General features: G+C 34.6%; 6 protein-coding genes across 8 annotated transcripts in view; 3 read left to right on the forward strand and 3 right to left on the reverse strand.

The window, feature by feature from the left end:
- LOC129874502 (NEP1-interacting protein-like 1) overlaps nt 1–1,808 on the forward strand; it is a 2,907-nt gene extending 1,099 nt beyond the window's left edge. The window contains exons 2-5 of the mRNA XM_055949794.1: nt 1–125; nt 1,011–1,094; nt 1,187–1,354; nt 1,446–1,808. The exon at nt 1–125 is cut by the window's left edge and continues 54 nt beyond it. Coding sequence (XP_055805769.1) covers nt 1–125; nt 1,011–1,094; nt 1,187–1,354; nt 1,446–1,568 — 500 coding nt within the window. The 3' untranslated portion in view covers nt 1,569–1,808. The remainder of the gene's footprint in view (nt 126–1,010; nt 1,095–1,186; nt 1,355–1,445) is intronic.
- Nucleotides 1,809–2,868: 1,060 nt separating this feature from the next.
- LOC129874500 (premnaspirodiene oxygenase-like) lies at nt 2,869–4,603 on the reverse strand. The gene is made up of 2 exons (XM_055949793.1): nt 3,690–4,603; nt 2,869–3,573 (listed from the first exon to the last, which is right to left on the reverse strand). Exons 1-2 carry the CDS (start codon nt 4,584–4,586, stop codon nt 2,962–2,964), a joined length of 1,509 nt encoding a protein of 502 aa, XP_055805768.1. The 5' UTR covers nt 4,587–4,603; the 3' UTR covers nt 2,869–2,961.
- Nucleotides 4,604–21,482: 16,879 nt separating this feature from the next.
- On the forward strand, nt 21,483–27,365 carry LOC129873592 (rac-like GTP-binding protein ARAC1). Of its 2 annotated transcripts, XM_055948717.1 has the most exons (8): nt 21,485–21,591; nt 21,901–22,040; nt 22,572–22,659; nt 25,439–25,548; nt 25,642–25,705; nt 26,520–26,584; nt 26,691–26,756; nt 26,850–27,365. In XM_055948717.1, the coding sequence occupies exons 2-8, from the start codon at nt 21,942–21,944 to the stop codon at nt 26,949–26,951; spliced, it is 594 nt and encodes a 197-aa protein (XP_055804692.1). In that variant the 5' UTR covers nt 21,485–21,591; nt 21,901–21,941; the 3' UTR covers nt 26,952–27,365. The 2 variants fall into 2 exon arrangements, with proteins under 2 accessions (XP_055804691.1, XP_055804692.1); XM_055948716.1 differs by having other exon boundaries at nt 21,483–22,040.
- A 10,046-nt stretch (nt 27,366–37,411) lies between these two features.
- On the forward strand, nt 37,412–46,209 carry LOC129873701 (protein FREE1-like). The gene is made up of 10 exons (XM_055948837.1): nt 37,412–38,182; nt 38,491–38,577; nt 38,679–38,810; nt 42,983–43,114; nt 43,243–43,308; nt 43,401–43,511; nt 44,870–44,962; nt 45,398–45,431; nt 45,589–45,656; nt 45,793–46,209. Exons 1-10 carry the CDS (start codon nt 37,559–37,561, stop codon nt 45,868–45,870), a joined length of 1,425 nt encoding a protein of 474 aa, XP_055804812.1. The 5' UTR covers nt 37,412–37,558; the 3' UTR covers nt 45,871–46,209.
- Nucleotides 46,210–53,830: 7,621 nt separating this feature from the next.
- On the reverse strand, nt 53,831–55,264 carry LOC129873122 (protein FD-like). Its single transcript, XM_055948144.1, has 4 exons — nt 55,067–55,264; nt 54,415–54,545; nt 54,255–54,331; nt 53,831–54,170 (listed from the first exon to the last, which is right to left on the reverse strand). The coding sequence occupies exons 1-4, from the start codon at nt 55,129–55,131 to the stop codon at nt 54,096–54,098; spliced, it is 348 nt and encodes a 115-aa protein (XP_055804119.1). The 5' UTR covers nt 55,132–55,264; the 3' UTR covers nt 53,831–54,095.
- A 9,020-nt stretch (nt 55,265–64,284) lies between these two features.
- LOC129872282 (la-related protein 1C-like) lies at nt 64,285–70,401 on the reverse strand. 2 transcript variants are annotated; one of them, XR_008762546.1, is made up of 7 exons: nt 69,509–70,401; nt 68,715–69,297; nt 68,495–68,633; nt 68,301–68,391; nt 67,383–67,479; nt 65,849–65,920; nt 65,188–65,249 (listed from the first exon to the last, which is right to left on the reverse strand). XR_008762546.1 is itself a non-coding variant. In XM_055947211.1 (6 exons), the coding sequence occupies exons 1-6, from the start codon at nt 70,037–70,039 to the stop codon at nt 65,004–65,006; spliced, it is 1,662 nt and encodes a 553-aa protein (XP_055803186.1). In that variant the 5' UTR covers nt 70,040–70,400; the 3' UTR covers nt 64,285–65,003. The 2 variants fall into 2 exon arrangements, 1 of the variants encoding a protein (XP_055803186.1); XM_055947211.1 differs by lacking the exon at nt 67,383–67,479 and having other exon boundaries at nt 64,285–65,249; nt 69,509–70,400.
- Between the last annotated feature and the right edge of the window lie 1,333 nt (nt 70,402–71,734).

Raw genomic sequence — 71,734 nt, forward strand, 5'->3', positions numbered from 1 at the left:
GTGGATTTGTCAGAGGTGCTGCAGTTGGTGCCATCTCTGGCGCTGTTTTCTCTCTTGAAGTCTTTGAGTCATCTCTGTTACTATGGCAGACGGATGAATCTGGAATAACATGCCTTGTTTACTTGGTAAGTAATATAGATTCTTTCTCACTGATAACGCTGAGCTAGTTGGTTCTGTAATATTGTAACTTCAGTATATGGGAATAATAGATGGGCAAATCATGTCCTGATCCGATATTGGCTTCAATCTACGTCCCAATAACATGCCTTGTTTACTATAGTCCCAATAACATGCCTTGTTTACTTGGTAAGTAATATAGATTCTTTCTCACTGATAACGCTGAGCTAGTTGGTTCTGTAATATTGTAACTTCAGTATATGGGAATAATAGATGGGCAAATCATGTCCTGATCCGATATTGGCTTCAATCTACGTCCCACTCCCACAGACCAACAACTTATGGCACTATAGTCCCAAATTAGTTGAGGTCAGCCATATGAATCATTTATATCTGTTCAGCTTCAATTGGACCGCTTTCATTCCTATTCAATAATTTGTCTTATAAGACAACTTAGGCGTTTGCTGACACCAAAAGTTCTCTATATCTCACATCTATCCATTTACTGACATTCAAATCTCTAGATAATGTAGAGGATTCTTCGCAAATATGGATGTAATACAAGTGTACCAACCTGACTAAAAGTTAAATCCCAATTCCATTCTTTTATGTTCTTCCCTTAGTCTATATGGATTCAGAGATTATAGATCTCTAGAGACAGCTCCCCTTTATGTGGTTTTAGGTCCCAAAATATTTCAAGTGACCTTTCATCTACACCTCTATGTGTGCTATTTTAACATCCTCATTTATATGACACTCGTCTTGTAGAATTTCCCCCACTCCAACTGAGGAAGCGGGAGAGAGAGAGAGAGAGAGAGCGTTATTACAATATTAAGATCTCTTTTGTGGCTCTAAGGTGTATCCTTGATTGATGATACTTTTAAACTAAACAGATTGATGTACTCACAAGCCTGTTAAGTGGGCGATTGGTTCGTGAGCGGATTGGTCCAGCAATGCTAAGTGCAGTCCAGAGTCAGGTATGTCATATATGCTACATGACTGTTGGCCATGTAAAATATTGCCAGCAACTTACTTTCCCTATATTGTCTGACTCTTTCTTGTTGATCAGATGGGAGCTGTTGAACTTGCATATGATGAGGTCCCTAACATTTTTGATACGGGTGCGGCTAAAGGCTTGCATGGAGATTCTGTTGAAAAGATCCCCAAGATTGTAATTAAAAATGGTAACAACTTGGATGATTCTGGAGAGAGAGTTTCTTGTTCCGTCTGCCTTCAGGTGAATTACATTTACACCTTTTGTTTGCTATTCCCCCTGATATTGCATTGCTTGTTGATCCTAAATCCTTTTCACTATTGAATGCACACAGGACTTTCAACTGGGAGAAACTGTTAGATGTTTGCCACAATGTCATCACATGTTTCACTTACCATGCATCGACACATGGCTGTTAAGACATGGCTCTTGTCCAATGTGCAGAAGGGATCTGTAGTTGCTCCATAAAATTGTGACAAGGTTATATAATTTCTTCATACTTGCTTGTATGGTTTCCTTAGTTGTCTTTCTTCACTTGTCCCAATTTTCAAGGAAACCTGTGTATTTAGTGTCGAGTATGTGCTTTTTCGAGTTCAGTTGTTGTAGACTACTAGTTACCTGTAAATTGAGCTATTATAGTGTTCACTACTTCCACTTAGTGGTACTCTGTATCAATGTGTCCCATGTTTGCATGCATCTTGTGCAAGAAATGTTTGTCCTGAACCTGATAGCTTAGAAACACACATTTCTTTCTAGATTAACCTACAAATGGATTTGTCCTACGAGACGCTGCTTTCTACTGAAGTTGTTTGGATGACCATAATTGAGAATTTTGCCTGTGTACAGAATTCTATTCCCTTTGAATGCTCTGTCTGGCCAAAGTTTTTTGGTTGATATCTAAATGGAATGGGATTAGTTAATGATGGTTTTAATCAAGGTGGCCACGAGAATTGGGCAGTATGCCAACCTTCATTCTTCTTATCACGTGTTCGAGCCATTAGGCTGATGATATTGAATCTCTGCATAGAAGTTTTACTTTTACCTTTGTATCTACTTGCCAGAAACTCTTGGTAGGTTGCCTCATTACTTAGTGAGTGGACTAAGGCCTCCGAATCATTCTGACTTCTTATTATCTGCTTATCCCCTTTGACACTATTTTTTCCTGTTAAAGATGATGTTTGAGCTAGCTTGCATGCATCTCGACTATTCCATCAGGTACCTGTTACCTCCCACAGACAGAGGTACCAAATAACTCTGGTCTGTCCACGGCTTAGATACATCGGAAGAAATCCCTTCTGGTACTCATTTTAATTGCAACATTTACAGCCTAAATTTGAAATGCAACTCAGCTCCCTAAGAAGCGTGATTTCTGTTGAACATTTTGATAGAGAATTTAGATGGAGAGGAACATTTGATTGCAAGTATTCTTGTGTTGGTTGAAATCCAAGTAACAATGGTTGTTCATGGGACTCATATCGTTGCAGAAGAAATTCAATAAGCTCAGGAGTACCGATTCTTCTTAACCATTTAGGGAGGGACATTTTTTAGAAAGTGATAGATTCATTAGACCACGAACAGAATAGCTGAAGGAACAACTACCTAAGGCTTAAAACGTATATAGAATAGTTTAGTGGAATCGCAAGAAGAAATCTCAATTTCAATTGAAAGAAGTTGTATGAGAAGCATCAATAACAAAATTGAGAAGAAAATTCACCTCAAACATTAAGAGGGTAAGGTAAATTGTCTTTTTATTTTCATTGAGAAGTTTATTTTATGCAAATATTTTAATACATCAATAAAAAAGTTTTCCAAAGCAGACAAACTCTAGCCATTTCTGTTTTTTTCCAAACTCAAGAATCATAAGGAGTGGCAATCAAAACAAGATCATCCTTTCTTGTTGCAGAAATTCCAGGTGACTCTGTCATGTCCAAATTTTCGTGCCTTTGTCCGTTAGGAAGTTTCCAATTGAAGTGATAAAGCAATTGAGCTAAAGGTTGTCCAACATTGGCTAAACCAAATAGCATTCCCGGACAAATCCTTCTTCCTGCACCAAACGGAATAAATTGATGATGACTTCCAAGAAAGTCAACAGAACTATTCTCGAATCTCTCTGGTGAAAAGCTTTCAGGGTCATCCCAACTTTTAGGATCTCGTCCAATTGCCCATGCATTAACTATGACTCGAGTTTTGAAAGGTATATTGTACCCGTCAATCTTTGTATCCTCCATACATTCTCTAGGGACTAACAAAGGAATTGGAGGGTGCATCCTTAAAGTTTCTTTGATTACTAACTTCAAGTATTTTAACTCATCAAGATCAATTTGTTGAAAACCTTTCTTCTCCTTCAAGACTTGTCTAACTTCAGCTTGCGCCTTTGCTAAAACAGTGGGTTTCTTCATCATTTCAGCCAATGCCCAAATTATAGTTGTCGATGATGTTTCAGATCCTGCGGAGAACATGTCCTACAGGATGAAGAAAATTGAATTAAATCACTACGAGTTTCATGTTATAAATCATTTATCGCAAATTGTTATCTTATCTTTCAGGTTATATATCAAGCTTGATATAGAAAACTTACGACTAATATTGATTTGATATTGTCATCCGTGATTTGAATTTGAACTTCTCCGCTCTCTCTAACTCTTAGCAAAACATCGATCAAATCTTCACCGCCAAATTCACCATTACCCTTTTGACCATCTGCTCGATTCTGTTTGTGCTCATTCACTACATTTTCCAAAATTTCATCGATTTTACGATGTGCCTTCACCAGTTTAGTTTTCGAACCACCAACGTCATGAAGCATTTTCCATGTAGGGAAAAAATCAGCAACACTAAATCCACCTGCCAATGATATTATTTCCCTCATGAAAATTATCAATTTGTCTTGGTCACCACATATTTTTCCTAAAGCTGATCTACAAGTTACAGAACTTGTAAACCAAAATATTTTATCTGTAAGATTGACCGGAAGATTAGGCATCGTCCGTATAGACGAGACCATCTTCGATAGCTCGTCTTGACGAATCGAGCTAAAGAATTTGACCATCTTGGCACTCAGGAGTTCGAGTATGCAAATTTTACGAATTTGTCTCCAATATTCTCCGTACGGAGAAAATGCTATGTCCGTACTATCGTAGTGGACGATATCGGCCACAACAAGTTTCGGCCTCGTTGCAAAAGCGAGGTCATGAGTTTTTAGTACTTCCTTAGCCATTTGTGGCGAAGAAATGACGACGGTAGGAATTTGCCCGAGTTGTAAGTGCATGAGCGGCCCATAGCGTTTTGCTAGATTTTTTAGGCCATGATGAGGAAGTGGACCTGCCACTGCCAAGTGATGTAGGCTTCCGATAAAAGGTAATTTCCATGGACCAGGAGGCAAATTTAGCTTTTGGGTTTTCCATTTCTTGAATAGAAGAAGGATGGTTGAGAGAAAGAGCAAAAATGCAACCAAGTTAGTGAATTGAATCTCCATTTCAGTTGGAAGGAAATAATATTTGATGGATGCACTATATTAGTTGATCAAGTTAAATATATATATAGAGAGTGTTTTGTCTCATTAAATTCTAAATTGTTGGCTTAACTATTACATACAAAAGTCTAAATCGGCGCTCTCTGGATCAAGTTATAAATAGAGAGATGACATGTGGCTTGCCACTTTATTTAAAGCCTAAATTGTTGTTCTCTTGAATGCATATGGATTTTTACTTTGTATGACCGCCTGCCGTTGATGGAATGATTGGTTACGAGCGTGCTTTTTCCATAAAATGTTACTATGGTTTTTAAAAAAAATTACACTTATCCCATCTAACCGTACGTTTTTCATCCCTGAGACGAGTAATTTTCCTGCCCAAAATTTGCTTGGCATGACCCAAGTCTTTAATAGTAAAAGACTTACGCAACTCTTTCTTCAACTCGTCTATCTTGAAAGTAATCCTGCCTACAATCAATATATCATCCACATATAGCAAGAGGATGATAAAATCATTGTCAGAAAATTTTTGTACAAATACACAATGATCTGAAGAAGTCTTCTTGTAGCCTTGCTCCCCCACAACAGATTCAAACTTTTTGTACCACCGTCTAGGAGCTTGATTTAGCCTATAAAGACTCTTTTTGAGTTTGCACACAAATTTTCTCTACCATTTACTTTGAAGTCATTAGGTTGTTCCATATAAATTGTAGAAATAAAATGAGAAATAATGACACCAAGAATTTTATGTGAAAATTTTTTAAATAAGAAAAAAATCACGGGCCAAATGGAATAACTGATATTATTATAGTAAGGAATTTTACAACGTATAGTCACAAGTACAAAACTCAAAATGACTATCATGCACTCAAAATGAATAACACTCTTTGATCTCCCACCTTACTAAAAATATCGCTTACAATCTATTTTTCTTTATAAACTATTTTCTTATAATCTATAAAATACACCACTAACACAAATATTTTTTTCTCTGTGTTGCCACCTACCATCCCCCACTTTGTTGAGAAAGAAAAATGAGCAACTGCACTTGAAAGAAAGAAAAATGAGCAGCAGCACAGGGTTGAAATAAATATGGCCTGCTGCACTATGTCAATTTGTTGCCACATAATTGATTAAGAAAAAGGAGGGGTTGGACCCCACACTACGAAGGAGGGTGAAAAACCTGGGATGGGAGACTAAGTGCAACAGCTGGTCAAATATTTTCCCCAAGGAAAGTTGTTCATCAAGTATCTGAGCACGAAGACGCTCATTTTCAGTTTGTAGTACATAAACCTGACCTTTCAAATTGACAATGAGAGCTTGGGTATTAATTCTGTAGTTCCCCAAAACCACGTTGTTAGTGTGATCATTTTAATATTTTATTAAATTGCAATTTTAGCAATTGTCCATTGATGACATTTAAAGTCATCTTTATTATTATTCTTTCTATAGTGTATAAAAATGTTTTTCAGTATCATCTTTTTTTAGTGCAAGACTAAATCATTTCATTATGTATTTTTAATCTAATTATCACTAATAAGTGGTGCACAAAATAATATTATTATGTATTTTTAATCTAATTATCACTAATAAATGGTGCACTAAATCATAATGGTGCACTAAATCATAATGGTACACTAAATGATGATAATGATGACATTTTATTATTTTTTCATCTTTGTATGATTTTCTCTCCTATAAATAGAGAGGTCTTCTTTGTTTTGAAAGTAAGATAAGAGAAGAAAAAATTGAGAGAGTTAAGTTTATATAAAAAAAAGAGTTCTTATTAGTTGAAGGGAGGTGTTCTTTGTGTGGAGCTTTAAACTCAACTCTTGTCCAGAGTTTGTTGAGTTACATTTTTGTGATAAGGTTGTTGTATCCTGGAGGGGACAAGTCAAGAGGACTACTGCTGGACCAGTGAAACGATTTACTGCAGTGGGCTTGAATCTCCTTAAAGAGAGCGAGATATCCGCGCCTCAACCAAGAAGTGAAGTTAATTTCTTCATTTTATTTTTCAATTGTAATTTGTAATCTTATAATTTCACCAACAATTTTAAGGAGAATTCAATATGACTATAATTGAAAAATCCACGGATATCAAGATGGGAGATCTAAACAAGCCATTTCGGTTCAATGGTAATCATTTCAAGAGATGGAAGGGTAAAGTACTTTTCTACTTAAGTCTTCTCAATGTTTCATATGTGTTAACTCAAAAAAATCCTAATAAAGTTGACATCCTCTCCATGGATAATGATGAACTTATTTCTCATCAAGAGAAAGCGGAAAAGTACAATAATGATTCCTACAAGTGTCGGTATTATATTCTTAATTGTCTATCTGATAATTTTTATGATTATTATGATAGAACTTACTCTAGTGCAAAGAAAATATGGAAAGCATTGCAGAGTAAATATGATACCGAAGAAACTGGAGCGAAAAAATATGCTGCTAGTCGATTTTTTCGTTTCCAAATGGTGAATGACAAATCAGTGATAGACCAAACTCAAGATTTTATAATGATCGTTGGAGAGCTCAGGTCCGAGGAAGTCAAAATTGGAGACAACTTTATTGTTTGTGGCATAATAGACAAACTTCCACCTTCATGGAAGGAGTTTCAAAAAACTATGCGCCACAAACAAAAGAAAACCTCTCTTGAAACTTTGATCATGAAAATACGCATGGAAGAGGAGGCAAGGAGCCAAGATGTACTTTTACAAAATGAAGAGAGCAACATCACAACGAAGGTAAATTTAGTTACTTCAAAATATGTTACTCCAGAATCTAACAAAAATACCTCTTTGAAGCCTAAGAAGAAAAAGTTCAAGAAAAATAATGGTAGACTTCCCAAGAAAAATAATGGTGAAAATAGCCAAGCACAAAATCAACAAGTTTATGATAAAGGACCGTGCTTTGTCTGTGGCAAGAGTGGGCATATTGCTCGATTTTGTAGATACCGGAAATGTGGTCTTATACCTCAGGCAAACGTTACCGAAGAACCTTTTGTGGCAATGATTACAGACATAAACATGGTTGAGAATGTTGATGGATGGTGGGCTGATTCTGGTGCAAACCGTCATGTTTGTTATGACAAAGATTGGTTTAAAAAATATACTCCTTTTGGAGAGCCCAAAACCATCATGCTCGGTGATTCTCATACTACTCAAGTGCTTGGAACGGGAGATGTCGAATTGTGTTTTACCTCTAGAAGGATATTAACTTTGAAAGATGTACTTTATACTCCTTCCATGAGAAAAAACTTGATGTCTAGTTTTCTTCTTAATAAAGCAGGCTTTAAACAAATTATTGAATCTGATCAATCTGTAATTGTGAAAAAGGTATTTTTATGGAAAAGGAGTATGCTTGTGATTGGATGTTTAAACTGAATGTTGAAATTAATAAAATTTCTACTTCTGTTTACATGCTTTCTTCTACTAATTTTTGGCATGCTCGTTTGTGTCATATTAATGATCGTTATGTTGGAATCATGAGTAATTTAGGATTAATCCCAGTGATTAAAAAGAATTTTGAAAAGTGTGAAGCTTGTAGTAAAGCAAAAATTACTAAAAGGCCTTATTTTAAAATTGAAAGAAAAACTGATTTATTAGAATTAGTTCACACTGATATTTGTGAACTTGGAGGAATTTTAACTCGTGGAGAAAATAGACATTTTATCACTTTCATTGATGATTTTTCTAAGTTTACATATGTTTACTTAATGAAAAATAAAAGTGATGCTTTTGAAAATTTTAATTGTTTTCTCCATGAGGTTGAAAATCAGTTTGGAAAGAAAATAAAAAGAATTAGAAGTGATAGAGGCCGTGAATATGACTCAAATGAGTTTAATTCTTTTGTTAGATCATTGGGAATAATACATGAAACTCCTCCTTCTTATTCTCCTTCATCTAATGGTGTAGCGGAAAGGAAAAATAAAACTTTGGTTGAATTGACTAATGTCATGCTTATTGAGTCAAATGCACCTTTGAATTTTTGGGGTGAAGCAATTTTGACTGCGTGTTATGTGTTAAATCGAGTGCCTCATAAAAATACTAAACTAACACCTTTTGAGTTGTGGAAAGGTCACAAGCCAAATTTGGAATATCTAAGAGTTTGAGGTTGTCTAGCCTTTGTGAGGCTAGTGGATCCCAAAATTACAAAATTGGGTAAGAAAGTTACTACTTGTGCTTTTCTTGGTTATTCTTCAAATAGTACAGCTAATAGATTTTTTAATCTTGAAGATAATATTGTAATAGAATAAGGTGATGCTATTTTTCATTAAAATAAATTTCCTTTTGATTCTAAAAATAGTAGGGGTCAAAGAATTGAACAAAATATTTTATCACTACCTAGTTCTTCTTCTTCCATTTTAAAAAATAAAAAAATTGATGATTTTGAGTTAAGAAGAAGTAAAAGAGCTAGAGTAGAAAAAGATTTTGGGTCTGATTTTTATGTTTTTAATGTTGGAGATGACCCTTTCACTTTACAAGAAGCTTTATCTTCACATAATTCTATTTTTTGGAAAGAGGCTATAAATGATGAAATGGAATCACTAATTTCTAATAAAACTTGGAAGTTAGTTGATTTACCACCAGGTTGTAAAACAATTGGTTGCAAATGGGTCTTACGAAAAAAGTTAAAGCCAGATGGATCAATCGATAAATATAAGGCTAGACTAGTTGCTAAAGGATTTAAGCAACTAGAAGGCCTAGAGTTTTTTGATACTTTTTCTCCGGTTACAAGAATTACATCCATTAGACTTTTAATTGCTATGACTGCAATTTTTGATTTGCATATTCATCAAATGGATGTAAAAACTGTTTTTTTAAATGGAGAACTTAATGAAGAAATTTATATGGAACAACCTGAAGGTTTTGTTGAATCAGGCCAAGAAAGCAAAGTATGTAAACTTACTAAATCCCTATATGGCTTGAAATAGGCACCAAAGCAATGGCATAAAAAGTTTGATTCTTGCATGATTGAAAATGATTTTAAAACAAATGAGTGTGATAAGTGTATATATCATAAGTCTTGGAATAATACACATGTTATTATTTGTCTATATGTTGATGATTTATTGATCTTTGGCTCGAATATGAATGTTATTGATGATACTAAGAACATTCTTAGAAGCCATTTTGATATGAAAGATCTTGGTGAGGCAAATTTTATTTTGGGAATAAAAATTACTAGAATATGTGATGGAATTTTCCTTGACCAGTCACATTATGTTGAGAAAAATTTTAAAAAATATAACTTTCTTGATTGCAAGCATGTTTTAACTCCTTTTGATTTAAGTGTACACTTGTTTCCTGTTCAAAGTGAAAATGATGTGATAAATCAAAAGAAATATGCTAGCGTAATTGGAAGTTTGAGATATGTGACTGATTGCACTAGGCCTGATATTGCATATGCAGTAGGAGTACTTAGCAGGTTTACTAGCAAGCCAGGTAATGAACATTGGCATGCTATAACAAGAGTTATGAGATATTTAATTGGAACAAAAACTTGTGGTTTGTTCTATAAAAAAATATCCTGCTGTACTTGAAGGTTTTTCTGATGCAGATTGGAACACTCTAGCAGGTGATTCCTGTTCTACCACTGGTTACATTTTTACATTGGGTGGTGGTGCTGTTTGTTGGAAATTAAAAAAACAAACTATAATTGCTAACTCTACCATGGAGGCTGAACTAATTGCTTTAGCTTCAGCTAGTGAGGAAGCGAATTGGTTAAGAGATTTATTATTTCAAATACCTTATTTTGAAAAACCAATTTCTCCAATTTTAATTCATTATGATAGCACTGCAGCAATTGGTAGAGTTCAAAATCGTTATTACAATGGTAAATCCAGACCTATAAGGAGGAAACACAGTAATGTAAGATCGTATTTGACAAGTGGTACCATTAATGTTGATTATGTCAAATCTTGTGAAAATCTTGCAGATCCTCTTACTAAGGCCTTAACAAGAGAAAAGGTCTGGAGTACATCGAGGGGGATGGGATTGAAGCCTATAAATCCATGAGTCATATATGAGGAAACCCAACCTGGAGACTAGAGATCCTATAATCAGGTTCAATGGGAAAAACGAATCATATGATGACTTGTTGTGAAAAAAAATGCACTATTTTTTATTCCCTCCCTATGATGTAAGTGCATTATTTCCTGTAGTGAATTGTGGAGGTTGAGTTTAAAAAACTCTTAATGAAAATCTGTAGCCCGTATGGGTGGAGTGTTAAATTTACAGGAGCACTCTCGACAGATTTCACCTATGTGAGTATGGAAGTAGGCCACTTCCTATGAGAATTAGGCTTATTCTCAAAAGCACTCATAAAACCGGGATAGCACAAGGCCGTAATGTGCTGGCTTATAAAGCTCGTGACAATACCTTAATTACTATGTGTGAGCAGAAATATTTTATGTCCCTTAAGCAGTCATAGTTCAAGTCTGAGACCACTACGACTCTGGAGTAAAAGTTATTGTTTCACTAAGTGGAGGTTCAATGCAGAGCACACCTTCATTATGTATAGTAATCTTCCTTCAGCTGATAAACTCTCTTATACAATATTAAAATGAGTGGGGGATTGTTAGTGTGATCATTTTAACATTTTATTAAATTGCAATTTTATCAATTGTCCATTGATGACATTTAATGTCATCTTTATTATTCTTTCTTTAGTGTATAAAAATGTCTTTCATTATCATCTTTATTTAGTGCAAGACTAAATCATTCCATTATGTATTTTTAATCTAATTATCACTAATAAGTGGTGCAGTAAATCATATTATTATGTATTTTTAATCTAATTATCACTAACAAGTGGTGCATTAAATCATAATGGTGCACTAAATCATAATGGTACACTAAATGATGATAATGATGACATTTTATTATTTTTTCATCTTTGTATGATTTTCTCTCCTATAAATAGAGAGGTCTTCTTTGTTTTGAAAGTAAGATAAGAGAAGAAAAAATTGAGAGAGTTAAGTTTATATAAAAAAAAAGAGTTCTTATTAGTTGAAGGGAGGTGTTCTTTGTGTAGAGCTTTAAACTCAACTCTTGTCCAGAGTTTGTTGAGTTACATTTTTGTGATAAGGCTGTTGTATCCTGGAGGGGACAAGTCAAGAGGACTACTGCTGGACCAGTGAAACGATTTACTGCAGTGGGCTTGAATCTCCTTAAAGAGAGCGAGATATCCGCGCCTCAGCCAAGAAATGAAGTTAATTTCTTCATTTTATTTTTCAATTGTAATTTATAATCTTATAATTTCACCAACACAGATTCTATCAACGTATGCTCTCGAAACATTTGTTTCCTGCCGAGTACACACCTGCCCTTGAATGCGGCAAACACCTTGGACAAGAAATAACCATACCCGTGCGTGACATGTGATGAATCGAGATTCACAGGCTGATGAGAATCCAAGGCCTCCATTAAGCATAAATCACGACGCACAGCCTCATGCCTCCGAGCTAATCGGGACAAGAAAACCTTGTTGACTAGCTCAAAAAGGATCCTGTGACGCGGTAATAGTGAACCTTTTAATTAAAGTACAGCTAGCGGAGGATGCATTAGGATCAGTACCTTGGGAAAACTTAGCAAGAAGATGTGGAGCTAACTGTAAGATTATGGAAAAATGTCTTTCTCGTCTCTTCACCAAAGGGAAGAATATTATATATACAATGTACAAATTTCTAGGACAATCTGCTAATAATCAGGAAAGCTAAATATCACCTTTGACTATACAATAATTATTAGGCAATATTCTAGGAAGATAACGGTAGATAATTAGGAAGGCTAATTATCTCCTTCCATACAAAAATATACACACTATAATTAACAAAGATAATTGCAGATAATTAGGAAGGCTAATTATCTCCTTCCATACAAAAATATATACACTATATTTAACACACTCCCACAGTCAAAGCAAGAGGATTATGAATGTTAAGACTGTCCTGAAACTCTTCAAATAAAACCCTCGGGAGACTTTTAGTAAAGATATCCGCAATATGATAATGAGAAGGTACATGAAGAACACGGACCTGCCCATGGGCAACCTTCTCTCTGACAAAATGAATATCCATTTCAATATGTTTTGTACGTTGATGTTGAACTGGATTTTCGGATAAATAAATAGCACTTACATTGTCATAATAAACAAGAGTAGCCTTTTTAATCGGACAACGCAACTCTAAGAGAAGGTTTCGAATCCAACATGATTTGGAGACAACATTCTCCACCCCACGATACTCGGCTTCGGCACTCGATCGAGACAAAGTGGGTTGTCGTTTAGATGACCAAGAAATCAGATTGTCACCCAAAAATACAAAATAACCAGATGTAGACCGTCTAGTGTGAGGGCACCCACCCCAATCTGCATTAGTATACGAGACAAGAGTAAAAAAAGAAGACGGGTATAAATTAAGCCCGTGATCCAAAGTACCCTTAACATACCGAATAACACGTTTAAGAGCAGACATATGATCAACTCTCGGATCATGCATATGTAGACAAACCTGTTGTACGACACAAGAGATATCCAATCGTGTAAAAGTGAGATATTGTAGGGCCCCTACAAGACTCCGATAAAGAGAAGGATCATCAAAAGTAGTACTAGAAGTAGCACTGACCTTTGATTTAATGTCAACCGGAGTGAGGGATGGTTTACAAGAAGACATCCCTGCACGCTCCATTATTTCTTCGGCATACTGGCGCTGTGAGAGAAACATACCACCCTTATGTCGAGTCACAGCAACACCCAAAAAATAATTTAGAGGACCAAGATCCTTCATAGCAAACTTAGCACTAAGAAGATCCATGATAGAACATCGGAGAGCATCAGAAGAAGCAGTGAGGATAATATCATCAACATATAATAATATATAAGCCATATAAGACCATTTTCTGAAAATGAACAAAGAGTTGTCACACCTGCTATTTGTGAACCCAATAGCTAGGACAAAATCAGCAAACCGCTTATACCAAGCTCGGGGCGCCTTCTTAAGCCTATACAATGACTTACGCAGGAGACATACACAATCAGGATAAACACGATCCCTGTAACCTAGAGGTTGGTGCATGTAAACTGTTTCTTGAAGCTCACCATGCAGGAAGGCATTTTTAACATCCAGCTGATGGATTGACCATGCCTTCGAAAGAGAAAGACTAAGAACAGTGCGGATTGTAGCAAGCTTTACTACCGGACTAAAAGTCTCGCCACAATCAATGCCAACTTGCTGGGTTTTACCATCACCTATAAGACGGGCTTTATGCCTCTCAAAAACACCATTGATTTGACTTTATGAGTAAAAATCCACATAGACCGAATCACATTAACATCCGAAGGACGGGGCACCAACTCCCATGTCTTATTTTTAATAAGAGCATTATATTCATCATCCATGGCCATTTTCTAATTCGGGTCACGAAGAGCTGCTATCGGATTTCGAGGCAAAGGTGACCTCTCAACCGTAGTGTGCATGGAATATCTTGTGTTAGGTTTGAAAATTCCATTTTGGCTATGAGTCACTACTTTTGGCTGATGGAGTTAAGCATTTTGTGGAGTTAGAGTGGAGATATCGATTTGTGTTTGGGCTGAAAAATTTTGAGAGCAAGAAGGAGGACGTGGGTCCAAAGGAGCAGACGGCCCAGCAGAAGAGGTAGGAGGTGAAATGGGCTCAGGAGAGGGAATGGGCCTTGCTTACGAGTTGGGTGGAAAAGGAGACAAGGATTGGGCCAGCTGTGAGGGAGAAGAAATTGGGTCAGTTTGTTTCATATGATGAATCACGTAAGGTGATAAATCATTATCAAGAAAGTCATAAGTGTGGGATGGTGAGGAATGCAAATTTGCAAAAGGGAAATTGTTTTCATCAAAAATGACATGGCGATAAATAATAATTTTATGTAAGGACATATCATAACACTTGTAGCCACGATGGTTGGTGGGATATCCGAAAAAAACACAAGGAGTAGTTGTTGATGGAAATAAAGGATAACACAAACAACCAAAAACCCGAAGATGAGAATAAGACGGAATCCTTTTGTAAAGAATTTCAAGAGGAGACTTGTTTCCCAATAGTTTACTTGGAAGGACATTAAGAAGATAAGTTGTCATTTGGAGAGAATGATGCCAAAAAGAGGGTGGAAGAGAGGCATGAGCGAGAAGAGTACGAGAGATATTATTGATAGTCCGAATTTTACATTCAGCTTTCCCATTTTGAGATGAAGTATGTGGACAAGAAAGGCGCAAAACGACATGCCATGAGTCTTACAAAAATCCCAAAAAGGACTATTATCAAACTCCCGACCATTATCACATTGTACATTTTGATATGACGTTCAAATTGAGTGGAAATATGGACTTTAAAGGTTAAGAAAATATCATAAACATCAGATTTTCGTGCCAAAGGAAAAGTCCATAAATACTTAGAATAATCATCCAAAAATAAAATGTAATATTTATGTTCGGAAGAACTCAAAACAGGGGAGGATCAAAGATCACTATGTAAAATATCAAATGGCATAGTCGTACTCGAAGAAGAAGAAACAAATGGTAACTTAATATCTTTTCTGCACTTCTTAAAAACTCGTGTGATATACTGCCTTCGAGTGGTTCGCAGACACCAGAATTTGCAGTACCTCTATTTTGGTGAGTAAATCGTTCTATCCTGGGAGAAAATATTCCAAAACCTCGGGTACGTTGAGGGAAATAATTTCCTTAAGGACACACTGTGTATTCAGTGGGCTCGATTTTTGGTCTGACATTAATTTTTCCAGGTACTGTTATTATTTTCAGTTTCAGTCTAAATTTTGTCTTTTATTACTTTCAGTAGTTTTTGTTACTGTTTTAATATTTACAATACAGTTTACTAACAAAAGGTTGTGCTTCTATCAAAGGTTGAAGACCTATGATTTACATTCTCATCCATAGAGAAATTATAGCTATTTTTCTACGTCGAAAATCAGTACAACTCTATTTGCTGGAGAAGCGGTTATTTTCTCTTTTGTTATTTTGGAGTTGGTGGGGATTTCTATTTTAGTATAGTTATTTTAACAACCATATTCATACCTGATGAATATTTGAATATATGAAGTTCCGAAGATATGAGTTTGACTATATGAGATGTGAAGTTATGAAGGTTTGAAGATATGATGATTTGAATATTTTTTGCCGTGTGATCACAAATATATTTGGTAAAAATTTAAAAATTAGTGTTTGTCCATATAACTTGCCATTACTTGGCAAATATATTTTGATAAACATCCAAAGTTTCCAAGTTCTAGAAAAAAAGGGTCAAATTCTAGTATTTGGGAATTTATAAAAAAATAAAAATTACCCCAAACTTTTATATTTATTAAAACACTCATCATCTTAATCTCAATTAATGTATATCTACAATTAACTCTTTTAAAGAGATAACTTATTTTTAATGGGTTATAATTTATCTTGAATCAGTAACAAGTTTGAGTATGCGATTATTATACTGTTCTTGTCATATTGTTGTTTTGTGTTGTTGATTATCATCGATTATGTTATAAGGTTATTTTTTAATGGAACAAGTTTGTTATAAAATGATAATATGAACTTGTGGGTAATTTTAATAAATTTTAGAACTTATGAGTATAAATTATTTTTTTTGAAAAAGTCAAATATTTCTACCAAAACACATGTAGAAACTTCACCCAAAACTTCTTCTAAAAATGACGTTTCAAAAATACTTGGGAATTTGTGGCCAAACGCTATCGAAGATTTGAATATATGAAGATTTAAATGTATAAAGATTTGAAAATATGAGGATTTGAAGATATGAAGATTTGAATATATGAAGATTTGAAGATATGAAGGTTTGAAGATATGAAGATTTGAAGAAATAATTTTTTTGAAAATTGCATTAAAATTGGAATGTTGTCTGCAATATGTATTAAAAATATATTATGATTGTATTATTGGTGTGTTATAAATTAATCTAGTTGGTATCACTAAAAAAGGGGGTGTTGTCTGCAATGTGTATTATAAATGCATTGTTAATGAATAATAACTCATCGGTGGCCCCTTAAAATTGGCACCAACTTTCAGTTAGACACCTCAACTAGGCTTTGTTCATTTTAGACATCTCAAATAAAGCTTCGATGTGTCATTTTGACACTTTTTTGATAATCATCAAAATATATTAAGTGTGTGTAATGCACTCGCCTGACGTGTCAAAAACAGTGAATTAAATAAAGACACGTGGCATTTTTTTTATCCAAATAATATTTTTTTAAAAAAATAAAAATTAATTAAAAAGTTTTGTCTATGTGTCTACTTATTATTGGATTTACAGTATTATTAAAAAGACATGTGGTATTTTTTCTGTAAATCTATTTTTTTTCATCCGAATATCTAGGAAAGAAATATCCTTCTTCGTATTGTGGATTAATTCCTTCTGATCCGATTCAATCTTCGCAAAGTTTGTTAAATTCTAATTTTTACAGGTAGCATTCCGTTAATTTTCTCTGATTAGGGTTTAATTTACTTGTATTTACTGTAAAAAAAAGAGAAATTTTTGGTTTAATTTGAGGATCGATGATAGTTTTTATCGTTAGAACCCTAATTTATGGTTAGTATTGTTGGAAATTTTCTGTATATGATCTGTTCTTCAAATTTTGAGTTGATCGTGGCGATTAAATGAATCGGTTTATGCTCGTAAATGATAAATGAACTACCTTTCGGTTTTGTTGGTAATAGAATTGCAGGAATTTTGTTGATTTACTCAAACAACTAGCTCCATAACTTTCTGTATGGTTTCTCTTATATTCCAAGATCTCTTGTTATTCTTATTGTTGTTGTTTTCTTATTGTTTTTTTTTGTCGGGTTCATTGTTTTCTTATTCTTGAAAAAGTTGGTAAAATTTGCAGAGAGAAAGGCAAAATGAAGAAGAAGAACAAAAAAAAATTAAGAAAAAACGCTCTTCACACGCTTAAAATGGGTGCAGCACATGCAACGTGCCAAGTCAGCATAAAGTGTCAAAATGACACATCAGAGCCTTACTTGAGGTGTCTAAAATGAACAAAGCCTAGTTGAGGTGTTTAAGTGAAAGTTGGTGCCAACTTTAGGGGTCCACCGATGGGTTTCACCCTTATAAATTGTTTGGTTTGTATTAATAAGAAAAGGAGTGATGTTTGTGATATGTATTAAAAATGTATTGTTCCTGTATAATAAATATATTATAAGCGTGTTATCTAAATTATTTTGGTTGATATTACTAATAAAACATGTATTATGTGTGTCTTACAAGCTATTTGGATTTATATCACCAAGAAATAAGTGATTTTGATCGTGCTTGTATTATAAATGTATTATAAGTGTATTACCTAAATTATTCCGGTTGTTATCACTAAAGGGATATGTTTGTAATATATATTATAAATGTATTGTTCATGATTTTAATACAATTATGAAATAAATCTAATACAATTTTAATACAATTCTGAAAACTTCATTTTTTCGAATGTTAATCTAAACTTTACTCCTAAAATCAATTCTAAACTTAACCAATCCCCCTTAAGATTGAGATATAAACTCCAAATAATATTTTCAATTATTTGCATGAACAACCAATCCAAATTAATCACAAATTCAATAAATTCAAAGAATGAATTCAAGGCTTTGAAATATTATAATGACCATCAATAGTGAATCCTTACTAGATATATGAAATTTCTGCTTGCGCACATGATTTTGTACAATTTTTTGGTCTTTATATTCTTCTCTTTGTTGTATTTTGGGTGAAAATTATGAAACATAGCCGGCAATAGATTTGAAAGTATGATATTTAAAAATAGTTATTTGGATGAAAATTGTAAAGACGAAGAAGAGGAGGAAAAAATGGTAGGGAAAGAGAGAAAGACGGATAGATAGAGACTAAGATGGATTCTTTGGAGTGTTGTATAGTTTTTAATTTCAAAAAAAATGTTATATTTAGTTTAAAAAAACATTCTATCGACATAGATGATAAATATTTTTTTAAATATAGCATAGCTAATTGATTTACCATTTATCTTTCTACTTGACATGTATATATTGAATAGTAATAACAACAATAACATACTAGTGTAAGCATACAATTAAGTGGGGCATAACAATTTTCAATTAAAAAATATTATAAAAAGTTAGAACAATAAACTTGGCTCAAGAATTTGAGAAGTTGATATAATAACATTGAAATAGTGTTGTGCTTGTGTTGAATTTGTTAAATTGATATAATGATATTGAAATAGTGTTGCACTGCTTCAATATGATGATAACTTGTTGCAATAATTGAAATTTTGAAGAAGACATCAAAAAGCAAATTTTGATCTTTTTGTAAACAAGCAACAATAGATTTTGAAAAATACAAAAGATTTGACTCTTTGAAAGACTTCAAAATATCTGTTAGTGAAAACATGAAAATATAAAGAATAAGAAGGAATAACAATATGTAATGTGGCTCAGATCGAAATGATCTTACGTCCACCAGAGAACAACTGTCTTTATATTAACAAGAAAAGGGGAGAGATCTCAAATACACCTAAGATAATTGTTCTCTCAACTCTCTACTCTTTTGATGTATTTTACAAATGTCTTAGAATATGAGAAGACGAATGAGAGGTATATTTTTCAAATAATCAAGAGCTACCTATTTATAGGAATGAACTCTTGTTCTTGATATCATTCATGACATCACTATGTGTCAAAATGTTTAACTTGTGAAACCATTTTATAGTTTACCAAACTTTCACCTACAAAGATACTATCTTAACTTTTTATACCAAAAAATCATCTTTCTACCAAATCTTTACATTAAATTTATCTAGAATCTCATCAATTTTAATAATATTTAATAATAAAATAATAAAAGTAGTGAAAAGGAAAATAAAAAAGGTAAAGATAGAAATAATAATATGAGTTCATGTTAGTTATCAGGATATAAATCAAACAACAAAATAAATAGTTACGTAAGACTACAACCTCCACACATTAAAAAGGTAAATAATTATTATATTTTTCTCCTAATCTTTTTTTAAAATTGAACAGTACATGATATATATATATATATATATATATATATATATATATATATATATATATATATATATATATATATACATGCACACCTTATTAGACATACATTCATACTATATATACTAATTTTATCTATATTTTCAAATAATTACGTATCTTACCATTAATTAAAAATTTTCTATCATATATTGAGAAATATACACCTAGTTACATCTATTTTTGCTACCAAATACACTAACAATAGGGAGAGAGGCGAGTGAGAAGAAGAGAGAGGCGAGTGATATAGTCATGTATCATAGATATATGTGAATCACACTAAATACATGTATTTGTATGTATCCGATATGATTCACAGATATTTGGGATACCAGATACATAAGATGAGTGAAATGGGAGAGACACAATCGATATTTGTCTATGTATCCCAGATTCATATGAATTCGCTTGAATACAGTGTACCTAGAATAAATTACACCTAATTTTGATCCTATGTATCACGAGATACATGTATCTGGATGTATCAAAATCTAATAAGATTTATAATATTGCAATGGTCACTGAACTCAACTCTATCGTACACTTTTGTTGCTTTATAAAAATAGGATACCACCTTTGAATTGTGAAAGTTATTTTGAGTATTTTCCCCAAGATTCCTCATGCAAGAACCATACTGAGTTGTAGGGAAGATAACTAAAACCAACTTCCGAATACTTGGATGTCTGTCAGGAATTATGCACAACTCATTGATACCGTCTACATAACTTCTCATTTGTTCAAAAAATATTGATATAAGGTTACTTGATTGTGCAAGTATGTGAACTATTCGTTGTGTTTGTGATTGTGATATTGGATCGGGTATCACGTTTTGACATATATATTGGATCGAATGTCACTTTCTGACACATATATAGGATCGGATGTCATGTTACGACACAAATATAGCTTGGTATGTGTTTCATAAGAGAATCATTGTGTGGCTATCATGTGTGAATTGATCTTGACTATATGAGTGATGATAGAGAAACTAACCCGATTATAATTGAGCATGCTCATCCTGTGTAATAATTGATGCGAAAGGACCAAAGGTCCAAGTGTTACCATGTTGACTGTTGTATTTGAAATTTACATTGTGAATTGTATATTGCTCTTGAAATAGTAAATTGATAATGTGCTTCTGCATATGCCTGTTTGAATTATGTTATAGTGGCTAGATGCGTCCGTATCGTAGGTATGGGGCCGTGAGTAAGCAAGTAGAGAGCATTGTGGTTTAGTAAGATCAGTGACTTAGAGTCAGATATTAATGGTGTCCGGTTGGAACATGTGAAAAAAGAAGGATTGAGAGAGAATTTGGACATTCTGTCTCCGGATAGGCTGCCCTGGCGGGAAGAATCCCGCTGTGGTGAGGCCTCTAGAGTGGGTTAGATCCCGCCACAGCGGACCAGTATATTTAGAAGAAGAGCCTTAGTCCACCTTAATGTTGTCTTCCTGCAAGTGAAATGCTAATTATTCTTGGGACAGGTGTTGGTGTGAATGCTTGAAGAAGTTAACAAAAATAGAACCTAATTGTTTTTTTTTTTGGGGGGGGGGGTGTGAGGGGGTTAATGAGTTAGATGAGTCAGGTATAATATTGAGTGGGTAAAATAATTAAATTGAAAACAATTTTTCATTGGGATAATATATACATATACGCCATATTAAGATGATAAGAATGATGACATTGGACTTAGGAAAAATATGTGTCTAAAGTTGAATAGTAAAAATAAATATATCAAAAAAAAAGAAAGAGTAAATTAAATAAACGTAAAAGGAGGAATATGATCATTTTCTTTGGAATAATACATAAGTTGCTCAATGAAGTAAAAAATGATGGTGGGGGAGATTGTGGGATTCCAATAAAGAAGGATTCTGGTGGTTGTGTGAGGTGGAGACAGATGTGTTGCGAGAAAAGCGTTGAAGAATAGGAAAAATGGTAACTGAGGAACGCTTCCACGGCATAATTTCTCGGCTAAAAAATGACACCCACAATATAATTACAAACACTAGTCTTCTATATACCATTCAATTCATTTCTCTCTCTTGAATCCCTTAATTTCTCCCCTTTTCTCCTTCCCCCAACCCATTTTCAATCAATCCCTTAATTTCTTGGAATTTTAGGGTTAGGGTTCCTCCTTGTTTGTTTGTTTGTCTGTCATGTGTGTGTCTGATTCTTGATTTTTATATAACAAATGTGTGACTGGAGAGGAAGCCCATAAAATTCCATTTTTTTCTTTGTTTATAGAATCAGGTCTTCTGGAGAAGATCTGAGAGAGGGATAACAAAATGAGCGCCTCCAGGTTCATCAAATGTGTCACCGTCGGTGATGGTGCCGTTGGCAAGACTTGTCTCTTGATTTCCTACACCAGCAATACCTTCCCCACGGTTTGTTTTTATTCTTTCTTTTCGTTTTTTTTTTTACTATTATTACAAATGTGCTGAAGTTGGATTTTGGGGGATAGTTTTATTATGAGAATTCCTTTGGGTTCTATTCAATATGATACTTTGTCATGCCTGAATTCATGAATGTATTGGTAAAATCATGTCTGAAGTAGCTACCTTTTAAACACCGTTAGGCATGTGAATCGGTTTCCAATTATTTATATATGGCTAGTATCTTGTCATGCAGATACCAATTTTGTGCGTACCCTGTGTGTGTTTGTGTGTTCTATTTCCCATCCAGTTATGATAATTCAAGGTGAAGATGAATATTATGGCTTTTGCTCGTTGCTACTTTATATTATTGCAGCTTAATTGCGGTGTTTTCACATAAGACATCACATGCAGTGTATCTTTGTTCTCTGGGATTCGGTTCACATGATCAAAGCTTTTCTTTGTTCTGTATATCCTAAGAAGTTTTGTCTTCCTAATTTTGACATCAATATATTTTGTCTCATCTATTACAATGTTTGACAGGATTATGTGCCAACTGTGTTTGACAATTTCAGTGCAAATGTGGTTGTCAATGGGGCTACTGTCAACCTAGGGTTGTGGGATACTGCTGGTAACTACATTAAACACCATTTAGTACTCCTATTTTTCTTTGGCAGGAAGCTTCTAATTTCTATTTAGGCCAAATACATAGATAGCCCCTCAAACTTGCATGAGATGTCACTGACACTTCAACTTTAGCTATGACCACTTGAACACGTTTACTTGTCCAATTGTGTCTCTTGGACACTTCAGTCATCAAGACCTAACAAAATCAAAACGTGTAACTTTTACGCACTAATAGTATGATAAGTGACCATTCAAATAAGGACACGTCTCTTTTTGAAAAACATACATGTCAAACAACAACAACAACAACAACAACATACCCAGTGAAATCGCACAAGTGGGGTCTGGGGAGGGTAAAATGTACGCAAACCTTACCACTACCTCATGGAGTTAGAGAGACTGTTTTTGAAAGACCCTTGGCTCAAAAGTCACAGTCCCAAGTAAGAGAAAAAAAATATAGCATAATGGCAAAAAAAACACGAAATGCGATGCAAATTTTACAAGACAAGAACAATAACGATAGTAGAGTAATGTGATAATCAAAGGCAATAACAACACAACTATAAAGGCACATCTATGACCACCCTAAACCGACACACGACAATACACCATTCTATCCTTACTAGCCTTCTACCCTAATCCGTGACCTCAACTCATTTCTATCTAAGGTCATGTCCTCGGTGATATGGAGTAGCTCCATATCTTGTCTAATCACCTCTTTTCAATACTTTTTCGGTCTATCCCTACCCCTCCGCATAACCCCCAACTCCAACCGCTTGCACCTCCTAACTGGGGCTTTGACACCCCTCTTTTGCGCATGCCCAAACCATCTTTGTCTCGCTTCTCTCATCTTGTCTGCCTTAGATGCCACTTTCACCTTCTCCCGAATAACGTCATTCCTAATCTTATCACTCCTAGTGTGTCCACACTTCCATCTCAGCATCCTCATCTTCGGAACATGCATCTTTTAAACATGAGAGTTCTTTATTGGCCAGCACTCCACTCCATTCCATATAAAAACATTGGTCTAACTACCATTCTGTAAAACTTACCTTTAAGTTTAAGTGGTACTTTCTTATTACACGGGACTCCAGAGGCAAGCCTTCATTTCATCCATGCTGCCCCAATGCGGTGCGTGACATCATCATCGATGTCCTCACTACTCTGGATGATGGATCCAAGATATTTAAAGCTTTTTGTCTTGGGGATAGGTTGAGTGGCAAGCCTCACTTCCATGCCCTCTTCATCCATCGCAACACTAAATTTGCACGCCAAATGCTTAATTTAGAGCTTTCTACTGATTAAGTTGTTTGTTGAACTCGGTTTTATGACTTCATATTAAAGTCACCATTTTCATCCAGCATAATACATAGATAGACACTTTAACTTGACCTTCACTAACAGTTGAACACCCCAACTTTCGTTGTGACCATCTAGACACTTCAACTCGACCCAACCTAAACTTTGAATATGCACATCTAGACATCTTTAAGAGGGTGAATTCTAAATGTGCATTCTCAAAGTTGGGGTGTTTACGAGGCCAACTTAAACCAAGTTAAGGTGTCTAGATGTGGATTTTCTAAGTTAGGTGGTTAGTTGTCAGTTGAGGCCAAGTTAAGCTTCTTGTTAACTGAAAGTCGAGGGCAACAAAAATGCCAACATCTTTTCTTCTGATTTCAATCGTAGTAATCTATTTTCATAGCTAACATACAAAATCTAATTTATTGGGAAAAATTTACAGCATTTTTCCATCTAAAGTCATCTATAGCACAAGAAATCACCATATTTAACTAATCTAGAAAATTCTTGCTGGAAGATGAAGGCTTCCTTACAAGTTCTCTTGTATCCTTTGTTGCCTCAATCTTTTCCTTTTCTTACACTTAACTCTTCAACTTCTCTGCTATTTTGTCTATTATATTCATGCTTTTTCTGTGCTTCTTGCTACTGTTCTTCATCTTCAAGATTGAATTTTTTTCTTCTTCTTCTTCTTCCATCAATTATCCTCTCTTACCATTTTCTGGGACACCCTTTTGATTACTTATACAGGGGTGTATTCAGAAATTTACAAACAGAAAAAAATTGAAGAGAAATAAGACGAGTTAGATCAGGGTGGTGGCTATGGTGATCTCCAACAAATGGGGTTGGACTTTAAGCATCCACCAGTCGGAGAGAGAGAGAGAGAGAGAGAGAGACTATTCTTGCCAGAGCAGGAATTAGAAATTTATCTGATGGAACACAAAAGAAATTTGATATAAAAAGAAAAGCCATGATGTGGCACATCATGTATTCAGAAATTTACAAACAGAAAAAAATTGAAGAGAAATAAGACAAGAGTTAGATCAGGGTGGTGGCTATGGTGATCTCCAACAAATGGGGTTGGACTTTAAGCATCCACCAGTCGGGGAGAGAGAGAGAGAGAGAGAGAGAGAGAGAGACTATTCTTGCCAGAGCAGGAATTAGAAATTTATCTGATGGAACACAAAAGAAATTTGATATAAAAAGAAAAGCCATACAGTTTACGCCGTCAAGGCTGAGGGCTGTAGACATGATGTGCCACATCAGCATCTTATATCCACAAGATACATTTCTGTCAACTAAAAGTGTTCAATTGGTTATGGCTAAAGATGAGGTGTCTAAATGACATTTCGTGCCAAATTTGAGTGGCTATTTGTGTATTTGGCCTTCTATTTATTTGCAGATGTATTCTTATGCATATATTTGCTACTACCATTATGTATGTATTCGTATTTATATAACGTCATTATAAATTATACATATTACAGGACAGGAGGATTACAATAGGTTAAGACCTCTGAGTTATCGTGGAGCTGATGTTTTCATTTTGGCATTCTCTCTCATCAGTAAAGCCAGTTATGAAAATGTTTCCAAGAAGGTAGTGTGACATTTCCTTTTTCTCTTTGTTTTATTTTTCCTCTTTGTTGTTGGTTCATGGAAATTTAATTTTGCTTTATTGATTATTTTCCAGTGGATTCCTGAGTTGAAGCATTACGCCCCTGGTGTCCCTATAGTGCTCGTTGGAACAAAACTTGGTAAAGTTCTATTTCTACAATATGATCTTGGGTTTGCTTGTATATCTTCATGAGGTGATGATCAATTGGGCTCTGTGATTTTTCCATTTTGCCTCTATATTCTCAGCGATTAAAAAAAATCTTTCAGAAGGAGCTGATCATCTCAGTATAATAGTGGAGCAATCTTGATCTTATGTTATAGTGCTGCTTATATGACCTAATTGGCTCTGGCTCTGATAATCATGTATACTCAAAATCCATGATGGTAAAAGAAGTCTTTGTTGCTCTCTTAGTAGAAGGTACTTTGTTCCCTGTCACAAATACAAGATTTTTAAGAAACTGCTGAAGAGCAAACAGAAGGAATAGTGTAGACCTTTTGGGCCATGGAAGTAGGAAAAATAATTGGTGGTGTGGGGTGTGTGCACATGTTCGTTTTCCATTTCTCGTTGATAAAGTTAAAAGAATGAACTTTTCATCTATACAAGGACACATTAATATAGTTGAAATTAAGTTCTTTGCCAAAGAAAAAATAGAAAACGAAATACAAAGGGTTTTCCTTGAAGTGTACATCTCTTATCTTTTACTTTGAGTTTCTATGCCTATTCAGTCTGAAGGTTTTAATCCAACTGTTTGTTTTATTTATGCTTCAAATTGCGATTTTCCTCTTTTAAGAATTATATATTTTTTATGTACTGTGTGTACTCATGTTCTAATGTTTTGTCTTCGAACTTTTATGTCTTATCTTTGTCCAGTTCTAATTTGCCCTTTCTTTTTTCATTCTGAGTGGATTACTCATATATATAATTGTCCTACTTTCCACCTGCATTGAACTTAGATCTTCGAGATGATAAGCAATTCTTCATAGACCATCCAGGTGCCGTGCCAATTACTACTGCTCAGGTAAGTGTCACTGTGGCTATCCTCCCTTTGAGTTGCCTTGGTGGAGTACTCTGCATACCTTGCTTCTCATTTTAGTATTTAATTTACTTCTTATCCTAACATTAAGGGTGAGGAGCTGAGGAAAACAATTGGTGCACCTTCCTACATTGAATGTAGTTCAAAAACACAGGAGGTATGTTTTGTCTAGAGCTTCTTGTTTCTTGTGTTCAACATCTTTTTTGATGTGTTTAATTGAAGTATATGATTTGAAATGTTGTTGCTGCAGAATGTAAAAGGGGTCTTTGATGCTGCCATTAAAGTTGTGCTCCAGCCACCCAAGGCGAAGAAAAAGAAAGGGAAGTCTCAAAGGGCCTGCTCAATTTTGTGATCAACAGTAGGTCCAGGGTTATTCCTGGTCACAGTTTTCACGTTGTAATCTGTTTCCCCACATCTGTTTCTGTTTTCCTTTTCTCAGAGGAAGTAGGAGGTCCTTGTATGTCTCACTTGAAGCTACTAGTGATCTCTTGAAGTGTCAGGTGGCTCGATTTATTGTATTGCTGTGGTCTCTGATTACTACTGAGTTTCACAACACGCTCTAGGCCACTCTATTTTGTCCTCGCTGTTTTGATATGTTTTATGTATTACCGACTGAAAGATCAATTTAGGAAAACAAATTTTCTCAGCAATGTTGTTTAGTATTTCTTTTTTGATTTTATAACTTTGGAATGTTTAACACACTTCATAGTTGTAGCTGTTCAATCTTTTTCCCAAAGATCAATCAAGAATCTGCTTTGCATTTTCATTTTCTGCTGATTGTAAATTCTTCTTTTAAAAGTATTTTGTATTCAGGAAAGCTGAAAATTTACTTGAATATTCATATTTACAATTTACAATATCTGCTCTTCTGGGGTACAACTGATGAAACAACAATTCTTAACTACTCTTCTACTTTTTCTTGGAACATTTCTCCTTTTTTATTATTTACTTTTTTGACGGGGAAATGAATGAAGTTTTAAAAGCTAAAAAGATAGTTATTAATAAGAGTTAATCCACTCCAAAGTTCTTTATATTTTTCTATGGTAGTTGTGGGCAATAATGGAGTGCTGAAATAGATGTCATTCATCCTTAGCCTTGTTGATTTAAATTAAATGGGAATGTCAGCTCTATGATGTTGTTGATTAGATTCTCTCTGTAATAACTCAGCTGGATAAGATACACTTAATGTTTTTAATAGAGTTCAAGGTGTGGCACTACTCTATCTTTTCAAATAACATGCTTTCTCCACGTCTAGTAGACTGAGTCATGTTTCATGATTTAAAAAAAGAAAAGAAGAAGTGGTGCTTATGTAATTGTTGTCTATGTCAGGCCTCAATGTAGAATCAGTCAGGACCTCAGAGACGGTGGATATCAGCAATTTAAGTTCTTTTACATTTAACTCATGAATTTAGACGATACAAAGTTTTATATTAGCAGAAGTTAAATTTGATTACTAAGACGATGGGGTAAGTTTCATTGTTGAGAGGAAACCAATAGTTCATCAGTTAAAGCCCCTAAATGACCACTCAATAAAAAATGAAGTAGAGGTACAGATACCCCCATAATCCCAATCGTAAACGATATATGCTAGGCATTGCACATATTAAACCAGGAAGTGATGCAGCTAGCGTGTTAGTATCCCGCTTTGGGCATACGTTTGCAAGAATGAAATTCAAAGGTGGTGAGCCTTACAAATGGTGGAGCATGTGGTTTAATTTGATACAAAACGAAGAATCTTATCAAGACTTGACATGTCGCCAATCCTCTCGAAAGAGAGGGGTGCCTTCGAGAATGCGAACACAAGTGGTGCATGGTTGTCATCAATTCGTGTCACAAGACGTTGGGTTAAGTGGAGAAACTCTCATGTTTAATTTTCATCGTTAAGTTTGAAATCCTGAACAAACTATCGGTGATAAGATGGAGGAAGGTGAGGATGACCTTAAGTCATTATGTATCACGACTCGAGACTACCTCATAGTCGTAATATGGTGCTTAGATTCACAAGTGACCCCAAGCTTACCCGTGGTCTAGCATGACACTAAGGGGTTATTTGGTAGAGTGTATTAGCAAAAATAATGCATGCATTAGCTTTATGTATTAGTAATACCTTGTTAAGTAAAATTTTTATACTATGTACAACTAATGTAATGCTTGCATTAGTTATACATTCTATTGTATATTAAGGTGTGTATTACTAATACCATGAATTTCTAGGTATTAGTAATGCAAGGGGATTGAATGCATGCATTAGCATGGTTAAAGACCCAATTACCCCTCAAAATAGTTTTTACATCTTTTCCACCATAATTGTTGAGGATATCTTTGTAAATAAATATTTTTATGCAATGTATGCTAATTTTAATATACCAAACCAAACAATGCATAAGAAATAATCTATGTATAATTAATGAAAGCATACCTAATACAAGTATTACTAATACACTCTATTTAGTATTATTATTATCATACACCATACCAAACGACCCCTAAGATTCTTGTATAAAACTGAAAATGTTTGAGTGGAAGCTGAATCTGAATGATATAAGTTAATCCAAAACAAAACTTTATAGTCAAAACGGAAATCATTTGAACAAAACCACAGAGCTGAAAACAACTGTATCTCTGTCCGAAATCCTCTACTAAGATGAGTTGTTGGGACAAAGCCCCAACTAAATCTTAGTGGGTGTTTGAATTGACTTATTTTTAATGGATTTTTGGATTTCAAGCTTTTTTTAAGTTGTGAAAGTATTTGGGCAACTCAAAAAGTTCTTTTAAGCACTTTTTAGGCTGAAAAAGTATTAAAAAGAAGTCAAAAGCCAAAAGTTGGGTGTTCCCAACTTATAATTTTTAGCTTTTAACTTATAAGTCACTTGAAAAAATTCAAACACCCCATTACTATCTGAAAACTGAATGACTGAAATAAAGAAAGTAAACATAGATCTTGTCCTCCAAAGATGAGGATTCACCAAACTCTTCTGCTGAGACGATATGAAATCATACTAACCACGAGCTGGATGCTGAGCGTCTGAATCAATATTATAAACATATAGCACAAAAGAAAGTATGTGGTCAATATTTTGAATGTACTGAGCATGTGAGATATGCACTATAATCTATAAAGCTGAACATGATGAACCTGCAATGCTAAACTGAATATGGAACTGACACATATAGGCTGATGCAATAACCAAGTAATAAACATGTAATTGATCATTATTGTACTAAATAAACTGAATATGAGGTCATGCAATATCTGAGTCTGAATTGTGGGAGATACTAATAGCTGACGTACTCTGTCTGAGCTAGACAGAGTCTAACCTGTACCCCAGCTAGGAGGGTTCTCTGTACCCGAACACTGACTGACGTGGATCCACTAAACTGATGTCCAAAAGGACTAAGGTGTCAAGTCTGATCTGACGGGTGACCCTTTAGAACCTACGGTGACACATAGTTTTGGAACTTAGGAATTGCTACTAAAGGTTTCAACCTAATTGAGGGGTGAGCCTTCATCCCTGTGTCTCCTCGGTACTAAGTGATACTCCCAACTGGATTATATTGATAAACAGAGTATAACTCAATAATACTGAAATCTGAGACTGAATGATTGACACTTTATCTGAAAGCATTTTTAAGCATGTGAAACATATGAAATTTGTTCGAACCGATTTGATTTTGAAAATCAAAATGCTTGTTATAGTTATAACATTTCATTTTTATTGAATAGCTAATATTCAAGCAATAAGAAAGAAAAACACATTTTTTATAAAAGTAAAAATAAAATATAAGAAATAATTTTTTTTATCAAAATAAAAGTTTTATTTATCCTTCTGCTTTTTTTATATTTTATGTTTACTACCTTGTTGGACTAAAAAAAAACTTTTTATTTATATCATGATTTTAGAGAGGCATATATTTTTCAAAACTTCTCTGGCAGAAGAAATATAAATTTTAATTGTCCCTCGTTTCTGAATTTCATAAAGATGGAATCCTCCCAAGAAAAAGATTTAACACTCTGATTTGGATGATTCTATGATGATCCTATCTTGATTACTATAGTTTTCCTGTTAAACAAATTTTATTGTGTGTACAATAATCGAATGGTACGTAACAGATGTTCCTTATATGGCAGGAGTGTGGTTCATTGTATTATCCCTTACACAATTAAACGTCCTTCGATTTTGATGTCTTAACTGCAAAAGGAATGTTGTAGCTCCTGGTAAGGTAAATTAGAATGACATTATGTTTGATTATTTGAAAAATGGACTTACATGTACGATTTTGGGATTGCTGACCAATAAAAGTTTTCCAGCATGACCATGTGTATGGACGTGCAAATGTTTCTCAATTGGTGTTGGATCTCGACCCCTTTCAACGGCCTATACAAACCACCTTTTCAAACTGAGGATAAATTGCAAAGAAGTTAAATTGTGAGTAAGCCTAGATCCAGTCAGGAGAAAACAGAAGGCATGTCACAGAAATAATAGAAAATTTTCAGCTAAATGAATTATCAGAAGCCATTGCTCATCAGAACAAACTTATAAAAGGCTAAAGAACTTTCTGTTGATGTGCTTCCAGTTTCTTAAAAGTGTATGCATAATTCTAAAAGGAGCATTCATGCTAACCTTATTAAAATTATTAAAGGCTCATGTAACTCCCAGGAACACTTCAAGATACTGGAATTCTTTCTTCATGTGACCTGTGCAAGGGAACTAAAGTGAGTATTTAGTTTTTTCTATTTCTCTTGCTTCCCTTTTTGCAAACTCTACTACTTTAGTCGTCTTAATAAACAACTGAGTGTACTATCACATTCTTACCACTTTTATAATCTTTCCACTAAAATAGTAGCACTGATATAGTTGTGTTGGAAAAGAAGAATACTGCATCAAAGCCAAAGTAGAAAAAGAGAAGAAGAAGGAAGAAGGCAGAAGGAGATGGAAGTTGAAAAACAAAGCAAAAGAAGAAGAAGAAAAAGAAATAAGAATAAGCAGAAGAAGCTGAAGAGTTTTAACTCTTCAGCACAAATTCCCTGGGCACATACACGTGGAGAAATCTTCTCCACATACAATTATATATATATATAATACACCACAAACAAAATTAACATGGTACATTTAATATATTTATGCCCATACAGTTATGGGGCAAGTAGAGTATATTTTTTGTACAAATTTGTAACCCATGCCTTCTTGTCTCTATTGTATAACTCTATATAAATTAATGTACATAGTATCAATAAAAACACACAGAAAATTTATCTTAGCTTCTTTCTCTCTTTAAATTCTAACATGGTATCAGAGCATTTCTAAGCTCAATTCAATTCTGTGTTTGTATCATCACCATCACCATCACTGATCTGTATTTGCATCATCATCATCAGCTTCAAAATCTGTGTTTGTATCATCATCATCAGCTTCAAAATCTGTGTTTGTATCATCATCTTTAAATCCCTATTGAAACAAAATGCCTGAAGCAACTCAAGTTAAGTCAGGAAGTGGAGAGAAAGGAACCACGTATGAAAACACCCATCCTTACCACTTAAACAATTTAGACTCACTTGGTATGACTCTGGTCAACAATGTTTTCGACGGAAGAGGATATCCAGGTTGGAGGAGATCCATCCTCTTATCCTTATCAGCTAAGAAGAAGCTTGGCTTCATCAATGGGACCTGCAGGGCTCCAGAACTGAAATCTGCAGATTTTGAACAATGGAGTTGTGTTAACAACATGATCATATGTTGGATATCAAATGCACTCTCTAAGGATATTGCAGATAGTGTGATGAGTTCCAAAACTGCTAAGGAACTTTGGGACAGTCTGGAGCAGAGGTTTGGCAAGTCAAGTGGTGCCAAAATCTACCACCTACAAAAAGAATTAACAAGCCTAATACAAGGGAATAGTGACATTGCAGGTTATTTCACCAAACTTAAGAGACTATGGGATGAATTGGATGGGATAAATGTAATTGTTTGTTGCTCATGTAAATGCACTTGTGATGGGAAAGCAAAATTAACAAAATCACTAGAAGATCAAAGGTTAATTCAATTCCTAATGGGACTAAATGATGTATATGCCCAGGCAAGAGGAAATATACTCATGATGAATCCCTTACCTGGAATGGATATTGCATATTCATTGCTTTTGCAGGATGAGAATCAAAGGGAAGTATATGCAAACACAAACTACATCTCTGATTCTGGATCATTCCTGGCAGCAAGTCAAGCAAAGCAACATGACAACAAACTAATTGCTGAGTTTGCAGCATTCATGGCCAGTGGACAAGGAAGAAGTACACAGAGATTCAAACACCAAGCAATGAGAGGAACAAACACATACCAGAGGTACACCAATCCAGGTCAGAACCAGAGACATGATAAGTCACAGAACAGGTTTAAGGGGAAGAAGAAATATGATCCAAACCTGTCATGTACTTATTGTGGAAAAACAGGGCATGTACATGAAAATTGCTACAGACTGCATGGGTTTCCTGCAGATTTTGAGTTCACCAACTCAAGAAACTATCAGCCTCAGATCAAAGCAAATGCAACCTTGACTCAGCAAGCAGATGAAGACTTTAGGAGGACAGATCCTGAAATAACTGATAGAAATTTTGAGGAACAGTTCAACAAGCAGCAGATTGCAGAGATGATGCAAATGTATAAACAAAGCAAGTTGACACAAACAGGAATCAATGCAAATGCAGTAGCTGGTACCATTTTTAAATACTCAAATTCTGTGCCCACTAATCTTAAGCAAAACACTTGGATAATTGATTCAGGAGCCTCAGAACATATGTGTTTTGATCCCAATTCCTTCTTATTTCTAAAACCCCTACCTATGCCTTTGAATATTAATTTACCTAACTCTTTCAAGGTAAGTGTGACCCATATAGGTAGCATCTCTATTTTGCCAGGACAGGTCATAACTGATGTGCTGCTTGTGCCAGACTTTAAGTATAATCTACTTTCAATTCATAAGTTCTGTGTTCAGTTTCAGTGTGATGTCCTATTCACTGCTACTGGATGTTTCTTGCAGGGCCTTTCAGTGAGGAGTCCTCAAGTTTTTGGTGAAGTTAGAGAAGGACTCTATTTATTGGATTCCAACACTGACAACTCTAAAAATAGTTTCAATGATGTATCTCCAGATCCCATCCCACAATCATTTTCAGTTTTTAATTCAGTACATGTTAATGCTACCCCTAGTGTGAAACTTTGGCATGTAAGGTTGGGACATCTTCCATTTTCAGCAATGAAGCATTTAAGTTTTCTTCCATGTGAATCCACTTCTGATTTTGTTTGTGACATATGTCCTAGAGCTAGGCAAACTAGACAACCCTTTCCTACTAGCAACATAAAATCCACACATATTTTTGATCTCATTCATATAGACATTTGGGGACCCTACAAGTGTAGTACTTACAATGGTTTCAGATTTTTTCTCACCATAGTAGATGACTACAGTAGAGGGACATGGACATTCTTACTAAGCACTAAAAGTAATGCCTTTCCTGTACTAAAAAGCTTCCTCTCCATGGTAGAGAGACAATTCAATGTCAGGGTTAAAATGATCAGATCTGACAATGCTTTAGAATTGGGGAAAGGAACACAGGAATCAGCATTTCTTGCTTCTCAAGGGATCTTACATCAGTTGTCCTGTGTTACTACACCTCAACAAAATGGAACTGTTGAGAGAAAACATAGACACCTCTTAGAAATTGCAAGAGGGTTGATGTTTCAGTCAAAATTGCCAATGATTTACTGGGGAGAATCTATTCTAACTGCTACTCATATCATTAATAGACTACCATCTAGTGTTCTAAAGGGAGAAACACCTTATGCAGTACTACTTAGACAGGAACCTACCTATGCCCATTTGAGAAACTTTGGCTGTTTGTGTTATGCCTCTACCCTGGGACAAGGGAGAAACAAGTTTGATGAAAGGGCTACTGCTTGTGTTCTACTAGGATACCCTTTACAGCAGAAGGGGTATAAACTCTTATCTCTAGATACAAGGAAAGTGTTTGTATCCAGAGATGTCAGATTTCATGAATCACAGTTTCCTTTCAACTCACCCAATAGCCCCCACACACCTACCTTTTTGAACTACCCTTCTTCCTCAGATCATGCTCCTAATTTCCACAATCCATCAGCCCCACCTGTTCATGATCCTCTATACCCATCTACACTATCAGTACCTCCACCTAATACTTCTACCTACAGCCCCCAATCCGAATCCACACTTCCTCACCAAACATCTCCACATATCCCAGATGCTCCTACCCCTGCTCCTATCACAGATCTACCAAGAAGATCTAGCAGGATGTCTCATGAACCTGGCTACCTAAAAGATTACATTTGCAATAGTGTAATATTCACTGATCCATGGACAACTTGTCTTGCTCACCCTCACAAGCCAAAAGGATATGCTTTCTCCTCTCTATCCCTCCACAATCAGAAACTAATCCACTCCCTCTCTACTATCACTGAGCCTAGCTGCTATAACCAGGCTTCCCAACATTCAGCATGGAGAGAGGCCATGAACTCCGAACTTCAGGCCTTGGCAACCAATCACACCTGGGATGTTGTCTTGCTGCCTAAAGGAAAGAGAGCTTTACCTTGCAAATGGCTATACAAGATAAAACATCTCTCAAATGGAAGGATTGAACGACTAAAGGCCAGACTAGTAGTAAGGGGGGATATACAAAGAGAAGGTATAGATTATGGAGAAACCTTTTCACCTGTTGTGAAGATGACCACTATCCGGTGCCTACTTACCATTGCAGCTAAAAAGAAGTGGTCTGTTTCACAATTGGACGTCAACAATGCATTTTTGCATGGCGACCTCCAAGAAGAGGTTTTTATGAAGTTTCCAGCAGGACTCACACCTCCTTCTCCTAACCATGTCTGTCTTCTGAAGAAATCCCTATATGGTTTAAAGCAAGCTTCTCGGCAGTGGTATGCTCGCCTTGCAGGAGCCTTAGCTTTCAAAGGCTATTCCTCCTCTTTAAACGATTACTCCCTCTTTTTCAAACACAATGGGAAACTTACTTCTATCTTAGCAGTATATGTCGACGATATTCTCCTCACTGGAAATGATTTGTATGAACTCGACAATATCAAATGCTTTCTCAACACAGAATTCAGAGTCAAAAACCTAGGACAAATTCATCATTTTCTTGGCATGGAAATTTTGCGAGAAGATCAAGGTTTCATTGTAAATCAACGGCAGTTTACCATGGACCTTCTTCAGGAATTCGATGTCTCTCATTTGCCTTCAGTCAATTCTCCGCTGGATCCCTCCTTCAAACTTCGAGCAGACGACAGTCCTCGCTTGGATAATCCCACTCTTTACCGTCACTTGGTTGGCAAGCTGAATTATTTGACCAACACTCGCCCAGATCTATGCTTTGCTGTTCTTGTTCTGAGTCAATACATGCAGCGACCCTGTTTGTCTCATTTCTCGGCTGCCTTACGCGTTTTGCGCTACCTGAGCACAGATCCAGCTCAAGGCATCCTACTTTCCTCCGATCCATCCTTTTCCTTGCTGGCTTTTTGCGATGCGGACTGGGCATCCTGCAAAGATTCACGCAAATCGGTCAGTGGTTTTTTTATTACCCTCGGAGGGGCTCCAATCTCTTGGAAATCGAAGAAACAAATCTCGATCTCCTTGTCCTCTGCAGAAGCAGAATACAGGTCCATGCGTCGTGTTACTGCTGAACTTACTTGGTTAGTTCGCCTTCTTGAAGATCTTTCTGCTCCGATTTCCCTTCCGATTCCGCTACGCTCAGACAGTCAAGCAGCCATCCACATAGCTCGAAATCCGGTCTTCCATGAGCGCACCAAACATGTTGAGCTAGATTGTCACTTTGTGCGCCAACAGTTTCAATCTGGTCTGATTTCACTCTCTTTTGTTCCTTCCAAAGACCAACTTGCCGATCTCTTCACTAAACCCCTTTCTGGGGTTTCTCATCAGGCGTCCCTGCGCAAGTTGCAGGTGCTCACACTCCCCTCCAACTTGAGGGGGGATGTTGGAAAAGAGGAATACTGCATCAAAGCCAAAGTAGAAGAAGAGAAGAAGAAGGAAGAAGGCAGAAGGAGATGGAAGTTGAAAAACAAAGCAAAAGAAGAAGAAGAAAAAGAAATAAGAATAAGCAGAAGAAGCTGAAGAGTTTTAACTCTTCAGCACAAATTCCCTGGGCACATACACGTGGAGAAATCTTCTCCACATACAATTATATATATATAATACACCACAAACAAAATTAACATGGTGCATTTAATATATTTATGCCCATACAGTTATGGGCAAGTAGAGTATAATTTTTGTACAAATTTGTAACCCATGCCTTCTTGTCTCTATTGTATAACTCTATATAAATTAATGTACATAGTATCAATAAAAACACACAGAAAATTTATCTTAGCTTCTTTCTCTCTTTAAATTCTAACAAGTTGTAAAGTGATATACTTACAAGTCTTTTGCGTTGCCTGACTGAGGATTTGCCTGCATGCCCTGCACTAGCTCGACCTCTACCTCGAGTCATATCTACACACAAAAAAAATACAGGAAGATATGAAACAATGCATATGAAGAAAACATTCAACAGATAAAAAGAACCGTAAATATCTCAAATTGGATTAATAATTTCATGCTCCTACAAGAATTATATAATGTGTCATATCTAAAATGTATGTAAGTTTAGTTAGTCAAGTAAAATTAAATAATTCAAAAATAAAATTAATAATTTAGGGTTCAATTATGTAGTAAGGATTGTAATTATCGTAGAAGTAGGACAAGTCATGCTATTTGGCGAAAGTTCCTGATAAAACTGACCCGGTCCAAGTTTCTGTGTCGTCATCTCAACAAACTTAACTTCACCATTTGTTCTTCTTCCTCTGTTTTCACCATTTGATTAATATCCGTCTAAATCCTCTTCTTCTCCGATCCGTACATTCTCCAGACATGCATAACGGCGACGTTGGCTCTTCCTATTACAAACCTCACTTGCAGAACCCAAACCCTAGCTCTACTCCCCCCGATCATCCCACCGCCTTTCCCCTCCACTACGCCTCCGCTCCTCCTGAACCGTCCGGTTACTCTTCCTCCGACTACTCCACCACGTTCCCACCTTATTCTCACAACTCCGCTGATCATTACCCAAATCAACAACAACCTTACACTGACCCGAATTATTATTATTCCACGTATGATCAAAATCAAACCACTCTGAGTTACGATTATAGGATGCAGAATCCTTCTAATTATCCTTCGTCTCCTCATCATACAATCGAGAATAATGGATCATATGGTGACCAAGCTTCTTATGATTCGGGTATTTATAAATATAATGGTAGGAAAGAGGACTTGTATAAAGACAGTCGATCCGAGTCGAATATGGGGGTGATGTTTGATGATTATGGTAGGCCTATCAATATTCAAAATCAAGGATATGAGAGTAATCGTAAAATTGTGAAAGCAACCCCAAAGATGGAGGAACAACAGGATGTTACAGCTGGTGTGTTGAAGTTCCGCGTCAAACTTTTATCAGAAGGGATTGGTCAGAGCGACATGGATGTGCTTTGTCAGGTTAGAAAGTAGCATTATTGGTGTTTGCACAACTTTCATATCCTTGAAAGGGATAACTAATTGCAGTTTGAAGTTATAATTTGGCTCACGATTACAAACTAGTTTGAGTCGGCTATATGAATCCTCTGTATCTACTTAGTATATAGGAACTCATTATATGTTAACTACTTTTATGTTGACTATCAACTTATTACTGCTCCACTATTTTTGGGGACTGGCTATGCTTTGGTCTGCTTATCACTGTTAATCATTTACCTATCGGTTCACCAATTATAAATTCTAAGTTTTGCATTGAAATTCAAATTCAGATTGGTCTAGATGGGATCCGCTTACTTGATCCTGCTACGAGCCGAATTCTGAGAATATATTTGCTGGAGAATGTGACAAGATGTGAGGTAAGTTAGTCATTTTGATTGTATTACTTCTGGTATACGTTATTTCATTTGCAGACTAGATGCCTATGAAATAAGTTCATTTATTATCCTTTCTTTGTCAGGTGTTGGATTCATATATATTTGCATTTTGGGCCAAAAACTCGGTTGACATGGAACCTAGACGTATCAGGCTGAAATCAAATAGCTATACCGTGAACAATATGCTGGACACTGTGACAGCCGCAAGTATTCAGGTTACAAGATCTCCTACACATCAAAATTTGATCTCATCTTTCTGTATGTTCATGTTTGATAAATGTCTTTCTTGGGTTCGCTACATATAACTTTAAGTCCCACAGTTTTTGAATGTGTTGAGTTACACAAGTTGTCTTCTTTATCTGGCTTATTATCCTTCTTTGGTTTGGCGTAAAGGTAAGCCTACTAAAGGGATATCTGACCTGTTGTCTTGCTGGTGTTAGAATTTGTATGTTGCTCTCAAGGCATGTAGTTCATGCCAGAAAACTAGCATATAGTACAAAATGAATAGGCATTGCTGATTTTTTCACTCACTATTACTCTGGCGGTAAGACATGAAGTGTCTATTTAATAAGTGATGAATTTTGAACTTCCTTTAGTTTCTTTTTCCTGTCATGGAAAATTTATATTATTTGGTGTTATCCACCATTTATGCTACAAGAAGTCTTAGTCCATAACAATGATTTGAGCTTTTAAATCCTGAGAGATGTTTGGGTTTAGCTACCTACTTATTTGGGGATAAAGAATTCTAGAGGATAGAGGCAGCTAGACTCTAATTGGGTCGTGCAACAGATGAGGAGGTTTTGCCGTGTTGAGGTGGAGTGAGTGAGGGGTGCATGGGAGTGTTAGAATACCTAAGTAGAGGAGAGGACTAGGAAGGAGGGAATTATGGGGGGATGACAGGAGAATTGATGGGGTTAAGCTTTTGCCTATTAGCATTTGGCAGCTTACATCATGAAGACATTCAACATGATAGCTAATTCAATATCACAACCCAAAATGAGCCATGAGTGGCACTCACACTTAACCTCCTAGGTGGGAGAACCAACGATACAAACCCCAACTTATATGAGCTATTAAACTTATGAAATACGACAACAATGGAGAAACTCAAACCTTATCCACTAGAGCCTATTACATATCATTCTCAAAATCTGAAAGTCATCACATCAAGGATATCTAATCTCAAAATATCAAGTCTAAGAGTATCAAATACCAGAATAGATAAATAAAATTGTTTTTGTTCGAAAACTAAGGACATCATGCCATGACCGAGAGAATCCAGCACAAGCTAGGAGGATAGCTTATCTTGGAATCTGATATTCTGGAGACTGGCTAAAGCTGAGGGCGAGTCAAAGTCGATGGTACACTCGTTGCACTCCACAAAATAAAACAAAGAAAAAAACACAGGTAGGGGTCAGTACAGGGCAACATGTACTGTGTAGGTATCAGTCACCTCAAAATAAAAATCAATGTGCATAAAGTAATAGCAGTAAATCAACTATAGAACTTATCATGTGACAAACAACAAGATCAAGATCAAGTGACAACACAATAAAATAATTACGTAATCAGTCAACAATATCAAAAGTACACATGAGGATTCAAGCCTCCACACTACGCTCTTTTGGAAAATGAGTTATTTGAGATTGGGTAGTATTAAATCATTTACTTTGTTTTCCTTTAATATGACCGTGTCGGAACGTGACACCCGATCCAAATATATTGTGACGGCTCGTGGCACCCGATCCCGTAATATAATTAATTCATCATTCTTTATTAGCACATTCATCTTTATTAGCAATATTTCATCAAGTTTTCTTTATTCAAGGCATCACTTTTGATAGGACAAGTTCAAGATTTTGAATTTCACGATCTTGAAATTACAGACCAATCACAACAACATATCAACCATCCAAACCACAACAATTAAATGCATAGAAAACTTCACAACATTACTCAATGACGATCAATCACTATTAAGAGTCTCTCTACGATATAGAATAAATCATAACCTACATCAATCGAAGAACCGAAATCAATCAAGCTAATTCACCAATGTTTTTTCTTTCTTTAATGCCTCTGAACGTTTTCAATCTATCAAATATATAATATTCGTTAGTAAATGAGTTCGTAGACACCTATATTACCATATGTCTAGCCTAGACCCAAAAACTCGCCCAATTCTATAATCAATTTCTTATATGTTAAGCCTCAATTTCTTCCAATAACATAAATCTAATAATATTCATATAATACAATACACCTATTATTTAATTACCTATTTCAATATATCAAAATTTGAATTATAATGTGATAATTAAATGAAAATAATTAAAAGTGAAACTAACTATCAAAGACAATGGCACAGTTTAAGTAAACCATTTGTTGAACCAACTTTCTTTATAATGTTTCAACCTACATTTATATCCCACTCAACAATGGCATCATCATGGTCCAAATGATTAGGCATAATCATTGACCGATGATTGGGCCATGAATGCCCATCAACACCCTTACCCCAATTCAAAAAAGACGGCACTTTGTACTAATTTCCAATTCAATTTCAATTTCTTCTCACCACCAACATAAGAATAATACTAAAGTGACCCCTACTAATATATCTAATGTAGGATTAAAACGTGATTACTTACCCGCAGTCGAAGTCGCTTGAGTTCTTGTTTCGAGGGTTTGAGCCGCAGTTATTTGGTTATAATTTGGAAAATAATAATTACCCTCATTAACTTAATTTAGTATATATGGGACAAGTGGTATAGAGTATTAAATAAATTATCACTTCAGTGCACCAATTAAGTTAATTATCTAAATTTACCCATCAACTAAATAACCGTAGTTGTCGAATAGTCTAAAATTCCACCTAAAATTTTCGGGATGAGTCTTTTATGGAATAAGAAGCTCTAGTACTCAAAAAGACTTAATGGGTCGTTAAATTCAATTGGAGAGCAACATGGTGAACAGATTATTTGATTGGTTCAGGATTGAAATGTTCCTGATTTGAGGTTTTGATATCATGTTTAGGCTTGCCAAGTAGGAGCTTGAGTGGTCTATTGTAGAAGAGGAAACAAGAGAAGATGCGGCAGTTTCAAAATTGGAAAAGAATTATGCTGGGATACATATAGTAAAGAAAATTGAATGGTGGATATGAGATCACAAAGCCACAAGGATAGTTGGATTGCTGTATGGCCATTAATGAAATGACATCATTTTTAGGGATGGAGAGCGTAAGACAATTTATTCAAGGGAAGATATTGGCTAAATGAGCCCAATATGAGTTAGCACAATATGTTAGTTTATGGCAATAGTTAAAGCCTAGAACCTAAATTTGATCCTAAATTTGATCCTGAGGAATTGGAAGTATTTTAATTTTCTTCCATGCAATTTATGGGAAAATTGCATGGCCTTTAAGCTTGGCCAGTAACATGGAATTGGAAAAGCACAAGAGACTTGGTGCCATCAACGAAAAGGAGGTTCTGATTGACTACAAAGTGGTTCTCTAACTCGCTATGAACAGGCAAATTTGGTGTAGTAGGGATGACAATTTTTATTAACCCATAACTTTCAGCCTCTCTCCTATTAGCTAGTGGTGGATGGGGATCGATTAAGTGACCGCCTGGTCCATCCCTCCATATCTTTGAAATACCTTTGGAAGCTTATTAAATTTCACTTTCACTTGAAATAGGTATTAGTTTGCCTGCTACTTGGTACTCTGATTTATTGGGATGTTTTGGATATGTATGCCTTTTTGAGTTGATTGGAAAACTTAGGTATGTCTTAATTGGTGATGGCTAACAGTAGAGGGATAATACTGATACCAGTGACTTTGGTTGGTCAAGAAAATCCTACCCATAGAGATGCAGATAGGTGGAAGGTTTGCAACCCCCTCCCCTTACCCCAAGTCCCAACCAAGCAAAATCAAAGAGCCACATCCATCACCATCTTGGTTTTTTCTTGGAAGGGTGTAGAAATTGTACTTTTCATGTTATACTTGGGTCGATTTGGCATGTCAACATAGGTTAAAGTGGGGTTTATAATTGTAGCTGGTTTGGTTGGGTTTTATCTTGTCTTCACACAGCAATAGACTGAAGACTTCAAGTTGCATCTGGTTGTTCTTCCTATGGATGCTTGCTTATCTACTACATTGGCATTTTCATTAGATTTGTAGCTGAAGCTTAATGGATTAATTGTTCTCCCTGTTTCGTGCATATCAAGTTTAGCTGGTGTTCCTACTCTTCTTCAGATATTGTTCACTTAAACTATTGGATACAATCCATCTATTCCCTTTGCTCTCAACAAGATATCTAGATAAAATGCTCCTCTATATACTTGACTAGTCATAACCATGTAAACATGCTTCTATTATGAAATTTAGATCAAGGAGATGGGTGAGAGTAATAAACCTTCGGATTCATTCAAGGGATCTGAGCAAGCTGCTGAGAAGAAGAAAGGTTTTGTTGATTTGATGAAGTTGATGAGGCCACACAATGAAGAGAAAGATTTCTGGGTTAGATTTATGATCAACAATTGCATTAATTTAGTGGTCCTGCTTCCCATTTCTTTCTGTTGAATCGACTACTGCAAGTAAATCTTAACAGATTTGTGGCTCTCTTTCCCCTAATCATTTTCGTGTAGGTTCCTGATGAAGCAGTTCGAAAGTGCACTGCTTGTGCAGCAGATTTTAGTGCTTTCAATAGGAAGGTACATTTATTTTGAACAGTGCGGTAAATGTCACATTTTCGTATTTCCTGTTTTAATTTTCTCCTCTCATGTCTTCTTTAAATCTGTATCAGCACCACTGCAGGAATTGTGGGGATATTTTCTGTGACAACTGCACGCAGGGTAGAGTTGCCCTCACTGCGGATGAAGATGCACAGCCAGTTCGAGTTTGTGACCGATGCATGGTATGCCCACGTAAAATAACGGGTTAATTGCAGGTTTATGGTTTTCTTTATAAGGATATGTTCCATGTGACTTCTTTTTTTCATTTAATGTGATGTTAATTGTGACTTTCCATGTTTATATTAGTAAGGCAATGGCAGACTGTAGTTTGACTAGAAAAATGTTGTAAACACTTCTCACCTCAGCTTTTCTCTAACTGTAAAAAACACACACTTATTCCAGATATTTTGCACCCTTCTTTTAGCACTTGGAATTTTAGATTCCTATTTGCCAAATCCTTTGACCATATTACTGTATCTAATATTTTTTTTGCATGAGATCTCAATTGTTCTAATTGATATAACTTTTGCACTTCTCTTATCTGGAAGCTTGGATGGGAGCTTTTATGGTGTTGGTAGTTGCAACCAAAGAGTCAATTATGCTTTCTTTACAAGAAAGAATATAAAAAATAAAAGCTTGTGTCCTACTGGACAAACTTGATTTTTGGATTTGCCCAATAAAATCGACCTTAGTATATACCATTCAGCTCCGAATCTTCTAACCTCACCCTTAAGTTTGTCAGAGTGAGATGTTTTGAAGCAACACAAGTGTTATTATTACTTGTACAAACTGAATAGAAGTGGAACCAGGAAAACTTGTGGAATAGGTGCACGTGAAAATGCTTTGAGGAAAGAGGGACATAAGGAAATCAAGGAATCCGCCGTAGCTCACTGTTTCATGCTTGAGGGATAAAGAAAGATGAAGTGGTTTAACACCATGAACAGCTTCAAAGAAACTTTCCTCTTCAAAAGCTACTTTAGGTTTAATAACTGAACAGTTTCTGCCAAAACCTCGATTAAATGTAGAAAAGATTGGAGATCTAATCCTTATCAGAAAGAAATTGGAGAACTAATGCTCCAACTACATAGTTGAGCTCAGTAAGGAAACAACGCAAGATAAAAGCAGTACAAGTATTCCATCTATTTGAAAACAGTGAAAATAGGGTGTAATTATTCTGAACAGAAAGCTGCTGTTGCTTATTAAAGATACTACCACATAGGAACTTTCATTAGTAACATATGATCAAACGTTGACTATTTCATTTTAAAAGGTGGAGTTAAACCTATCAACATTTTTTTGGATAAGAACCTTTCAACAATCTAATGAAGCTATGGACTCTTGATATCTGATTGTTATTGTATCCTAAAGCTTTTTCGGTCTTTCATGACGGTGTCTTTCAATGTTTTCATTCTTTTATCTGTTATTTTGTTCAACGATTGATCTTCTGTATTTTGCATTCTGTTGTGATCTTATAGGTTGCAATAGTCTTGAAGCAGTACTTCATAAGATATAACAAGATTGAACTTCCCTCATTTTGCAGGCAGAGGTAACTCAGAGACTCAGCAATGCTACGGAATCAATGACAAAAATTGCTGCATTGCAAAGTCATGAGGACCTTACAAGAAAACTCAAGGTGAATACTGACTTCCTAGGTTCTTTAAATTATTCATCAGGACTGTTCAGAAATGTTTTGTTTAGATAGGTCATTGGAAGTGTATCTTGGAAATCAATACTGATTAGCTTATATCCACAATTATGGAAGTTACATTACTTTGAACATTTGAAGAATGTATAACAATTTTTGAGATGAGCAGTTGGATAAGTGAATTGCAGATAGAAGATGTTAGCAAACAAAAAATCATAACTCTTGCTACTTTAAATTCGCGATGTGCTTTATAAAGCTTCTGGTTAAGGTTGACATAATTCTTATCAATGGATTATAAGTTGTTGCTTTTTTTGTAATGTTTTATTCCTTCTATATTCGGCCAATGTGTACCTATACTTTAAGAAATTTCGATTGCATCTTCGTCAGCATATACTAATTTCTACAATTGAAATTCATAAACAGGAGGTGATGGACAAAAACCGCAAGACCTCGACAGGTAGTATCCACGGCTGCAACAGTTCCTTATTTAATTGGCTTGAAAATACACATGTTTAGAATGATTGCTATCTGGAATTGTCATGCAAACCTTTCTACGACTACTACAAGTTGGAGAGTGTTTTCTGTTGGAGCTGATGATGTCTTATGATTTTCAGGTCCTAGTTCTCAAGGATCTAAGGGGATGCGAGAGGTAGAGTGCCCAACTTGCACGGTCCATTTGCAGGTTCAGTATCATATACCATGCTTTTCTTCCCATCTTCTTATGTTTGTCTCTATTCCTTGAAAACTTTTTCGATTCTGTCAAACCCAAGAATATACTGTCCCTGTGGATGAATTTTATACGGAATTTGACTTTGCAGGTTGAAGTGCCAGCTTCTGGATCAGAAACGATAGAGTGCAGCGTTTGCCAGCATCCGTTCCTTGTTAGTGCCCATTGATCTGAAGAGTTTGCTTTTGTAATAGCCCGGTGTTAAAACCCAGTGTGATCCGTCCTTTTAACTTATAGTTTTCAAAAAGTATCGTGGTCTTTACTGAGTGATAATTGTATTACTCTATTTCATAATGTAGATTTATGTACAAAGGGGGTACAGTAGTTGTACCATCTGTATAGTGCGGTTTGGGAAGTAAACTTACAAGTAGTGGTGGCAAATTTGGCCGGGTCAACATAAAATGGGTAATAAATATTTTATATGGGTAAAAATACTAGTTTACCCAGAATTATCAATATTTTCATGAGTAAATAGTACTCTACTTTACAATTGAATATGGAGAAAATATTATAATCTTTTTTTGGATAAAAAATGTTGAAAATATTTTATTTAATTTTATTGTAGTCTAAAATTAAATCTGACACCCGATACGGAATCCGACTCCAATCTAAATCTAGGACTTGACTTTCGACCTAGGACCGTTTGATACGGACAAACAAATAGAATTCGACCCCAACTCTCGACTCTCAATTGAGACTCAATTTTTGAATTCAAACTCGATCTTGACATCCGACTCTAGATTCGACTTTCAAATTGGAATTTGACCTCGACACCTAACGTCGATGACGGATCCGAAGATTGATATTTGATTCGGAACTCGATCTCAACTTCTAATCATCGAGACTCCACTCTGAGGGTTAAAGACTTCACCTTTTTAATTTTTTTATTTCTATTTTTTATTTTTAAAATTCTTTAATTTTTTTAAAATTATAGATGAGAATAATTAGTATGAATGAAGAACATAAAAAGGAAGGGAAATTATAAACATTTTTTGTGATATCATAAATTTTGAGTGAATAAAAGTTGAAAACTTAACTCATTTGACTAATCCATAGTTTATTCATATTTAACCTATGAATACCCATATTTCTGTGGATTAAATATGAGTTTAAACCTATATTTTACTCATCAAAAAAATCATTCATTCAACCTATTAAAATATGGACGGATTGAATGAGTTACCAAAATATGAGTTCACTTTGCCATCACTGCTCAGAAGTAGGGCTGTACAGGACAAACCGATAAACCGCACCAAACCGACAAACCGAACCAAACCGGAAAAAAAAACCGACTAGTGGTTTGGTTTGACTTGGTTTGGTGTTTGAAAAAAAAACCCGACCATTCTTGGTTGGTTTGGTTTTAACTAAAAAAAGTCAAACCGAACCCAAACCGACCCGATTATAGATATACCACTTTTAAATTATGTTATACATAAAAATATTTATTAAAATGTAATTTATAAATATTTTTTAAAATTTTTTCATAATTTTTGTTTTCTTTCTTACATTTAGATTTGGACTTGAGTAGCTCATCTAAATAATAGACAAAAAAAACTTATCTTATAAAGTTATATTATAAAGTTAAAACTTCAAACAGTGTTGTGCCTCCATCTTATACGTTGATATTTTGTACTAGAACTCTTTTTAAGAAGCACTGCTCTGTGCTTTTTATTTGATACTATGAGAAACCCGAAAAAATCCAAAAAAACCCAAAAAACCCGAGAAACCCGAAAAACCCGAAAAACCCGAAAAAACCCGAAAAATCCGAGAAAAATTGATATCGAAAAACCCGACTTTTATTGGTTTGGTTTGGTTTATAGATTTAATAACCCGACACAAATGGTTTGGTTTGGTTTGTAAAAAATCCGAACCAACCCGATCCATGTACACCCCTACTCAGAAGTATAATGATCTATGATAAGATGCGCGGGGACAACAACAACAACAACAAACCCAGTATGGTAAGATGCGCGGGGAATGAAACTAAATTGTTGAGTTCATTGTACAATTCCTTCGTTTTGTTTTTTTGCTTGTAATCTTTATTATTGGTCTTGATGGTGCCGTTGCAGATGAAATCCATTAAAGCTAGTATATCTCTATCCAATCAGGCATGTTACTGGTAGCTTGCGATGAACAATGTAAAGTTGAATAAATAAAAATCACATTCACTTCAATAAAGATCGAAATAAAAATAAATATTTTTTATTTAACATATTGAGAAAAATAGTGATTTTCGATTCTGTCAATATTGAAGGTTTCACCACATAAATTGAAACGGGGTAGAGGAATACATGACACTTACAAATGAAACTCATGAACTATACCTAAGATAAAAATAATAAACTACATGTTATAATAAGTTAGAAATAAAAAGTGACAAGTTGTAATAGATATATTGATAATATAAAAGAATTTGACATAGGATTTTACTTCTCAAAAGAAGTTTTGCATAGGACTAGAATGATGGAAGATTTCCAATTATATCACCACACCTATTGAGCTTGGGTTGGATCCAAAGAAACCAGATTTGGATAGTTTTGTACCATTTCTATTCAGTTGTCGACATTATTAAAAATAGTCTCCCATTCTCTTGTGTAGAAAAAGGAGGATCTTGAAGCATTCACTATCTCATGTATTCTTAAAGCCTTCAACTTTGCTAAGGTCTTGTGTGATTAGGGTGCTAGTATTAATCTAATGCCGCTAGCAGGGTTTCGACAGTTGGACTTAAAAGCCCCCAAACCGATGTCAATGTGGCTACTTATGACAAATTGAACGGTAAAAAATCTGTGGCCATTCTTTATGATGTCCTTGTAAAACTTGAAGCGTTTATATTTCAGCGAACTTTGTGGTTCTTGACTGTGAGGTTGACTTCAAGATTTCTATCATCTTGGGGTGACCATTTCTTGCCACTGGACGTGTTTTAGTTGATATGGAAATTGGGCAAATGAAGTTTAGACGGGATGATGAAGAGGTAATTTTCAACGTCTGTCAATCGATGAAGCACCCTCATGATTTGTGAGTGATTTCAGTGATTGATCTAATTCATGAGGAGCAACCGAAGATATCTATTGAAGAGAGATTGGATGTTGAAACAATGGCTGTTGTGATCATGAATTGATGGGGTGGACATCGTTGAGTATCAGGAGATGGTTGATGCATTTACTGGTATGGGATCCTACACTTATGCTCCGAAAAAACTAGACTTAAATTTAAAAAATAAGGCAACACCACCAGCCAGACAATCCATTGAGGAGCCTCCAGTGTTGGAGCTTAAGGCTCTTCCTTCTCATTTGTGTTATGTTTTCCAAGGAGCCAATAATATGTTGCCAGTTGTTATAGTTGCAGATCTATATGAAAGGCAAATGGAGGCTTTGGTATCTTAGTTGAGGAGGTTCTAGAGGGCTATTTGATGTGCATTGCTGATATCATAGGTATCCCACCAGGTATATGCACGCACAAAATTCAATTTATAACAAACAGTAGCCTTAGTATTGGGCATCAGTGTAGGCTAAATCCGCCTATGTAAAAGATTGTCAATAAAAATATTATCAAGTGATTGGATGCAGTGTGGTTTATCTTATTGCGGATACCAAGTGAGTGAACCTTGTTTAATGTGTACCAAAAAAGGGAGGAATCACTGTGGTTCAAAATCTATTAAGAGCGCTCGGATCCCAAAGGGCAAGGCAAATGTGATAATAAATGCCTTGAGCAGGAAAGCAGTGAGTATGGAGAGTTTGACTTTCTTAGCAGCAAAGAAGAGGCCTTTGGCCTTGGACCTTCAATCATTAATCAATCGGATGGTCCGACTATATATTTTAAGCCCGAAAGGATTCTATTCTTGCTTGTGTGGGGCTAGATCTTCATTGATGGAGCAGATTCAGGCACAATAGATTAAAGATGCAAGGTTGGGGGTGATTCAAGATAGGGTGCTCAGTGGCGAGGCTAGGAAGGCAACCTTAGATCTAGAGGGTATTTTGAGAATTGAGGATCGTATCTGTGTTCCTAGAGTTGGAGACCTGATTCGATTGATTCTGGAGGAGTCTCATTATTCTAGGTATTTCATTCATTCGGGTACAATAAAGATGTATCGTGATCTGAGACAGTATTACTGATGATTTGGGATGAAGAATGATACTGCAGAGTTTGTGATTAGGTATTTGAACTGTCTGCAGGTGAAGTACGAACACCAGAGGCAAGGTGGGTTGACTCAACGGTTACCCATTCCTGAGTGGAAGTGGGAGTTGATAGTTATGGACTTCGTGGTACACTTGTCACGTACTTTTTGGAGATTTATAAAAATCACTTTCATAAGCACTTTTCTAAAAAGGTATATTTTAAAAAGTATTTTAAAAATAAGCAGTTTTTGACAGCAATGAAAAACAAATTCTAGTTGGGAATGTTAATTAATGTTAGGCTGCAAGAAGTGTAATACTATAATGATAAATTTAATCTTTTTTTTTTTAATTTTCTGTCAATATTCTCGTGTCACAAGTTGCCTTCACACATTTACCTTTAAGTTTTATATATAAATAGCATGCAATTTTTTTTATATATTATCTATGCAATTTAACTTGTTAATAATATGTTTCTACCATTTATTTTAGATTAGTGAACACTGTTTGTTTAATTGATTTATGTATAGTGATCAGTATAAGAATTATTATGTTTTTTATGTACTTTAATCTATTATAGTATATTCTGATCTGCTGGTCTAGACTAATTTGTCTCTAATATATACTTGCCAGTCTAAAAATTATTATATTGTTATAGTGTATTTTGGTCTGCTAGTCTGGACTAATTTGCCTCTTACAATAGGTCAAATTGATCCTCAATAAGCATAAAGTATTGACCAAACCAGGAGTAAAAGTAGAGTTTTTCTTTTTCTCTATTCCGACTTAATTCACCAAAAAAATTCATATTAAAAATAAAGTACTTTTCAGTAAAAGTGGCTGTTAATGAGTAAAAATAGAGTTAACTATGAAGCTACTAGGTAAAGAGCAAATGTTGTTCTCATAGTTGAGGTTTTGACTTTTCAATAAAATCTGAACCAAATATATTTGCCCCGCTTCCATTCATTTCTTTTTCTTTTTTTTTTTCGTTCCATATCCGAAGTCCGTTTCCATTCAATGTATAATTCATTATGTTATTCTTATTTATTACATGTTTTTTTGAAAATAGAACACTACTAAGAAAAACTATGTAGTTCTTTAATATAAATAGGGACGCCTCAATGGATCTTGTGACCTAAGGCAAAATCATATTAAGAGGCCTTTAAGTTTTTATAAAATTTATAAACTAACAAAAAAAATTGTTGTCTAAACAATAGATCAATCATTTAAGACAAAGAATAAGGAATTTCAAAAAAAAAAAAACTTGGAAGAAGAGCACAAAGAATAAGGTGGTGGATTATCGATGTTAAGGTCTGAAACTCAAATTGAAATTTTGATTTGACTATTATCATAAACAAGAAAAAGAAATGAGCGTACACAACTTAATAGTTGAAGTTTTAAGCATGGATAGTGTCAAAAATATATACACCTTCGATCAAATTTCTGATAAATTTAAATGATAATTGTAGTTAATTCTATTAAGTAGCACTCATTAGTGAATATTTAATTAAATTATAAAAAATTAATACAAAATGTTGAATTAAATGAAAAGAAGACCGATGCATGAATGCTTTTGTGTTCATGCAGTTTCAAGAAAATTAAAAATGAAATTCATTATATTATTAATGTATATAACTTAATTCCTATAGAAAAGTAAATAAATTGAAGGATGAAAAAAATATACTAATTAATGAGAGAAGGAAATTATCATAATTTATGATTTTATTGATATAAAATAACCTCAAATAAATAATAAAAATTATATTATAACAATTTTATTTATATACATTATCTGATATATAATAAATTTAATGATAAAATTTAAAGTAAATTTGGGCCTCCAAATTTTTGGGGGCCTAAGGCAATGACCTCATTAGCCAAGCCTTAGAGTCGCCCATGAATATAAAGATATATGTAAATGAAAGCAATTATACTTCCTCTGTCTCATTTTATGTAACAGTCTTTCCATTTTAGTCTATCCTAAAAGGAATGTTATTTTATTATAATTAGAAATAATTTAATTCTAAAATTCTCTTTTTACTTTTAATAAAATGATTCTCAACCACATTTGTAGTTCTTTAATATAAAGATATAAGTAAATGAAAACAATTATACTTTCTCTGTCTCATTTTATACGACAGTCTTTTTTTTAAAATCATCCCAAAAAAATGATATCTTACTGTAATTACAAATAATCTAATTTTAAAATTCTCTTTTTTACTTATAATGAAATGATTTATAACTACACAAGTATTTAAAAATTGTTTTAGATCATAAATTTCAAAAAAAAATAATTAAACATCGTATCAAATTAAAGAATATCACATAAAATGAAAATCAGCTAATGTTGAGTGATGTGGAGCATCATAGCTCTTTTTCTCAATGTGGAAAAAGTGTTAAAGGTAGCCAATGTACACTCCTAGGGAACTTGGTAGTGTACTATAATAGCCCATTGGTCCATAAATTCATTTCATTGGTTTTTGCCCAACCAAAACTTTCTTTGTCGTATTTGATGAAGCAAAGATAGGATAAAAAGAGATGAGACCCACACACAAAGGAACAAAATGAAAAAAAAGGAAAGGTCCACATGAAGAAAAAACAAATTAGTAAAAGATATTGGTTCACATTAATCTCTATTGACAACATGCTCTAAAGCTTCAAAGGCATCTCTGGTTTTTGTCTAGTCCTCAAAGAGATACCTTGTCTGTGTTCCCTCTCTTGTCAATGGTTGGCATTTAAATTTGATTTCATATGGAACTTGAAAAGATTAAAAAAAAAATCGAATTTTATAATTTTAAATTAAATATGAAAAATATATCATAATATTTTTTAATTTTATGATCTAAAATATGTCACCTAAAAATTGTCAACGTGAATATATATATATATATAAAGGAATAACTTAACTAGAATTCTATTACCTCCGAACTCATTTTTTCTCATTTTCGTGAATTTTTTGTGCTGATGTGACACTTTCAATCATTCAATCAAATAAATTGATTGGTGTTTGTACACACGCGGCTGTTACGTCAGCAGATATTTTTTATCTTTTTAAAAAAAAAATTAATTCTTTATAAATCTTTTTATTTTATTTATCTTATATTTAAATTAAGATAATACATATAATACTTTTTAAAAAAATTGTTGTACTTAAACTTTTTTTTAACCTTCATTCATTGTCTTCTCTCTATTGATTTTATTTACTTTTTTAATTTTCTTTATCTTTTCTTTTGATTTAATTTCAAATGTCTTGTATTTAAAATAAATTAATTTCGAATTAATATTAAAATAAGTGAAAAAAATCAAATTTGGCATTAAATTGATTTGATATGGAATTTGAAAAGATAAAAAAAGAACATTTTTGAATTTTGTGGTTCTAACAAAATTATATGTAGAATATATCAAAATGTTATTTACTCTTATGATCTAAAATAAGTCACTTAAAAATTATCAAAAAAGATTATATATAAAAAAAGAGACATTATTTTCTAAATGGATTAAAAATAAAAGAAAAACAAACTAATTGATTATGAGGATTTACTAGTATTGTTTTATGTGAACTAAACTATGGAAAAAAATAAGTAAATTAGTAAATATAAGATTTAAACTATTCAAAAAAGAAATCATTAAACTAAGTACCGTCAAAACTAATTATGTTTTGAGTAATTAGTATCCTGTTGAATTTAACTCATATCCCAAAAAACAAATACAAAAGGAAGAAGATAGCCGTTTAGTTTTTCTCTTCAACACGGAGAAAGTGATATCTTTTTAAAGGAACTAAACAAAAACAGAAATCACAGTAAATGGAGTAGAGTATTATGTACTTATATTATCATTCATATATAAATAATTTCTCCATAACTATTTTAACTAATACAGCACACATGGTGGCACCATATGCCCTTTGTAATGGAACCAAAGAATGCAAAAAAAGACAAAACAAAACATCAGACGTCTCTATGAATGGGCAGGGCAGAGCATTAATAATAAGGGGCAGCAGAAGAAAAAGAGTAGTGAATGTGATGTGACAACATAATGATCTTATATGCTTCCAAGATTCTTACTGTTCACTGTCCAATTGCTAGCTACTACATTAGTTAAAATTTTCTACACAAACACACTTAAATTGACATTTAAACTGGATACAAGAACCAGGCAATAAACTTTGATCAAATAACTAAACATGTATTTAGAAACAAACATCACAAGGCCAGCATCAAACAAGGGTCAATTAGGATTTAATTTGTAGTAGAAAGGTTTAACAAAATATTAGCGTTTCCATTCCTCAAAATGGGGCTGTTGACGTTCGATAAAGAGACTTCTTTTTTGGAAGTTGATCACCAGCTGAAGCTAAGCATAACTGACCACAAAAGGAGAGAATGAATGAGAAAAAAGAATAAAGACTTAAAATTGGCTCAATAAGGAAACCATAAAGAAGAGTAACCTGTTGTTGCTGCCTCTTGAGCCTGGCATTTTCTTCCATCAGATTGGCTACTTCCATCTCCAATTCATTCGTGTAAGCCTGCAAGTTATATGGGTAAAATCAGCAAAACAAGAAAATAAAAAAGGAGCAAAGAACCACTAAAAGAGTGACTGAAAACTTTCCTGCTTTCTAGCCCGGGATCGAGCAGCAGACTCACGGTTCTTGATCATCCTCTTGCTTTTCTGGTCACAAGAATTGTTGTCTGATTCAGGATGCCTTTTTCTTCCTTCACCCAATCCCTCAAAGGATGACCTATTAGAAATGTTTTTTTGCTCAGTTTGCCTCATGTTGCTAAAGAAATGAAATTCAGAGCCAGAATTCAATGTCAACATAGTAACAGGGGGAGGAGGCAGGGGAGGAACAGAGGACCCATAGGCTGTTGTTGAAGGGTCATTATTAGCAAATGGTCTTGCCAATAAATCTTGCAAAATTATGCCACCAAAATTGGTTGTCCTAGTTGTTGTATTTTCTTCATCAATATGATCTCTAGAACAAGAAAGATTTATATCTTTCCAAACTTCTTCCATCGTTTTACTATTTATTAGTATAGGATTAATTGGATGATTATAGCTAGAAGATGTGGATGATGATGATTTTGAAGAGTGAGTTACAAGGTTCTTGTTTAGGCCTTTGTGGTGTTGATGTTCTTCACTGCTTTGATGACAACATAGTAGAAATGGAAATATTAAGAGCAAAAGAAATACCCAACTTGTTTATTTCTGGTACTACTACTACTAATAAATACATACACAAAAATTTCCTACAAGATTTACATTTTCTTGGGAAACAAAGAGATGGTATAGAGTGGCAGGCAATGTTTTAGTTTGTGAATTGTCATGTCTGAATGGTACTATGAGCCACGTGGCCCAAGTTTGTGAGTCTTTAGGAGTGGACGCCCCATTTTCAAGTGACCTTAGATTTACCAAGTTGGGTGCCTTTTTTCTGTTTGTGTGTATGGTAGCACAAGTTTTCTATTTTAGTACGATGCTGCGCAACTTGTCCAATTATAATCAAGAAACCGACAAAATTGGTCTATCATGTTTGAGATAGTTTAAAATCCTTCTTTAGAGTGAATATGTTATAAACCTCTTTTAAGTTCATGAGAAAATAGTCAAATGCGCCTTTAATATATATTTGAATTCTTAATTATATATTTAAATTTGACGGAAGGCTTATAAATTGTTTAAAATTAATATTATTATCTCTCTAAATGCTTACATAGCAAAATCAGTATAGTATACCTTTTTGAGTGAGTGAAGCTCAAAAACCAACACTAAAACTTTACTTTTTAATATTTTTTCATAAATATACGTATTTTAATTTTCTTTCCTTTTGTCCATATTTGTTTCTACTTTTAATTTGTTTTCTTCTTCATAGCAATTAGGAGTAGATCATCAATGGCAAACACCAAATTTCATCACCACTCATCATCTTAAAATCACTGTCATTACAATGTAAATCGATACACGACAAATCGTAGATAACAATTCCACCCCCATTCTCTACAATCAGGAACTATGGACCCAAAATCTTTTAAATCAAGATAAATTTGAGCTTGAATAAGTTTAATTCAGTGTAACGATCCAAACCGTCATTATCTAGAAGGGGCAAAAATTTGTGAACTAAGTTAATTCCGGACAGTGCCAACCCACCATAGCAGAAATACACCCGCCACAGCGGTGCCGCCATGCTAGGATGGGAGCCGTCATGGCGAGATAGTCGGGGATAGAATTAAAAGACGCAAATTTTTATTTTCTCCTTCTTCCCTTAAGTGCCAAAATAGGTGAGGGTCACCCCAGGAACCCTCAAAAAGCTGCTCTAGGCTTGGAGAGAAGAGAGAAAGGGAATTCTAGCGCAAGAAAAGCTACAACCCGCATATTTCAGGTTTGTCTTCATTGTTTCTCTTTCCAAAAGTCGGAGATCAAGCTATAATCTTTCTACAGCTGCTTGACGCCCAATTAGGCTAGTTTTTTTTAATTGATTAGTTATAAACTCGTTTCCATCACTTAATGTAATGTAAATTGATTGGAGATTCTATGTCTAGAACTTCGGGTACAAAGTCTGGATGGTCGAACGATTGTCAATTGTTGCTTAGGGAAGGAAGACATGATGTCGATCAGGATTTCTTCTTGACTAATGGTAGTGGTCTAATCTGTGAATGTAAATCTTGATGAAGATTGTTGAGAAAGCCAATGACTCTTATGAGATTAAGTGTAGACGATTGTTGGGTTAATATGAGATCTTGAGACTTGAGAATATTATCAAAGGGAGGTCTAATATTGGTCATTGATGTATATGGATATACCTGTACGTATAATTATAGGTGATGGTTTATTTTTCATCTGTATTATATGTGCCCATTAACTGCATTGATAGTATTGCATGTATGTATGTGAATAGGGAAAGATAGAATGAACTTAATGAAATGACTATTATGATCAATTGCATGCAATGAACTTGATACTTGATTGTAAGTGTGTGAACTATTCATTGATGATTATGATTGTGATTTTGGTTGTGGTTGTTGGATGGGGTACCATGCGGGTACATATTGGATCGGATATGCCAACACATATTAGATCGGGTATTACGCTAGTATAACTATTATATCGAGTGTCACGCCAACACACTAACAGTTTGGGTGTGGGTTCCATGAGAGAACTATGGTTAACTGATTACTTGCGAATGAATGTGATTTTATGTGCGATAACTGTTGCAATTGCAATTGACATAACTTTAACTGACCATGCCCATCCTTTGTAGTAATTGATGTGAAAAGACCGAAAGTTCGAATATCATCGGTGTTACTATATTATAGTGGTGTTATCTGTGTTACTAGGTTGTGGTGATGTTATCGATGTTGCTATTGTGATGGTTAAATGTGCTCAGTATCCCAAGTATGGGATGATGTATAAGTAAGAAGCGATGTAGTCGCCATGGAGATAAAGTGACTAGGTTATGCCTTATGAAGAAAGTTCAGTTTGGGGTGGTTAGTGAAGCCTTGCTATAGTATATTATGTGTGGTCAAGGGCCAGATTATGATAAAAAGAAACATGTATGAGTGTAGTAAGTAGGTTAGACGGATTTGTGGTGACATGTAGTCGGAAACTCCTCCATGGAGAATAGAATGGATAAGTCTTGATATGTATTAGAGTTGGAAGCGGACCAATTAGAAGGATGATATCATAATGCATACTAGTGGTGATCTAGGCAAGTAGGGTGGTCGGAGTGTGTATACAAGGGTTGGCTCAGGATATTTGTTTTAGCATGTTCTTCTAGTTGATTTCTTTATATTATATGATTGGTATCAGATTGACCGATGATGCCTATCAGTACTTGTTGTTTGTACTGATACTACTCTTGTTATGACACTTAGCATAGTTTGATTGCAGGGTCAGTGATATTCTATAGGTGCATATGAAGATGATTGTCAAACAACTTCTACTCTTCCTTCCTATTGGTAGGAGTTGTGTTATTATTCTATCTATATACAATATTCTTAGAATCTCTTGTACATGTTTAGACTAGTATCCTTGGGTGTATTAGAATGCTTTTGTGTAATTAACCTTAGAATTTTAAACCAATATATAGCGACTTCATAACTCTCTTAGGTTGTTATTTTTTATATACTTGGTTAAACTTCTGCATGTTATAACTTATAACCATTTGGGAATTAAGGGCTATCTAGCTTAGGTGTTAAAGTGGGTGCCCGCACGACCCGGTGGGTTGGGTTGTGACATACAGTGACACTCAATTGATTTTCTTCAATTAACTAAATGCAAGGAAAATTTCTAATTCTATATTCAATACCCAACAGATCCACAAAAATTCTTGTAATCACTGGCAATTTTTGTGATTTGATTTCTCCTAGGTTTGAAGCTCAAGTTTCATCAATGGCGTTTTATGAATCTTTTTACAAGTTTCAAACAATCAATTTAGTGGATAAACTTAATTTCAGTTTCAATTAATATTCCTCAACTGATAATTATTCTGCAAATCTAAAAATTCAATCCAATTCTTCATCTTTTTTAGTATAATTGCTATAAAAATTTGGTGCAAAACCACCTTAACTCTTCTTCGAATAGCCCTAAATTTTAGATTTAAGCTTCTCTCAACGTATCGATTCTTTTAATATATTACTCACTCAAAATGGAGCTCGTTTGTGGCAAGTCGATATTAGAACTCAGGCTTTTGAAATAACTTTAATTGTGGTTTAAGTTGTGCTTCACGGTTTCAACCTTGAGCTTTAATTTTCAGTCACACAAAAAATTTCAAACTATCAACGAAATTAGTTGCTCCCAATTCAAGAATATAGATTCAAAAAGTTTATATGAAAGCTCATCGATTTTTATGGAGTTACGACATTCTTCAAATCCAAAAATCGCAGCTATTAATTCAATTAATTCTTTGTTTTCAGCTTCAAACAACTAACAACCAACAATATAATCAAAAAGATTCAAATATGAAGATCTAAGACACAAATCTGTAAATTTCGACCTTTTGACCTTCAATAGAGTTTTTAAAATGACAAATCAAAAAGGGAAAAAAATTAATAAAAATTTCACATGTCAAACATGTGCATTTCACTGATCAACATAAATGTGCACAGATGACCATTTCTGTCACTATTGAATTCCAACTTAGAGCTCCTTTCCTTTTGCCATTTTCTTTATACTCAATTTCTACTCATCAGTTTGAAAAGAAGCCTCTCTTAAGTGCAAGAGTTTGAGTTCAGTAGTTCCTCATATAAAATTATTGACTCTAGAGATATAGTAATATGGAAAAGACAAAAATGTTTCAAGCATCGACAGAACCGGAAGCGCCCCTTCTTTCAAAGAGAGGAGGACGGGTGATTGTGATTTTTTAAGGGTGTAATAATTTCTGTCTTAAACAGTTTAGCGAAGTGATAGAAATCCCGTGAAATTCAAGTGTGTAGTTGAAAATTCGAATATAGACTAGGGGGCATTTGGCTATTTTCTCCCTAAACTATTATTATCTTATGACTTTCACATTTAAACTTTTAGGTGTTCCTACCCCTCTAGACTATCATTTTCTTTAGAATAAGAAATCTTCGATTAAATATGTGGTAAAATATTCAAAAAAAATTGTTCAATGATGTGTTGGAGATGAAAAAAGTCTTAAAAAATGAGTTCACCTGTTAAAACAAGTTCATTGTAGTTCAAGGGGGTTCTGTGATTATCTAATAATTCAGCTATGAAACTCACAAAACAAGGATAGTTTCAAGATGTTTTAACATATCCACTCTTCTTCTTTTTCACGCGTACTGTCACTTGAAATTTTTTGAATGAGTTTTTGAAGCGTGTTTTTCGCGTACCATGCCATATTCCTCCGAGGGTTTTTTAATACGAGATCATGATACTTTACATTGACTTTATAAACACAGATAGTTTAGATATGGAACTACAAGACAATCATAGTTTAGTAGGTTTTAACCTATCCACTCTTAAATTTACATGTGATGAACATATTTAGCCTTTATGTTTATTGTAAACTTGAACACTGATATGCCCAACATACATAATCAGATGATGTAACACGATCGTATGAAAATACAATAATCTAAATTAGGTTGGGGTCGAATCCCATTGAGAATATGATGAAACTAACTTTACTATTGAGACGACAACCAGATTCATAGTCGATTTCTATTCCGTAAATGGTGAAGATGATTTGTATACTAAATTAAAAATTGCAGTAAATAAATAAGATTGTAAACTTATGTGATTAAGACACTAAGGTTGTGTCCTCAAAGTGCAGCTTTGTTCGTCAATTCTCATGCAATTATAGATATTTGGGTTTTAAATATGCACTCAATCTATGCACCATCACTCAACCTTTTTCAAGAATTGGACTATTCATCTTCCTATGATGTTTTCACATCTATATGAGTTATTTAAACAACAGATTATGTCAAGTAAATCATATTATTTCTAAGATGAATTTATCAAACAAGGGTTAGCACCTCAAGTTCATACAGAACTTCTCCAACCAAATTTTAACCTGCTCTTTCGAGTCTAAAGATTAAGATATTATGGTGTAGGTTAATGCTTGCAATCGCCAGTCAGTTAATTAAGAATGAGAAGAAGTTTGATATCTTATAACCTTAATATCATGCAACACATGAAAATCTTATGAGCTCTACCACAACATTAGGTTTCACAACTTCAGTAAAGGATTTAGCTATTCATACTTAAAAATAAAACAACAATAAAATATGTCAAGGATATGTGCCTTGATTTAACTCATTAGATTTAATTATTAGTAGTTAAATATGTCTGTGAATAGATGAGAAAGCTAAATGAAGATAAGAAAGTTGTATGAAGCAATATAGCTCTGATAATAAGTGTTTACACTAGATACCGAGATGTTAACACAATATTGGCCTCAGATTCGGGATCATTTTCGTAAGTAAATGCTATGAAATAAAGACTTAGTAAAATATGAAAAACTTGGAGGATAAGAATATATGTGTATCGCTTTTGTATTGATTAGTATTTGATCCCTTATAATTTTATTAAAACTACTCTTTAATTTATAGATTATAAAAATAATGCATCAACTAATAAAAAGTTTCACTTGAACCTTAATGTACCAATCAATGGTTGTCGTACACATGAAAATATTGTTAGTAGTGTCAACTAGTATTTATCTGTTGCGGACAAAGATTGTACGGTCATATTTTGCATATCCATCCTTTTTGCCACATCATCGGGACACGAGTCCTTCTCTATCTTCGGGTCATGCTTTCCTGCCTTTCTGTCAATGACAATTGTTTTGTAACTTCGGAGACTAATCGAGGTTGATCTTCTCCGATCATATCTTTCGAAACCATCCAGTTCATTTCACCGAACCATTTTCCTTGAGCATTCTTTGTTAGTGACGCATGTCTACCCTTTATTATATCTTGTGTACAAGTTGTTTTTTATCCAACACAATATTATTTATACAAAAAAAAAAAGAAAATTACAACCAAATAATTAATTAATTGATACTTATACTAAAATTTCATGTAATCAAACAATGCATTATTATTTATGTTGAAACTTAAATCACTTTTTTTTTTATACATTATCAAATCAAATTGGTCCATAAGTTGTTCTATCACTCAAAACACGACATCAAGAAGTAATTCCAAGTCCCCCAAGAAAATTGGACGTGTCAAAGCGGGAAAATAGGCAATGTTGACAAGAAGACGTCCCACCTTCTGGCACTGTCCATAAAGCTGGATTTCAAAGATTGAGCTACTAAAATCAAGAAAACAAATTTATTTCCAGATGAGTCAAACTTTTAACGGATGTTATAGATTAATTTTTTTAAAAAATTTGATGACATATTTGAATCTTTTTTATTTTAAATAATAATTTAGTTAATGAAGTGGCCGAATCACAATTGATCACGTATACAAAATAGTTTTGCAAAATAAAAAATATTTTTAGTTTAAAATTATGGCATAGATAAGTCTTTTCTCAGACGAAAATAACATAAATCAGCCAAACTTTTAACGGATGACATAGATTAGTCTTTTCTAAAAATTTGATGATATATTTGAACCGTTTTTCTAAAATAATTAATAATAACAGTATAAGATAACAAAAGATTTAAGCAAAAAGTGGGGGGGGGGGGGGTTGGGGGAGAGAGATTTTTTACTTTGAGATTGATGTAAAAAAAAATTAATTTAGCTTCTTATTTATAGAAAAATAGAAATTATTGCGACACTTTACATAAGTTGCTAGTAAATTGTTTGCTTAACCTACTTATAAGTTCTCTTTCATTACAAATTTGAAGAAGCCATTTACAATTTATCTGTTTGATTACATACTTATTCAAAAAATAATCTATTTAAATGAATATCCGAATATTTATAAACATGGATTTTTATTTATTTGGTCATTTTCTCAATTATTAGCACTACAATTGAACGTATTAATATATTTTGTCTTCTTCCGCCAGATATATTGAGATGACCAGCCTCCTACCTAACGAGATAATGTAACTTGTTGTTCATATATATATATATAAAAACTAATCAAAACATTTTCCAGAATACACTTGAAGTGTGAATTGAACATCGAAAGCCACACCAACAACCTTATGAAGTTGTTTAGTTGGGTGTACAATAATAATATTGAATAAAAGGTGAGAGTAATATTGAGATTAGTCATATAAATACTATTTTCATCAACTATTTAATTTGTTGTATTAAATATACAGGTTGTATTAGAATAAAAATAATATCAATATTGTTAATATCATAATTTATTATGTGTATAAAAATAATATCGAATATAATGTATAACTAGTTCATATAAAACAAACTAATTCATATATTAGTTACCGCACTTAAATTTGCAACCTTATATATTTTTATACCAGTACTACTCTTATATATCATATCTAATTCGTTCGGGAAACGACCTATTTTTGGACAACTACAATCCTATGTGTTTGAAAAGAAAAGTATCTTGAAGTAAAAAATAATGGGAAAATTACATAAAATAGATCAAGGGAGTAAACTGTTTACTTAAACTGGACTTACCCCAATTTATTTATTATGACTGAACCAAAGCCCCAAAGTAATTATAGCACTGTCCCGCCCCTTCTTCGATCTAGGTCTGTTTTCACGTGACCTTCATGATATATATATAATGGTATCAAGAAATAATTGAGCAGTGTTTTCTCTTCATGATACTATCAGAGTATATATACATTCGTATATACTTTGAAGGTATCGAAAAGTAATTGGACAGTTTATTCAGGGATTAGTTGTTTTTTGCTCCTTGATAACAGCACAATATAGATATATTTTGAAGGTATCAAGCACAATTAAGCATTTTTCACTGCACTGTTATTCAGATCTTGATACTTTCATGATACTGTCAGAATATATATACATACTATGATAGTATCAAAAAATAATTGACGGTGTTTTTCTCTTCATGATACTATCAGAGTATATATATACTCTGATGGTATCAAGAAGATTCGCGAACTCCTTTTTTGGGGCATGAAAATAATGAACTATCCAATGATAAATAGTTTTCCTTTTTGGGGTATAACAATAATTATCCCAAAAATAAAAGGTACGAATCTTTGTTACGAAGTCGATAAATTAGATGCCCTCTGGTTGAATCAGAACGACTTACTTCAATTTTGTGTCCGCAAACAATGCTCTTTTTTCTCATTCTATTTCATGTGAGCTCAAAATACAAGTATGAAATTATTTTTTAATAATGAAAACATATTCATATTCACTCTTGAACTATATGAATTGTTTTAAATTTACTTGTCCTTACAAAAAATGATTAATGTGTCTTTGTTGACTAATGATCAACAATCAAGACTAATCCCCAGCATTAATGGACTGTTAATGGAACAAATTGAATTATTTCGTGTAGTTCAAAGACAAATTCCTTCACCTATTATTAAAATAAATCATTCATTACAACTTTGTTTAAGTCATCTTCAACCTCTGTGAACAATAGTACCATGTAAAGAATGACCAAAAATCTTGGGAATTTTTAAAATCTATGAATAACGCAACTTTTGAGTTTTGTAAAGGAAATGAAAAATAAGAAGTGGGCTTTGGTATTGGTCAAGATGTAATCAAGGAACATCGACAATGGGATGAGTGAATGGAAACAAAAATGAAATGATGGCTACTCTGTTGTGAATAGAAGAAGCACCACTAAAAAATTGAGGGTTAAAATCGACGAAAAATCAACATCAGTCAGTTCCAAGAAATCAATGGATAGGTTCGATTAAAATTGAGGGACAACTTAAGAAAGACATTAATTTCAATAAATTAAAAATTGACATAATTTTTTTAAAAAAAACCGAAGGACTCGTGCAGTTTTTCAGAAATATACATTAAAAAAATGTGCTTCTTGGAATTAAACCCAAGTATTTACTATGACTATGGACAATAATAGATAATTCAATAAGTCGATAACACATTCCTAAAGCACACAAGTATATATAGTTCCCTTACTATATTATAAAGAAAAGAAACCAAGTACATCACAACCAAGCATAAAGATGTTTATTAGGTTTTACAAGGGCAACAAATGCCTCTTTTTGAAAAGGTATAAATATAAAAAAGCGTCAATGGGGTGCTATGTTTGAAACAAATAGAAAAGACAATAACAAAATAATCATGTGCCCGCAAGAGTCTTCATAGCACTGCAGCAGATCCAGCAAGACCATTCTCTCTGCTTCTCAGGAGGACGAAAAATCAGACGCCAGCAACACCGTACCTTTCATTAAGCTTTACTTCTTTCAAAGATAAGTGACCTAGCCCCAAAGATTTTGGTTTTAGAAAATAACGCTGAGGGGCTGCATGGGAGAAGTAGAATCAAAATTCCCCGTGCCTGTACTATAATAAATAACCATGACAGATGAACAACATAACATAAAACGAAAAGAAAATACTTATCCCCAACAAAACAAGATATACCTCCCAACAAAACCAGGCTACAAGCTTGCTAAAAACACATTATAATTTGAATCCCAATTCTGTTTGTTCTCTTTTATTCCCTCTCTGTTTCCTTCATGAGACGTCATTGCCACCAGCAAAAGTAAAGACTAAACTCATTGATTACTTGAAGAAGCACAATAGCTACCAACCCCTGGGTCACAAAACAGTTGAGTATTTCCAACTGGCATTGTCTGCGAATGTTGAGCACCAGCTTTTCAGGCCATCTCATTGCCACACTGCTTAGATTGAGAACTTAATTCAGCAGATGATGATCTACTAAGATGTGCTTCGACATTTCCATGTTTTACAGTCTTATCATCAAGTGCAGAATGTTGGAGATTTTCTACAACTATATCAGAAGTAGACTTTGGTAGAAATTGAGGACTTGTCAGGGTTGAATTCCGAACCGATGGCGGCATGAGCCAATGAAACCAGTCATTTCTCCGCCTTAACTTTTCACCCTGCAACACAAGGAAGAAATATTTTAGAACCCGTAGCAGTTTAGAGGCACGTATCACCAGAGTACTTTCTAAGTTTAGCATAACCACTATACAAACTCTTAAAAGTTCTACCAGTAATGAAGCACCAAATGCCAAAGTAGGCCCATGCAAGGGTGTAGATGCAAATACTACCAAAGTATTTTCATGGTTAGGACATCAAGAAATTTCCTATTCTGAAGCACTACACATCTCAATCAGCTTAGGACATCAGCAAACATACACTATATAATTCAAACAGCAGAAACTGTGAATGTAGTACACATTAACAAGGATGAATTACAAACAATAATTTTGTTTCTAGCAGACCTATGTCAAAGAACATGGCGAGCAATGCATAAGGATATTCAATTATTAAAAACCATTTACAGGGGTGACAGGCTCTAGGTGTACACAAGATTCTGTGCTCACATCTCTAAGATCTTTAACATGTGCTCCATTCTTTAACAACACAAGCACTTTGACATAAACTCAAATAACACACAGTGAACCCTTTCTTTTAGGCCAGAGAAAGTAGAGACAAAAAGTCTTAAAAAACCACAAACCACATTGAGAAAGGATACCTGCACTTCTACAACAGTAGAGGACCTCACAGCATCCAGTATCAGTTGTATATTATCAGTCAACTCCATTACCTGCAAAAATGAAAAAACGCAGTCCTTATCTTAAAAATGTTCGACGTATTTAATTGCATATAAATGAAATGTGGGAACATAAATCGAGATGAGAGTACTTTTTGATCTCTATTTATTTTTCTTAAGTTCTTTCTTTTTCAAATCTTCTTACTCGACAATTTCCACAAGCACAAATTCCGCTTCTTATAGGAACCAAAATTTCTTTCACGAATCACCTATCCCCTCTATTAGAATATGTATTCATTACAAAAGAACCCTGAACATACTGCCGGTGATAAGGCGGAGGAAGGTGATGATGATATCAAGTCATCATGCCCCTTATTCCCTGGGCAACACACGTGCTACAATGGCCTGGACAAAGAGTCGCAATCCCGCGAGGTTATTAGATAGAGAAGATCACCAAGATTTCGCAATCCTCTGCCGAATTTATTCCAATTCCAAGAGCATGGATCGAATCGGTATGCTCTTTAGCACAAGATTTTGAGTGAAAGATCGTATTGTATCGTGTACAACCGTTATGTACACAAAATTGGCAGGCCAAAATTAGCCAAGTTTTTCACAGCAAACAAAGTTACCACAAAAAGAATGCTAAAGGCATGCATGTAAGTGAGGTTGCACTGAGATATACTGAAGAACGTTGATCTAAAAGGATATCCACAGATTTCTCTATCCACTTTCAACTAAACCCCAAAGGATTAATCATCCAGCGGATGCCACTGCCGATGCAGCAAAAATGACAGAAATATCACAAAAACATTATTATACAGATAGAACACCAGATTGAACCAAAATCACCCAGTCAAGTGCAAACTCTCTAAAATGTGGTACAGGTCAGAATCCTTTATATCATCTTAGAATATCAAGTATTCAGTGCTCTAACTTGTCAGGATATTTGAGTTAGTGTTAAGTTCGTCCCTCATTGTTTAAATATAAGATATGAATTGTATCTCACACTCACAGTATAAATAAGTGTGTCCTGTATTCCATTTTCATCATGTCCTCAATACATCTCTTCACTTCTCACATATTTAGACAACCCTTCATATGATTCTCAGCTGTCGATATCTTTGAGGTAAGATTACTTTTTTAAGCTATACTCCTTGGACAACAAAAGTTCAACAAAAACAGGGTAGACCCTACAACCTACTGTGGCCAGATCATCTTGTAGCAGGGAGCATTCACATATTGCACTCATAACCATCCCAACAAGGCACTCACTCAACATTGCACAGTTGTAACATTAAAAGTAGAACATTAGAGATCCAGCAATTTGATATGCAAACAGTCATTTCTTGTGCTGACATAACTTTCTGCTCACGATACATGAGCATTTCAGTCTAGTGGCTTCAACTTCAAATTAATACAATGAACATTAATACTTGGTAAAAACATCCGGATAAAGCCCCATATGACATAAATTATACTATAAAATGATCAAATCCATTCCATTGCTTACAACTACCTGGTCATATCATGAACCTGTAGAAGAAAGAGGAACAAGATCATGCAACTCTACAAGTGGTCCACCCCGACTAGATCGGATACTGCAGGAAGTTTTCCTAAGGAAGGAGTTAGAAGTTTTCGTTAATTTTACCTTTTTTCCTCCTGTAATATTCTTAACAGAGAAAAAGCAAAAATGATAAGAGAGATAGAGGATTAGAGACATAGAGACCTCTAGTTGATATGAAACTAACTACCGTCTCTCTCCCACTGATTATCTTTTTAAGAGTATGGATCTCTCCCACAGATTTTATGCCCAACTATGTCTTACTTTGACTAATTTTAATTGGCTGTTACCAAATCTTGAGGATAACCCTAAGAACCTCGAAAACAAATTGTTACAGAAGACTAAAGAGGCTCGCCCTTGACACCAGAAAAAATGTACAAACAGAGAAGGGAACTCCAAAGGATTAAGTACAAAATCATTATTTCCATTAACCAGGCTCAGCAACACTATTAACAGTTATCAGCAATAACGTAAATTAATATGTGGGGATGGCCCTTGCAGTACTTGCCATATGTTGTTTATTGTATTTCGATTATCACACTATTTTGTTGTTGTAATTGTTTCACTCCTATAGACTTTATACTGTTTTTCTTATTAATCATTATGCTTTCTCCACTGTTTTTTTCTTCTTTTATTTGGGATTGATGCACTTGAGCCGAGGGTCTTTCGGAAACAACCTATCTACCTCCACAAGGTAGTGGTAAGGTCTGTGTACACTCTATCCTCTCTAGACCCTACTTTGTGGGATGTCACTGGGTATGTTGTTGTTGTTGTAATATGTGGGGATGCATTTTCAAAAGAATGAGCTACTAATACAACTGAAAACATCTTAGCAATGAACTAAGGGTCAAGAGAACACTCCAACCAACTCACTTTCTTGAAGCCTGCGATTAGTGTAACCGGAACCCATCCATGTTCATCCATGTTCTGTCGCAAGTATGTGTCCTTAATTAAATTCTCGTTACTGCGACAAAATTTAGGAACAAGAAGACTTTAGAATACCAATACAGTTACGGCAGTTACTAAATAAGAGAAAATACAAGCAAATCGAACAAAGATGTATCTACCTGAAATAATAATCCATCTGGTTCACTATTCTAGTATGCAACTGGGTATCTGGAAGATGAAAGAAGGGTGCAGGAGAAAGCATATGCCCTCTGACTGAATCAGCGAATGGACCTGGGAAATAAAATAGAGGTGGAACTTCTGCATAGTGGTTAAAGTATCAGTAGAGAGACAAAATGGAGTTTAGTAACTCAGTAGGTCTTGAGAAGTAACACATCTCACCAGAGTAAACCATGTGAGTTCGATAGGGCTGCAGAGGCATGGGTGTAGGCATAAAAGGTGGAGACGTGTGAGGTGGGGGCCCCATAAATGGCCTAGCTGGACCTCTCTGCAGCTGCATGTGTGCATCCCTATTCCCCCAGCCTCTGTGGGGATTCCAGTCCTGGTTTCGACGTTCCTGATCACGCCTACCCCCATGACCATTATGATACGTGCCATTTCCACGAGGGTGTGGACCAACATTGCCTCTCCTATTTGCATTTCGTTGATGTTGGTAGTCATTTCCACCATGTGATTGAGATCCAAATTCTCCCCATTGTCCACCATCCCTATGACTATTATCCCTTGAAGAAGACTCAGCACCATAATTACCTGTCTTTCCAGAATTATTAAGGACTGTTTCCACCTCAAAACCTTGTGGCTGTTGCTGAGAAAAGCCACCATTTACTGATGCATTATGGTTTGAATTACCACCACCGCGCTTCATAGACCTTTGGCGGCTGGGTACAACATGGTTCAGCACTGTATTAGGGTTAACATTGTTAGTATTAGCTTGCCTATGAGAAGCTGATGCCATCCCCGTGCCCTAGCATGTGCAAGCATAACCATACAATAATGATCAATATATAGGACACACAATAAAACAACTAGAGCCAAGCAGCAGATAGAGCAAAAACAACAGCAATTAGTGCACTTCAATTCTAAGGTAGTTAGTATCAGCTATATTAATCCTGAATTCCAAAAATCAGTTAAGAGCAAGGTATAGAGAGAAGTAGCATTGAGGAAGGGGGGATAACCTGTGATACAGAAACTGATCCGTCGGACAAAGTTTTGAGTGAATCAGAAGAAGGCAGTTTAGGTGAAGCCTTAGTGGAGTCAGAGAGAGCAGGCCAAGAGACAGCACCCATAACAGGACTAACATCAGCTGCACCATTTGAGGGTTTATTCCAAGCCGGCTTTTTATCCCCATTGCCGTTGGATCCGTCGCCGCTTCCATTGTCGGAGTTGTCGATCTGAGCTTCTGTCGCAGTATCTTTTGGCGATAACGAAGACGCAATACAGTCTGTCGCCACTTGTTCAGGAGGCGAACAATCAGAGGAGTGAACGGATTGCTCACAAGACGCCGGAGGAGGAGGAAGTGAAGAGGAGGTTACCGCAATGATAGATTCTGATTCGCCAATGCGAACAACCTGCTTCCATGGAGAGGAAACGCCAGCGGTGGCTGATGATCGCCGAGACTCCTGTTGGCGGTTGGGACCACCGGTTTCCGATGTAATATTCCGGTGAGAATGATGAACCGGAGCCGGGTTAGTAGTAGATGTAGCCATCAAAACTAGGGTTTGTTTGTTTGTACGGAATCAAAAAGTTTCAAAAATCGAAGACGGCTTCTAATAAGTGTGTCTATACTTGAAGAAAATCGGTTAGTTGATTAACTGTTCCTAAATAACAAATATTGAATCGATCAAAATTTTCTACTGATGGATTTAGCAATAAAATACCAGAGAATCGATGAATGCATATAAAAGTTAGAGATTACAACTGGTTAAAAACAATCGAAGATGATTTTGACGATCAATACACAGCATCAAAACAAAAGGAACAAACTCACAGAGCAGAGACAGAGACGAGTTTTCTCTCTCTTCTTCTTTCTCTCTCCTCCCTTTCCTACTTTCTACTTTGCTTAGCAGTAAAGAAAACCCTTACCCTAAACTTCTACTTGCAGCGAAAAAGTAGTTTCACGGTCCAACCTGGCAATTAATTCCATACAACACGTTTGGTGTGATAAATTTTTTGTATTATTAATAATTAATACTCAAATAAGTTATTTATGTGATTATGTCTCTAGGTGGAATAATAATGACACACTTTTAAAAATGATTATATTTTGAATTTAATTAGAGATCTATAATTATAGCTTGCTTAATTATAATTCATACCTACATGTTTGGGGAAGAAGAGAGAGGAGAGATGCAATGGAAAGGTTGAATACATGTTGTATTCGTGTATCAAGTTGCATCACAATACAATTGATACAGAATATAAATACAGTTGATACGAAATATAAATATAATTGTCAAAAAATAAATCTCACCTATATTTGATTGTATATAATTGATACATAATATATTTGATAAGGTTGTATTCATTATATCAAGTTGTATCATGCATACAATTGATACAATTATTTTGAATCATATATAGAGTATAATTATATCGAGTGTATTAACAAATACAATTTTTATCGACGAATACAATTGAAAAATACAAATTGTCATAATACAATTAATACATAAAACAAATACAGTTGATACACAATACAAATACAATTGTCATATTATGTGAAATATTATTTGGGTTGCAACGTTGTTTGGGCGAGAGAGAGAGAGAAGGCAGTGGGAGGGAGAGAAGACAGTGGGAGGAGAGAGTCGAGCGAGAGCGGGAGAGAGAAGAGAGAAGAGAGAAATTTGCTATAAAACTTTGATATTTTTTAATTAAATACATATCACATATTTGTCAATTATGCAACTTTCCCAATAATAATCATGAAATAACTTATCCAAAAATAAAATAATTAAAACGATAAAAATATACCTTCAAAAAATATTCATCATATAATTTGGGATAAAGTCACTCTCCCAAATGATCAAGGAGGCCTTGGGCTCCAAAAATACAAGAAGAAGAATATTACCCTCTTAACTGGTTGTTCACAACAAAATTCAAACTGCATTTGGGCTAGAACTCTCTTCAATAAATACGGTCTTACAAATTCTCCTAAATCCACTTTCTTTATCCAAAAAAATAACCTTAAAGGTGAGGGTTTATGTGGCAAGGCAACTGCTTGGAATCTTGAAAGTGGTCATGCCACTAATGTATGGAATCATCGTTAGAATGGAATTTTCACTACGAGATCCGTCTACAAAGTCATTGACAGTTTGACACCAACCCTCATGGATTATCCTTTCTTTTGAATTTAGAATCTCAAAAATTTACATAAAATAAAGTTATTCTTCTGGACATGCTCT

This window comes from Solanum dulcamara, chromosome 11 (genome assembly GCF_947179165.1).
Source record: "Solanum dulcamara chromosome 11, daSolDulc1.2, whole genome shotgun sequence".
NCBI classification, from domain to species: Eukaryota; Viridiplantae; Streptophyta; class Magnoliopsida; order Solanales; family Solanaceae; genus Solanum; species Solanum dulcamara.

Bases quoted from the DNA above. Each gene is read 5' to 3' on its own strand.
- LOC129873592 (XM_055948716.1), top strand. From the start codon at position 21,942: ATGAGCGCCTCCAGGTTCATCAAATGTGTCACCGTCGGTGATGGTGCC. The intron at 25,549-25,641 runs GTAGTGTGACAT...ATTATTTTCCAG, and splicing joins ATGAAAATGTTTCCAAGAAG to TGGATTCCTGAGTTGAAGCA. The intron at 26,757-26,849 runs GTATGTTTTGTC...TTGTTGCTGCAG, and splicing joins GTAGTTCAAAAACACAGGAG to AATGTAAAAGGGGTCTTTGA.
- LOC129874500 (XM_055949793.1), bottom strand. From the start codon at position 4,586: ATGGAGATTCAATTCACTAACTTGGTTGCATTTTTGCTCTTTCTCTCA. The intron at 3,574-3,689 runs GTAAGTTTTCTA...TTCATCCTGTAG, and splicing joins ATATCAAATCAATATTAGTC to GACATGTTCTCCGCAGGATC.
- LOC129872282 (XM_055947211.1), bottom strand. From the start codon at position 70,039: ATGGCTACATCTACTACTAACCCGGCTCCGGTTCATCATTCTCACCGG. The intron at 68,634-68,714 runs GTGAGATGTGTT...ACCACTATGCAG, and splicing joins AACTCACATGGTTTACTCTG to AAGTTCCACCTCTATTTTAT. The intron at 65,250-65,848 runs GTATCCTTTCTC...CTTGTGTTGCAG, and splicing joins CTACTGTTGTAGAAGTGCAG to GGTGAAAAGTTAAGGCGGAG.
- LOC129873122 (XM_055948144.1), bottom strand. From the start codon at position 55,131: ATGACAATTCACAAACTAAAACATTGCCTGCCACTCTATACCATCTCT. The intron at 54,546-55,066 runs GTAAATCTTGTA...CATTTCTAATAG, and splicing joins TCTTTGTTTCCCAAGAAAAT to GTCATCCTTTGAGGGATTGG. The intron at 54,171-54,254 runs GTTACTCTTCTT...TTTTGTGGTCAG, and splicing joins TCAAGAGGCAGCAACAACAG to TTATGCTTAGCTTCAGCTGG.
- LOC129873701 (XM_055948837.1), top strand. From the start codon at position 37,559: ATGCATAACGGCGACGTTGGCTCTTCCTATTACAAACCTCACTTGCAG. The intron at 43,115-43,242 runs GTTAGATTTATG...ATTTTCGTGTAG, and splicing joins ATGAAGAGAAAGATTTCTGG to GTTCCTGATGAAGCAGTTCG. The intron at 45,432-45,588 runs GTAGTATCCACG...TATGATTTTCAG, and splicing joins AAACCGCAAGACCTCGACAG to GTCCTAGTTCTCAAGGATCT.